Source organism: Rosa chinensis, chromosome 2, assembly GCF_002994745.2.
Source record: "Rosa chinensis cultivar Old Blush chromosome 2, RchiOBHm-V2, whole genome shotgun sequence".
Lineage (NCBI taxonomy): Eukaryota > Viridiplantae > Streptophyta > Magnoliopsida > Rosales > Rosaceae > Rosa > Rosa chinensis.
In genome coordinates, this window is record NC_037089.1 from 35,114,619 (window position 1) to 35,186,707 (window position 72,089).

Sequence of the window (72,089 nt, forward strand, 5' to 3'; positions counted from 1 at the left end):
ACGTGTTGGGTTTTTAGCAGTCTGAAGAAAGGAGTACACTTGTCCTCAACCTGGAGATGAATCTTGACAGGGCGGCCACCTTGCCTATAAGAGATTGGACCTCGTTCCGGTAGGTTGGGGATACCATGTCTATTATAGCCTGCACTTTCTCTGGATTGGCCTCAATTCCCCTGTGGCTAATGATGTACCCGAGAAACTTTCCTGCCTCGACCCCGAAGATGCACTTCTGTGGGTTAAGCCGCATCCTGTTGCGCAATATGATGGTGAAGATGATTGACAAGTTGGCTACATGATCCTCCGGAGTTAAACTTTTTACCAGCATGTCGTCCACGTATACCTCCATGATAGTACCGATAAGTTCCTCAAACATGGAGTTGACAAGTCGCTGATAGGTGGCACCTGCATTCTTTAACCTGAAAGGCATGACCTGGTAGCAATAGAGACCTTTGTCTGTAGTGAAGGCAGTGTGCTCCTCGTCTGCCGGGTTCATTCGAATCTGGTTGTACCCGCTAAACGCATCCATGAAGCTGAGTAACCGGTACCCGGCGGTGGAGTCGATCAATTGATCAATTCGCGGGAGCGGGAAGCTATCTTTAGGGCATGCCCGATTGAGGTTTGTGTAGTCGACACACATGCGCCATGTTCCCAGAGATTTCTTTGGTACCATTACCACGTTGGCTAACCACCGGGGGTATGTTACTTCCTTGACAAAGTTGATGGAGATCAACTTCTTTACCTCAACCTGGATAGCCCGGTACTTATCGTGTGTGAAGGCCCTTCGCTTTTGTCTTACCGGTGTTGAGTAAGGAACGATACTAAGATTGTGCGTGGCTACTTCTGGCGGTATCCCGGGCATGTCCTCATAGGACCAAGCGAACGCGGATGTGTTAGAGCGGAGAAACGAGATTAATCCTTCCTTTACAACCGGAGACAGCCTTGCACCAATCCTAACAGTTCTGTCTGGGAACTGCTCTGATAGCACCACCTCTTCAATGTCTTCTACGGCATCGGGTCTTTCTTCGTCCAGGTCGGTATCGGCCCTGGGATCCTCGTATCTGTCCAACTGAGGGTTAGTGGCTACGTGCAACATTTCAGACTTTCCCTTACCGCGGGATACAGTTAGAGAATAGCATTTCCTTGCAACGACCTGATCACCCCGGATCGTAGCTGTGCCGGCCGGGGTCGGTTCTTTCATCATCAACATGTGACCTGCTATGAAGGTTTTCAGACGCTAAAGTGCCGGACGGCCCAGGATAACATTATAGGACGAGACGCAGTCCACTATGATGAACTCTGTTTTGATGGTTGAACAATTTGGACTTTCACCTATCGTGATCGATAGGTAATCTGATCAGAGTGGTTGGACGATGTCTCTTGAAAAACTAATGAGGGGCTCATTATCCTGTGACAGTTTGGCTCTTCCTCTGTTCAAAGCTTTGTATGCATCGCGAAATAATACGCTAACCGAGGCCCCGGTGTCTACGAGCACCCTGGACATTATGTAGTGGTCCATTTGGAGTGTGATTAGGAAGGGATCATCATGGGGCATCCTCAGATTGGCTTCCTCCTCCTGCAGGAATGTCACCGATGTCCACTTGGTGCCACCGTTTTGCTGCGGGGCTTTGTGGAAGTTGAAAACTTCCGGGCGGCCGAAACTAGAATTTCGTTTCTTCCCCTGGGCGGGCGACTCTTTCGGACCCCCACCGTGGATCGTGAATATCTGGCCGTACACGTCGACCGCTCCTATCTCCTTAGCAGGTAGGTATCGTTGAAGCTTGCCCCTCTGGATGAGGGACTCGATGGTATTTTTAAAGCAACACACAGATTGGTATTGTGTCCGGCATCCTCGTGGTAAGTGCAGAATTTTCCGGTATCCTGCTGGGTAAGTTTGCTCTTTGGGAACTTCCTTGGGGGTGGTCCCGGTATCTCATCCATGTTTTCGTTCCAGACAGTTTCGTATGAAGCGTTCAGGATTGTGAACACCTCATACCGAGGTGGTGGTGGTGTCCTTGGGCCCTGCTGCGCCCTTGGCTCCCGGTTAGGGTGGGTGTTCCCGTAACTGTTCGACCTGGACGAGGATTCTTTGCCTCTTTTGTTCGAGGTATGGGGTGACCTATCATGATTGTGGACCCACTCCCTTTTTCGTGGCTCATCCCTAATCGTCGAAGTCGGTGTGGAAAATCTTAGTTCTGGTCTGGGGGTGTCCCCGTATGTTTCGAATTCGGCCTGAGCGTGTCTGATGACAGTGGCCATCAGTTCGTCGTAGCTAGCTGGAGGATTATGGTTGATCCCGTAGAGAAATTCTCCTCGTCTTAGGCCCCTCCTGAAAGCCAGCTCAGCCAGTTCCTTATTGAGGTCCCGGGACTTAGCGGTAGCCGCTTGCCATCTATTTACAAAAGACTTCAGGGTTTCATCTTCTCCCTGCTGGATCTTCAGTAGGCCCTTCGGTGTGTGTATCCCATCAATGCGTAAGATGAATCGAGTGACAAATTTGTCAACCAACTCCTTAAAATTCCCTACAGAACCGACCGGCAGTTCGTAGAACCAACTTAAAGCCTCCCCTGACAGGGTTTCCTGGAATATGTTACAACACACTTCGTCCGTATATCCCTTGGCGTTTGTTTGCGATCGGAAAGCCTGTAAATGTTGGTAGGGATCTCCAACTCCCGTATAGTCAATTTTCAGTGGTTTCGATGTATTCGCTCGAATGGCTCCCCTAACTTGTTGGGTGAAAGGCCCCGGGCGGTCCTCATAACTGTTCATAGCTCTCCAGGTGTCTCTATTTTCTGTGGCCTGTACCCTTGCCTGCAGGGCATGCAAGGAGTTGCTCATTTGTACGAGTAATGCCGTGTTTGCGTCGGGTACCGGCGTGATACCGTGAACTGGCTGTGGTAACGGTGGTGGTGGTAGATGCCTCAAGCTTTCCGGGAATAAGTCTACCGGTACCTGGATTAACCTCTGGCTGCCCTCCGTAGGAGGTGCTGGTGCGGTGTTGGTGTTTCCTGTTATCGGGGCAGCGTTCAAGTCTGCTAGCTGGGATGCTCTAGCCAGGGCCTGAGTAAGTGCCTCGTTGTGCTGGTGCCTCCTGTCTAGTGCTCGGGCCAGTGCCGTGTTTTCATCTTCCAAATCCTGCATTCTCTGTTGCGTGAGGCGGTTTGTTTCCCTATCGGTACTCTGTTGTTCCCGATCGATCCTGGACTGCTCCCTGAAGGCTGCGATCTCAGCTCGCATAGACTCTAACTCCGATACCGGAGTCACCTGATCCGGGACTATCGGGTCCAAGGATCCGAGGCTATGGATTTCCTCCTGAACAGCTGGCGCCTCTGCTGACAAAGTTCCCGGGAGAACATAAGTGCCCGGGCGACACTTCTCCCCTCTCCTGTCACTTCTGGCTCACTCATATCCGGTACACCCCCCTATCTGGCGCGCCAATGTTTCTGGTGGCTTTCTCCGGGTACCTCACACAGAATGCTATACCGTCTGGGGCACCGATCGGCTCCTAGATCCTGTATCAAGGACACAACGTTAGAGGGATAAACCGTACCGGACGGTTTATACCTCTCCGATGCCTGAGTGAGAAACTAATAGCTGTGTAGAATAAATAGTGGATAAAGGAGTTATTACATGTCAAAGGTGGTTGTGCTATAATCTTTATATTCAAGCGTGGGAAGGGAGTCTCCCCTATCCTCGATGTGGGACACAGGTTCTTCTGATGCCATATCAGTCTTGTATTTGTAAAAATAGATGGGCTGTGCTGGCCTTGCCCCGGGCCCTGGGTGCCCGGGGTGGCATCTTATGTGAAGCCCGCCATGGTGGGGTGTGAACCCGGCCCGTGGCCTAGTACCTGGGAGTACCGATGGGGCTCAGGGGCTAGTGCTAAACCTAGTTGAGACTCCCTAGTATGTACAATAGGTTTTACTTTTTTCTATTAGGGGGCAGTAATGGTATTATTGGGGGCCAGTAATTGTTTATATTCAGGCTCAAACAATCATTATTCTTTTCAGATGGCAGATTTTTACTTTTGGTTTGATTGAATTTGCTTTTAGATAGCTGAAGTTAAATTTCGAACAGGTTTCAATTGCTTTTATTGCTTACAGGTGGTTTCTAGGGGGTAATAAACTGTCTATTGCCCCCAATAATGTCATCCATTCATGGTCTATAGTCATTCTTGTGATTTGAAACCCATCTCAAATGTTGCCAACAATTTTAATCTTTTCATTTCCAACTGAGAGACTTCTGGCCATCTTATTAGTGAGCCCGAAGACTATTATGACCAAAATAACGAATATTATTGGGGGGCAATAAACATGTCTATTATGGAGCATGAATCGAATATTGCATGTAATGTCACCCTAATTTGTGTAAATGACCTGCTATTAATTGAAGTCAGCAAGAGTATATTATATCATTCAATATTGCAGCCCATTTCACCATAGTTTGAAATTAAGGATAGTACAAGAACTTTACAATCCCTATTCTTCAAATACTTAAACCAAATTTCTACATATGTTATCTCTAATGTCACTCCTCACTTTCTGCCCAATAAAAGGTGCATGAACCTCTCAAGCATTCTTTTCCTCATGTTGTCTCCGCCTTCATTGGTAGGATCTTCCCCATTTACTATGCTTTCCATGAAATGGAGCATAAATGGTCCGCAATCAACACTGCAAAATTTGTAAATGAATTTATGTTAATTTTATTGGGGGGCAATAAACAGACAGATTGTTTTGCGGCATTTAGAAATCAAGTCCATATCATCATGTTTCACATTTACAATGTCAAAAAGTGTACTTGTTTCGATATCTTCGAAGCCGAAAAAGGGAAAGGGAAACTGTTGCCGGACCTTGAAGCATCGTCGTCGTAGAACGGTGAGTATCGAGGTGTGAGAGAGTGAGAGAAAGAGCGAGTGAGGCAGAGAGAGAGAGAGAATCGGGAATGGAGGGAGGAAGAGTTTTGAATCGGTTTGACGTTTGATAGAGACGGGTAACTGACGAGTGGTGCGGTTTTAGTGTAGTGGCACTACCATAATATCATTTTTTTCCAGAGCCTAGATGAGTCATAACATTGTTGAATTGGGTAAGTGGGCACAAACAGTTGAAGGTGGAGTGATTGGGGAAATATTGAGCTAAAAATGGGTAACTGGTCACGGCTCCAAGGAAGAAATGGTGTTATCTCGTCTTTGCTCTACTCGATCACTCACTCAAGCTATCACTGTGTCAATTCAGGTAAACTCATCTTCTTGATCACCCACCACCCAATACTCGTAAGCTGATTCTACACAAAAAGTTGATACCTTTTTATTTTATATATATATATATATATATGTGTGAAGATTTGTGAAATTCATCTGCATTTATTTTTCATTCACATTTCGTTTGCCTGCCCTGAAAATGTGCGCAAATTACAATGCCTGCATAATATTAACTATCAGAATCTGCAAAAAACATGGAATTCTAGAGTCTTACCCAATATCTCTAATCATACATTTGATCATGATTTACTTGGTATGCTCATATTGAGCTTCACTTGTGTTTCAGCTCAGTGGCAGACATGGAATCATCAGCTTTGTTATACAATCAGCTCAAGGTAGAAAATTTTAAAAACTCTCTGTTTCAGTGGTTTAAATTTTTAGCTCAAAGTGTTTTGGGTGGTTTATAAGTTTAATGGGTAGTTAACTGATTGATTTTTTTGTTTTTTTATCTCAATAGACAGCAGAACCGTTTTTCTTATTAGCGGGTCCGAACGTGATTGAATCTGAGGAGCACATTTTCCGCCAAGCACATAAAAACTATTGTGACAAAGTATGCTTCTTTTCTTTGGAACTTATGCTTCTTCTTTTTTTGAAACTTTAAGACACTAGCTCAAGAAAATGAGTTTGGTTTATTTTTATTTTGGTGTTAAAGATGATGCGGTTAAAGAAAATAGGTTTCAATATATTGGTTCTATGGAGTAGAAGGTTATGTCCCTCTTATTTGTTTTATCTGGTTTCATACTGTTTGTACCCACATTTGCATGTCCACTAAGATATAGCTAATGTGCATAGTTAGATTGATTTCTAATTACAATGAGCCGCTCAAAATTGAGGGCCGATAGATAGAGATATTGGCCAATGAATAATTGGACAATTCATTTTGGTCCAAGACAAGTCACATAAGAACTAGGCTGATAGAGGGTTTCGAAAGTTAGGCCATTGGTTATCTGCCGGCCCGTAGTCATTGGTTTATTGTCTAAAAGCCCATTGGCCAATACTCTAATTGGTTTCCAATCCGAACTCAACTTAGAAAGATAATGGCCGATTCTTAGAGAGGCCGATAAGCGATAAAGATGAAATTTGATCAAGTAGTATTTCAATCGACTTGAAGAGTTCAATCCAAGATAGCCTACTTCAAGATTAATTGCATGTTGTTGATGATGTCCATCAAAGCCAATCCGGATAGAGTCCAGCGTCAAGTCAGCCGACGATAAATATTGAAGCCAAATCAGGATAGAGTCACTAAGCCAAGAGGAGGCCGAATTCCACTCAACTTCAAAGAGTCAAGAGATCAGTTCAAGTCACAAAGCAGCCGATATAAATAGAAGCATCGATAGAAGACAACACACACAACTCCAGAAACTCAAGCCATCAAGCTTTTCTTATTTCGTTTTACCTTTTGCTTAGGTAGAATTTCCGTCTGTTTCCTTAGTTTATTTGCTCTGCTAGTTACAATCTCAGTTACTTTACCTTTCTTGTAGCCTAGTATCGATTTTGAATTGTTCTCTTTGTTTTCTTTCAAACAATAGTTGATAATTTTCAGCAATTCCAGATTTCAGTTTTGTTGTTATTTATCTTTTATTTGCTCCTTATTGTCTTTATGCTTTACTTGTTTGATCGTGCTATTTACTGTTCGTAGTTTCATAGTAGCTATTAATCTTATATGTACTCATACTCTCACAACCGCACCTAACTCACCTGACCTTCAGCCACCAAGTCCTTAATCTAGAGGCATCGAACTGCAGCCGAGAATAAGTTCCTTCCTCGGCTAACAATTGCTTGATAAGTCAGATCTACAACAGCTACACCTACAGTTGTACACTTGGCCTTCTGGCCGTGTGCTGGCACGCTCTGCATCTATTCATTGAGAAGGACTTTTGTTCCTTGATCCCTCGGCTGTATAGGCCGAGGAGATTTTCAAAGGCAACATCTTTTGGCACGCCCAGTGGGATAGAGATTACTATTTCCTTAGTAAGGTTGAATGCAAGGGAAGGAGGTTAGTCAACAAAAACAAGACAACCCATACAGTGTAAACAGGGGAAAGAAGTTTCTTCGGTGTGGAGAGTCAAGGCATAATTCAACTTTTTGTCCATCACGACCGAAGCTCGATCTTACTCCAATTAGAATGTCACTTGAGTCAAGTGGGAATGGGACTTCAGACGCTTCGTCGGCAAAACAATCAGCCGATGAACGTAGAGCTCAAGAAGCAGCAAAAACTGCATTGACCGAACTAGCCGCAAGACAGGAGGCCACACTAGCAGCGGCAGCCGACGCCGCTGCAAGGCAAGAAGACATGAGACGAGCTGCTGCTGACGCAGCCTTGGCCAGGCAATCTACTGAAAGTTCATCTCGAGACTCACCACTTAATGCTTTTCAGAGTGCCTCGAATAGTGCAACCACTCTCGGTGCTATCATCTATGCAGCACGAGACGGTAGAGTTAGAGATACTGTGGAAACTGATTATTTAGGACCAGCCGGAGTGTCAGCCGAGTATTTGTACAAAGCATTGAATGAGGTTTTTAAATTGCAGACGAATGAACTCGCTGCCCGAGGGGAAATCAACAATAGAACGTTGGTAGATCAGTTAGCTACTGTTTTAGGAGAGAATACTAACCGATCTATCGGAGGATTGCAAACGTCTCTTGAGCAACTGAACCAAACAATGGCGGCTATGGTGAATGGTCAGAACACTTTGCAAACCTTACTGATACAAAATCAACAAGGCCAACTCAACCAAGCACTTCAACCTCCATGGCAGCAAGCTCATGCTTATGTTCCACAGCCACAGGCTCAGTTTCCTATTGGTGGACAGCCGTTTCAAGCTCAACCCCAATTTGGAATGGCCAATATGCAACAGCAGATAAATAACAACAACGGTTTGGGAGGACAAAATCCACCTAGGAATGGGTTGACAGTCGAAGAAATAAGGAGAATCTATGAAGAGACTGTAGGGCCAGCTCCTAGAAGAACGACCAGGCCGAGATACACCAAACCATATCTGGAAAGGGTTGAAAACAGAGACTATCCAAGGGGATTCAAATTTCCCGACTTTCCTTTATTCAGTGGAGATGATTACCAATCAACTATAGCACACATTTCCCAGTTCACAGCGCGATGTGCTGAGCATTCTAGAGATGACAATTTGAAGTTGAAGTGGTTTGAGAACTCACTGACCGGCCCTGCTCATGCTTGGTATGTCAACTTGGCTCCTAATTCTATTCAAAACTGGGCCGACATGGAAAGTGCTTTCCATGAGCAATTCTACAGAGCCGAACCTGAAGTCACAATCGCTGATTTAGCAAAAATGTATCAAGAAGCACATGAGTCGGCCCAAGATTTCTTAGATAGATTCAAGGCCGCAAGAAATAAGTGCAGAGTCAATCTGGGAGAGCTAGAGTTTGTTCGAATAGCTCAGCAAGGTCTGAATTATGAATTGCGCAAGAAATATGAGGGAGTTGATATTAGAGACATCTTTGAATTAACCACTAGCATGGCTAGATATGAGGCAATCATTAGAGAAGAGACTCAAGCTAGATTAGCCTCAAAGGGAACTTATTATAAGAATCCTAATGTTCATACTATGAAGGCCAATTTCGAAGGTTTGAAGGTCGAGGAAGAAGATTCGGCCGATATCAATGCTGCCGAATTGTTTATAAACAAACCAGTGGTTTGTAAAGCCCTTGCAAAGCCAACAAACCCAATCAAGGATAAACCTCAGCCGATAACCTACCATACCAAAGATGGCACACCCTTAAGATTGACACCTACCCGCACTTACACTTTTGATATCACAAAGGCTGACATAATTTTTTATCAACTTCTTGCTGAGAAAGTAATTAAATTGCCAAACGGCCATGTTATACCTAAGGCCGATGAAACTAGAAATAAGTCTTATTATAAATTTCACAATTCATGGAAGCATTCTACTAACAATTGTGTGGTTTACCGTGACACTTTGCAGGATCTCATCGAAAAAGGAAAGCTGAAGTTTCCGGCCGGAGACGAGCAAACTAGCTCAGCTTGTCGATACCGACCTTTTTCCAGTCAACATGGTGTACGTCAACTTCCCAAGAGGTCACAGGAGGAATTGGCCAAATATGAACTTGTCTAATCCTAGGGCCCGAATGAGGTATATGTTTCGTGACCAGAGGAGGGAACCAGTTTATGACAGTCAAGATGAGGATGCATACGATATGACAATGACACTGGCTTTGAAGGCCTCATCGTCATCTACTTCAAAAGTACCGCCAGCCAGTGCTGTGATTCTGTGTAGCCGTTGCAACTGTGAGGTAACCCTCAATAATCTTCGGCAAATCAAGAACCAAGAGTTAGCTACTGATCGACAGGTAAAGCCTGGGTTAAAAGCCCCAACTAATTGTGAAGAAAGTAAGAAGAAAGACTCAGTCTGGAAACATGTTGGCAATGAATTGGAGACCCCCACGGCCAATATGGCCGAGGATGAAGTACTTAAGCTCTTTGGCCCTTACAGTCCCAAGGGATGTTATCAGGGACAACAAACTTCCCAAAGTGTGTTTAAGAGGATAAAGGAATCTGAAAACGCCGAAAGCGGACGACTTTCGGTGAGGAGAAGGTTGACTTTTGAGGATGATGATCTTGAGGGAAATTTTGCTGATGGTTTCAATGGTCGACGACGATCAGGTTTTGACCAAGATGATCTATTTTATGACCAAGATTATTTTGCTAGAAATAGAGGCCGAAGACCTTATAGAACATATCGGCCACCAGTTACTCATGATAATAGGTGGTATGGCCGAGCAGCCAGTGATCAGCCATTTTCCCCTTTGACAAAAACTCAAAAGAGACGTATGCAAAGGGAAATGGCGGCCGCAAGGCAGCAAGGGTCAGAAGGGCAGGAAGTCAGACACTCTACTGAAGCAGATAACAAACATTGGGACTTTCATAAGGATTCAGGAGAACCTATGGAACTTGAGACCATTAGTGACCATTTTGAAAATGTCCTTAGCTTCCCAAAGCTACCCCATCTGTGGTTTACTGAATGAGGGGTTCAGGTCTTCAAACATCTTAACCCTCCATTTAAGTTGGCTGAATTAGAAACAATGAGAAAGTTTCACCAGAAACATTCAGCCCTTGCAATTTATGGGCTTCCAAGGAGTCAAGACTATATTCTCAATACAATAGTAGCAAATTCTGATGTCGATCATGCTCTGATTCGGCAGGGTTTCCATAGCCGATTCATTACACCTGGTTTAAAAGCTTTGTATCAAGCACATCGCAAAGGAATCCAAAAGAAGGATATAGTGGCTCAAATTCCAGTTTCAGAAGCCGACTTTCATTTCCTTAGATGTTTTCATAGAAGTCACTCGGCTGAGGAAACCTATGGCATAACGCCAGAAGAGGCCCAGCTCGCAAGGGAACTTGATGATTATTTAGAAAAGAAAGACTTTGCGACTGAAGAGCAAGCGAAAGTCGATGCCAAAGCTAAGGATATTGAACAACAGAAGGAAGTGCAAAAGGCGGCTATGGATAAGACGCCAAATGGAAAAGTCCCTACCATAAGAGTACTAAGAGGACAAGATCCGCCGTTCTCAAATCAAGATCTGGGGATGATGAAAAAATATCATAGGATGTATTCAGCATTGGCCACTTATGGCCTAACTGAAGAGGAAAGCGCGATGATGAAAATGTTGGAAAATGATCTGTCTTCAGAGTCATACCTCATCACTGAGGATTCTAGCATCAGCTTAAAAATCAGTTATCAGGCAATGATGGAGAATTGTAAGCTGGAAGCCAATACTGATAACTTACCTATTTCTGATGCTGACCTGACTTACCTCCGCACCTACCATAAACAACATCTAGCTGCTGAGATTTATGGATTCACGTCCGCCGAGAGCAAATTACTAGATAATTTGTCCAAATACCTGCGGGCTCATGTAATCGAGTGGCAAGAAGAGACAGAGAAGGCATCCACCAAGCTGACAACTGGGGCCATTGAAGAATTGAAGAAAGAGCAAGCCAGTCTCAATCAACAGTTGAAGGATGAAGAAATGGTAGAATGTGCTGCAACGAACAATGGTAAGCAAGACGATTATGGAGACGAGGGTGATGAGGAAGTCGATTATGGGGAAAAAGAGGAACAAGGTGACTATGATAATGAAGCTGGAATCGACTACGACATAGGAGATGACACAGCTTTTGACATGGAAACCTTATCCCCATTTTACAAGGGCGAGGCCGCCTTTGGAAAAGGAGAAGGTAATACAATGGACATCAACATAGTTTATGTCCTACCTTCAAAACTCAAAGCTCAACCAGGTCAGTCAAATGAACTGATCGGTGACTTTGTTGCTGATCAACAACCTCGATTTGAGATTGATGAAGCCGTTGCCCAATTAAAGGATGAAGAAGGCCGTTGGTACTCACAAAACCAATAGCCAAAATGGCTCAGCATTTGAAGCCGTTATACATCAAGGCTTACATAGAGGGATATCCAATAACAAAAGTTTTGGTGGACAATGGTGTAGCAGTTAATGTGTTACCTACAGCCGTTATGAAGAAATTACGCAGAACTGAATCCGATTTGCTACCTTCGGACATCACAGTGAGAAACTTCTCTGGTGGGAAGAGCAGGCCAAGAGGTATCCTCCCACTCAATGTCACAGTGGGGGAAAAGACAAGCATGACAGCTTTCTTCATGGTTGATTCATCTGCTCATTACAATGCTTTGCTTGGCCGCGATTGGATTCACCAGAACTTATGTGTACCTTCTTCCCTGCATCAAGTTTTGATCTTCTGGCATGGAGACAAAATTGAGGTCATCCTAGCAGACAACAATCCATTTCAAGCATCCACCAATGTAGTAGAAGCAAGGTTTTATGAGGACGATATTGGTTATTTCACTTTCAGTAGACAAGATAGCAAGGGCCGACCTACTCAAGTTACGGCCCAGAAAATTGTCAACCTAGGGAGTGAGGATGTTTTGCAAGATGCATAACGTCCAACCCTGGTTGACCTCTTCAAGGACAATATCAATGTCTAGAAACCCAAGGTCTCTAGAAAGAAAGGCCGCAGTCCGATCCATTTTAGGACGTTTGCTGTTATATTGGGCCGACAGGACTACCAAGTCTAACTCAGCCATCAACTTGATGGAATATATTGCAGAACAACAGGAAGAAGAATTGCAGTTGGAAGATATCATCCCAGCCCCGGCCGGATTAGAAGATACTAAAGCCAAAACTCAAGATCCTGTAGACCAAATCAACTTGGGAGATGAAGATAACCCTCGGCTGATCTCTATCAGTAGACTTCTCGATCCAGAACTGCGAGCAGCGATAGAGGCTTTATTACGAGAATATAAGGATTGTTTTGCATGGGAATACCATGAAATGCCCGGGCTCGATAGAAGCTTAGTAGAACATGTATTATCTCTTAGAGATGATTGTAAACCTTATAAACAAGCTCCTCGGAGATGTTCCACCGAGGTACAAATTGAAATGAAAGAGGAAATTGAATGATTACTACATGCTAAATTTATTAGAGCTGCTAGATATGTGGAGTGGGTTTCCAACGCTGTACTTGTAAGAAAGAAAAATGGCAAGATGAGAGTATGCATTGACTTCAGAAACTTAAATTTAGCAACTCCAAAAGATGAATATCCTATGCCAATGGCCGATCTCTTAATTGATGGAGCGGCCAAACATGAAATATTATCTTTCATGGATGGTCATGTCGGCTATAATCAAATATTTGTAGCCGAAGAGGATGTCCATAAAACCGCCTTCAAGTGCCCAGGCTTTGTTGGAACCTTTGAATGGATAGTGATGCCTTTCAGCTTAAAGAATGCCGGAGCAACTTACCAAAGGGCCATGAATGACATTTTCCACAATTTAATTGGCAAAACCGTAGAGGTGTACATAGATGACGTGGTTGTTAAATCAAAAACCCGATCAGGACATCTAGCTAATCTAGAGAAAACATTCAAACGTATGCGAAAACATAAACTTAAAATGAACCCCAAGAAGTGTGTTTTCGGAGTATCAGCGGGGAATTTTCTAGGTTTTCTCATTCACCAGCGGGGAATTGAGGTCGACAAGAATAAGGCTAAAGCCATTATCGATGCACCCGCTCCTTCTAACAAAAAACAGCTACAATCATTCCTTGGTCAAGTTAATTTTCTCAGACGATTCATCTCTAACTTGGCCGGCAAACTTCGGCCTTTCTCTTCTCTACTTAAGTTGAAAATTGGAGATGAATACAAGTGGGAGCCAGAGCACCAACAAGCTTTTGACGAACTCAAGAAGTATTTAACACAACCCCCAGTGTTAGTACCTCCACAGAAAGGAAAGCCGCTGAAGCTCTACATAGCGGCCACAACTGAATCAATTGGGAGCATGTTGGCTCAAGACAATGATCAAGGAAAAGAGCAAGCCATCCATTATTTCAGTAGAATCCTCACACCCGTTGAGATAAGATATTCGCCGATTGAAAAACTATGCCTCGTGCTCTACTTTTCGGCGATTAAATTACGACATTATATTTTACCTTCAGTTGTTCATATAATTTCACAAACGGATTTAATTAAATATATGTTGACTCGGCCGATCATCAAAGGCCGAATTGGAAAATGGACAATGGCGCTTTCTGAATTTACTTTCAAATACGTGGCCCAGAAGTCAGTCAAAGGTCAGGCATTGGCTCAATTTCTTGCTGACCACCCTTCTGTTGAAATTGAAGATATGGAGAACGTTGAAATAGATACTGCACAAGTCGGCTAGATGTATCACGAGCCTTGGCTACTATATTTTGATGGCTCAAGCACCAGTGACTCCGCAGGGGCAGGGAAAACAAAGTGAAATTTAATCAGGAATTTATCAGTATTTTTCCTCTTATCAATTGTGTTATGTTGCTTCAATGGATTACTTCTTGGTTTAGACATTTGCCAATTGCCTGCTTTTCTCTGTTTTACTATGCGTAGTGTTGCAATATTTCTACTCTCTTAATATTTCCACTTGTGGATTTAGATTCATTACAATCTGAAATCCAATTAGCATCAGTATAGCCTTCCAATACAGGAGGGTATCTTGTGTAGTGCAACCCATAATCAATGGTATACTTTAAGTACCTTAGTACTCTTATTAAAGCCTCCCAATGATCTTTTCTGGGATTGTTAGTGTATCTACTAAGCGTACTTATGAAATAAGCTATATCTGGCCTAGTACTATTCATAAAGTACATTAAACATCCAATTACTTGGGAATACTCCAATTGTGATACACCTTCACCAACATTAATTTTTCTTTAACTTGCAATTGGCATCAAAAGGAGTTACGGTAGGATTGCTATCAAAGTGACCAAATTTCTTGAGTACTTTTCCACATGGTGGGATTGAGTTAAAACATATCCAGTTGCACTCCTTTGAATGCGAATGCCAAGAATCACATCAGCTCTTCCCATATTTTTCATATCAAACTTAGAGTAGTTCAACATTTTCTCTGTGGAATTTATGACATCTAAATTGGATCCCAAGATGAGCATGCCGTCTACATATAAACATATAATGACACAGGAATTTTTAAAATTCTTTATCTAAACACATTTGTCACATTCATTGATCTTAAAACCATATGTAGTCATTGTGTGATCAAACTTTTCATGCCATTGTTTGGGAGCTTGTTTAAGTCCATATAAGGATTTAACAAGTCTACATACCTTCTTTTCTTGACCTTTTACCACAAACCCTTCTGGTTGTTCCATATATATTTCTTCGTCTAATTCACCATTTAAAAATGCAGTCTTCACACCCATTTGGTGAATTTCCAGATTATACATCGATGCAATTGCAATTAGCATCCTTATAGATGTAATTCTTGTGACCGGTGAATAAGTGTCAAAGAAATCCAACCCTTCTTTTTGACGATATCCTTTTGCAACTAGACAAGCTTTATACTTGTCTATGGTACCATCTGGTTTCAATTTCTTTTTGAAAATCCATTTATATGCAATTGGTTTATTACTAGGAGATAAGTCAATCAATTCCCAAGTGTAGTTTTACAAAATGGATTCAACTTCACTATTTATTGCTTCCTTCCAAAAAGGAGCATCTGGAAATGTCATTGCATCTTTGTATGTTTCTGGTTCTGACTCAGTTATATAAGTAAGAAATTCGGGTCCAAAGTCCTTGACAATTTTAATTCTCTTACTCCTTCTTGGTTCCAAGTCTGATTCTTGATCGTCATTATTGATAGCATTTGGTTCCAGGTCATTTTCTCGAACACTAGATGATGTAGCATCATAAATATGACTTGAATCATGTTTCCTTTTATTTGAAGATACTCTAGTTTTGTATGGAAATATATCTTCAAAAAACTCTACATCCACAAACTCTATAATAGTATTTACATGTATATCAATCACTTCTGATTTAAATACTAAGAATCTATACGCTGCACTATTATTGGCAAATCTAATAAACACACAGTCAATTGTTTTTTGTCCTAATTGGCTCCTCTTTGGTAAAGGAATTTGAACCTTAGCAAGGCGCCCCTCCACTTTTAATGTTTTATACATAGGCATTCTTTCTTTCCATATTTCATATAGAGACTTGTTAGTTCCCTTGTGTAGGATTTTATTCAAGATTGCATTAGCAGTAAGTAATGCTTCACCCCACAAATTGTGAGGAAGTCCAGAGCTATTTAACATGGAGTTTATCATATCTTTAAACGTTCTATTCTTTCTTTCAGCAACTCCATTTTGTTGCTGGGAATATGGTGCAGTAGTTTGATGAATGATGTCATGTAAAGAGCAAAATTCTGCAAATGCATTAGACTCATATTCACCTCCTCTATCTGACCGTAGGATTTTAATCTTCTTATCAAGTTGATTCTCAACCTCAGCTTTATATGTCTTCAACATATTCAAAGCTTCATCTTTGCTATGCATTAGGTAAACATAGTAGAACTTACTGCAATCGTCCATAAAAGTAACGTAATAATTCTTTCCTCCACGAGTTGGTGTGGATTTAAAGTCACATAAGTCACTATGAATCATTCCCAACACCTCATTTGATCTACCAACAACTGATTTAAAAGTTTGCCTTGCAAATTTTGATTATGTGCAAGTTTTGCATTTATGTGCAACATCTATTGTGCATTTTGGCAGCAAACCAAAATTAATCATTCTATGTAAAGAACGAAAGTTAACATGTCCTAATCTAGCATGCCATAAATTAGAAGACTCAAGCAAGTAAGTAGAAGCATTATCCATATTATTATTAGCAATATCATATACATACAGATTGAGTTTAAAGATCCCCTCTGCCAGGTAGCCCTTTCCTGCAAAAGTTCCTTCCTTAGTGAGAATGAACTTGTCAGATTCAAAAACAAGCTTAAATCCTTTGTTGCTCAATAAAGGACCAGACACAAGATTTTTCCTAATTTTAGGAACATGTAGCACCTCAGTTAGAGTGAGTTTTTTCCCCAGAAGTGAATGTCAAAACTATTGAAGGAAATCAGCTATTAGTGTGCCTAATCAAACTAGGAGTAGTAATAGGAGAAAAAGTTATAGAATTCCTAATCCTTATCGGATTAGTATGCCTTGTAATATTAGAACTTGTACTTTGTAATCCCTATATATAGGGCTCCTATTCTCAATAATATGATTACAATTCTCTCATCAATCTCTCTCGAATTCTCTCATTCTAAAACACGTTATCAACACGACTCTAGCCACAAAACAAAAACCAAAACCTAAAAATCCTCTTCACCACCACAGCCTTCCCCTTTCTACTAGCCCCTGCGCTCCTTCGCTGTAGCCCGCGCGCCTGCAACCTTGCACCGCAGCCCCTGCGTCGCTACCTGCTGCCCCCTCCCTGCAGCCCTTTCGGCCAGCATACCTGCCAGCCCGCGTGCATACCTGCTAGCTTGCCCAGCTCTGTTGCTGCTACTGCAGCCCTGCCGCACATCTGCTGCCCTGTAGCGTCTTCGCTAAGCACATCTTGGCCAGCTGCACTTGTAGCCTTCTTGGCCGACCAACCTGCCGCACCTCCAAAGCCATCTCGGCTTCCCTACCTTCGGCAGCCCTCGCAACAACCATCTTCGTAGCTGCCATTCATCCCTGAGCCCACCTAGTTCTCTATATTCAACCTACATCAACTACAAGTTCAAGAATCAAGGTTTTAAGCTTCAAACAAACAAGTAAGTATTTACATTAAAGTTCCCGCTTTCCGAATTTAATTTCTACTTCTTTTTCTTCGGGGACTTGCAAACCTCCCTTCTTCTACATCCCACCTTTCTTATAACGTGGGTTCGATTCTTGAGAAAGCGGAATCGTGGGGATTCACGCAATTAACGAACTAAGAGCGTTCGTAAGACTTCAGATTAAGAGCGTCCGTAAGCATCGATTTATGACCATATAAACATCATTGTTTTGGTCTAATCCAATCTTTCTTGGAAATCGATTTCTTGGTAGCATAGCTCGGAAATCTTATTATTTATTAGTTGTCGTGGAAGTTTTAACTCCGAAACTAATATATTTCTTATTCTTATTTTAGGATGTCGAAGTCGAAGCTTGACTTTCCTATGCTTGACTCAACTGGGTCTGAATATCATAGTTGGGTCACGGATGTTGAGAACCATCTCACCTCAAAAGGGATCCTACCTGTAATTCAGGCACCAAACCCAGATCTCTTATTCGAGCGTATAGCTATGAATAATGCCACCACTCTCATTTTGATTAGACATCACATGGATAAATCACTCCGATTGGAGTACATGGCAATCAAGGATGCTAGGGAATTATGGGTTGCGCTAGAAGAGTGTTTTGGTAATGTTAAGGATACCCTCTTCCTTGACTTGAAAGTTCAATGGGGCAATCTACGATTCGCCAATTTCAAGTCCGTAGCTGAATATAATTCAGAAGTTCTGCGCCTCAAAATCATGTTGGGGTTCTGTGGACAACCTGTCACAGAGCAAGAACTAATTGAGAAAACTCTCTCCACCTTCCCCTTCTCAGCTATTTTGCTATCCAAGCAATATTGAACTGAATACAATACTGGACGGATCACGAGGTTTCATCAGCTAATTAATGTGATGTATATAGCTGAGAAACATGATAATATTCTCGTGAGGAATTATAATTCAAGGCCTATAGGAACTAAGAGCGTTCAAGAGACGAATTATAATCAGGCACCCAAAGGAGGGCGCAAGGAGCAGAACCCTAAAAATAAGGGACACAACGGACGTTTTGGTCCATATAACCACCCTACAAAGGAAGGTAATCATCATAATGAAGGACGAACACGTGGCAATACATGGCAACGTGGAAGAGGAGGTCGTGGGGCTCCAGGACGTGGAGGAGCCACCCAAGGCCATGGGAATGGCGCCAACTCCTCTGGGGGACGCCACCCAAGTGCAAATAATGCACCTCAATTAAGGGGAGGAAATCACAATGACATGTGTCATCGATGTGGATCAAGTGAGCATTGGTTCAAGCAATGCAATGCAAGCAAACAATTAGCTGCGCATTACAAGGCATAGAGAGACTTTAGAGAGCATGAAGCCTATCTTGCCGAAGAAGAAGAAGATGGTGATGATGCCAACATCAATCTACCATAGCGGACTTCAAATCTGATAAAGAATTGCACAAGGATGCTGCAGATTTTGATTAATTATAGTCCTTAGTTTTATTTCCAAGAATTATGTAATGGCAATATGCCTTAGTCAATAAATGACATTTTGTATTAATTCTATCTTATGTGGCGCATCGAATTAAATATGATGTCTAGGAAAGTAATTGAAATTAGTGGTACTCAAGAGAGCTTTGCTCCACCGACATCTCTCTCTACTTTCCTGGTCATATTTGATTGGAGTTACCAAACGGATAGAGTGACTACGATTTGTCTACGATTTTGATTTTATTTTGGATTAGATTATGGTCACGAAACTTTGATGTAATCATTGGCTATTATTAATAAAGTCTCGATTTATTTTAATTCAATGTCTTGGACATATTTTAATTTCGAACTTTATTATTTTTTTTCAGTATGTTTCCTGGAGAGCTACAATGCCTCGTGGATAGTGCTACTACACATACCATCCTTCGAAATAGGCAACTATTTCTATGGATGATGCCATCTCAATCTTCTGTGACTACGATGACTGGATCATCTCAATTGATTCATGGTAGAGGACCAGCCCAATTTATGTTGCCAAATGGCATAATTTTAAATGTCACCGAAGCTCTTTATGCTCCTAGGGCAGGAAGAACCCTATTGAGTTTTAAAGATATAAAAGTCAATGGTTTTCATGCGGAAACGCATTGTGAGAATGGACAAGAGTTCCTTTGCATCACCTCTAATGACTACGGATATAAAAGAGTCTTAGAGAAACTTATGTGTCAATCTAGCGGGTTGTATGCAACCACTATTCGAATAATTGAATCCAATCATGTTATGAGAGATGATTTATGGGATTCCGACACATATAGCGGCTTTGGCATGACCGTTTGGGACACCCAGGTCGTAATATGATGATCCGTAAAGACTTCACACGAACATCCATTTTTCAGAACGAAAAGTAGTAAAACTCGAAATTCGGATCAAGGAGGAGCACCTGCGCCTCACAGAGCCTTTCCCCTTCAAGTCCGGCCACCACAGGTAGGCGCCGCCATCCCCCTACGGCCCAAGGGTGGCTTTGACGCCACCTCTGCTCCCCTGACTCCAATTTCTACTTCTAAAGTCAATTGTGACTTTGTGGCTCAACCAAAATCCTCATTGGTTGTTTCTAAGGCCCATCATTTGTTTTCCAAAGCCTGCTTTTTAGCAAAATTAGGATCGAGATCATCTTATGCAAAGGACACTAAATAAAATATACCATTCTTACAACGAATCCAAGGTGATATTTGTGGACCTATTCAACCACCATGCTGACCATTTCGATATTTTATGGTGTTGGTTGATGCATCGACACGCTGGTCACATGTCATGCTATTGTCCACTAGGAACGCTGCATTTGCTAAACTCCTAGCCCAGATTATTAAGCTAAGGGCTCACCACCCTGATCATCCTATTAAGTCTATAAGATTAGACAACGCCGGGGAGTTTACATAAAAAAACTTTTGATGATTATTGCATGTCCATTGGAATTGATGTTGAACATCCAGTTCCTCATGTTCACACCCAAAATGGTCTCGCAGAAGCCGCCATTTAACGACTACAAATGGTCGCTAGGGCATTGGTAATGCACACCAATCTCCCTATTTCTACTTGGGGCTATGCAATATTGCATGCAGCTGTGCTTATTCGTCTGAGGCCCACTGCCACTCAACCCTTTTCTGTGTCCCAGATGGTGACTGGGTATGAGCCTAATGTCTCACACTTACGCATATTTGGGTGTGCAGTATATGTGCCTATTGTGCCGCCACAGCGCACCAAAATGGGTCCTCAACGACGATTAGGCACTTACGTTGGATATGATTCTCCAACGATTGTCCACTATTTAGAACCCTTGACAGGAGATTTCTTTTCCGCTAGATTTGCGGATTGTCACTTCGATGAGACAGTCTTCCTGTCGTTAGGGGGAGATAAGAACATCAATGTTCAATAGGAACGACAGGAATTGTCGTGATCTGTCCCTACTCTGTCTCATCTTGATCCTCGAACTGCACAGTCATAAATTGAAGTGCGGAGAATTCTCGATCTTCATAACGTAGCAGAATCAATGCCTGATGCGTTTTCTGATATTGCTAAAGTGACGAGATCACATATACTTGCTGCAAACGTGCCTGCAAGGATTGATGTCCATAAAATTAGAGAACATGATGCCACCTCAAGAGTACATGAGTATGGCGCCAACGTCCCCTCCCTTGGTGACGTTGTGGCTAGGCCGACGGCTCTTGCCAGGAAGCGCGGGAGGCCAATAGGTTCGATGGATTCTCGCCCAAGAAAGAAAGCGAGTTTGGCACAAAATAATCCATCTCATGAGAATATTATGGATTATGGTTATGTCCAAGAGACATCATTGGGGGACGCTTCAATGTCAGAACCAATTCCAGAGAATAGAGAGATCTCCATGAATTACACTAGTGTACATGAGATGATGGATAGAAATTCTATGGCAATTGATGATGCGTTTGCGTATCATGTTGCAAAAGAAATTATAGAATATAATGATATCGAACCTCGCTATGTCGATGAATGTCAACGAAGAGCGGATTGGCCTAAATGGAAAGATGCGAACCAGGATGAATTAGATTCACTAGCAAAGAGACAGGTATTTGGGCCTATAACGCAGACACCCCCAGATGTAAAACCTGTTGGCCATAAATGGGTCTTTGTTAGAAAGTGTAATGAGAAAAATGAGGTGGTTAGATATAAAGCCCGCCTCGTGGCGCAAGGTTTCTCACAACGCCCTGGAATCGACTACGAGGAGACATACTCTCCCGTAATGGACGTTCTAACATTCCGCTACCTAGTCAGTTTGATAGTTTCTGAAAAACTTGACATGTAGCTTATGGATGTGGTTACAACATATCTCTATGGGGATCTAGATTCAGAGATATATATGAAGGTTCCAGATGGACTTCAATTACCCAAATCAAGTGGCTCTAAATCACGGAGCGCGTTTTCAATAAGATTAAAACGCTCACTATATGGATTAAAACAATCCGAACGGCATTGCAAATGGGGTATATTAGACATTTCATCTAAGACCAATTCTTAATTTGATGCAGGAGGGACATATTGGAGGGAAATTGACGCGCTCGAAGCAAGCGCGCAATTTAACCCTGAAATATCATTAGTAGTATAAGCAAATAGGGATCGTTCTATCCGGGGATTGAGGGTACACTTGTAATTGTGAAACAAATAAAGAAAAGTATTATTTACAAAAATAAAATAAAGAATATAAATATATACAATTGTATAAACAAATAAAGAATTAAAATAATAAAGTATTATTTACAAAAATAAAATAAAGAATAAATATATACAAGTAAACACAAATAAGGGGGGGGGTTAGGATTCTTAAAATTAAAATTAAAATAAATAAAACAAAGAAAATGTAAAAACATATATACAAGGGTGGAACGCAAGGAACAAAGATCAAAATCAATTCCATGTAATCAAATTCGATTCAAACCCTATAATTGTTCTTCCAAGTCATGAGAGAGGAGTTGATCATGTGAAACATTCGAAAGCAAATGATTTCCCATATTTTACTTTTCAATGCTAATTAACCTAAGCGAAAGCACCTAGATTAATCCTATCAAACATGCAATCAAACCCTAGAAAGCTAGTCAATCATGTCATGTTCAACGCATTACACATAGAGAAAGGCTATCAACTCAAGTGTACAACTTAGTTATGGAAAAGTCCACCTAATTGCAATCCTCTTCAATTAAATTCGATTCTTGTCCAGAACCTTTACTACTTTTGATTCAAGTTACACAAAACGGAAAGTCGATTTCATGTTCTTAAACCTAGCACCAATTACATGCAAATCCTATAAGTGTCGACCCAAATAAGATAAACATATAAAAGTTTTCTGTAAAGCAAATTTAATCGAACAAACTCACATAAGCAACTTAGAATCACAATTATAGAATTCGAAAACTTTATTTAAACATAGAAATTGGGCTTAAACTTTGCCCTAAACATTATTGTTAACTAGAATTCATAGTCTTACAAAATCAAACAAAGAAAACAAGAGAAAGGATATAATACACCTTAAAAGATGAATGATAAAGCCTTGAGACAAAGAACTTGAAGATCCTTGAAAGCAAGCAATCTTCTAGGGACGACACAAGGGTGGATGGCGGTTAGGAAATTGATGTATTGCATGGCTTCTCTTTCTCTTGGCTTGAAAATGAAGAACAAGAAAACTAGAGAATGGAAAAGAAATATGGAGAGGAAATGGAGAGACAAAGAAGATGAAATGGATGAAGGAATTGGTGACTAAGGAAAATGGAGAGGAAATGGTGAGACAAGAAGATGAAATGGATGAAGGAATTTGTAGGAAATGGTGACTAAGGAAAATGGAGAGGAAATGGTGAGACAAGGAGATGAGATGGATGAAGGAATGTGTTTTGAGAGTGAGAGGAGAATGTGTTTAAATAGGGAAGAAAAAGAAGAGTGAAATGATGAGATGAAGAAAAATAATGAAAGTGGAGTATGAAAGTGGTTTGTAAAATATGTAAAAGATGAGGTAATGATGAAAGCAAAGCATGAAGGTGAAGAAATGTGGAAGTGATGATGATGTTTTAGAGTAGAAAAAATGTATCCAAGGAAAAAGAAATGCTTTCTTCATATGGGTGGGAAACATGAATATGTGGTGTTGAGCTGTTTTCAGGTCAGTTTCTTCCCCTTTATTCCTTCAATTATTTCTCCATCAAAACTTCAGAATGAGCCTTCGACTTCTTCATAAAAAATGTTCCACTATGAGTGTAGATCATCCTGACAAATTTTCAGAGCTTTATTCCATGTGGTTGGGCCGGAAATGCTGCTGGACCTCTTACAGGTCCAGTTTTCCGGTTTTACTTCTGTAGAAAATTGGGCTGATTGTTTGAAGGCCTTCCACTCATATTTTTCTCTGGAACTCTTCATAAGAAATGATCATTTGGGTGTCTAGAATGGATCTGGAGAGTTTCAGCTCATTTCAAGTTCATTTGGTTAGGTGGCCGCTCCTTCTTCCTTGATTGGCTCTGATTCTCCTAGCCGGAGTAAGAAAATATTCAAGGTTGACTTTTTAGTGCATTTTCATTCTTCTCCATCATTTCTAGGTAATTATGGACGTAACACTCATTTCTTCTTCATCTACTCCAATGTACCTAAAATTAGAAATTAAGTTAAAAATCGATTCGTTAAGGAATAACTAAGCAAAATGTGAGGAATTAACATTTAAAATATCACATTAAAATGCGCCTATCAAATTCCCCCACACTTAGCTTTTGCTAGTCCCTTAGCAAAACAAAACAAAAAAAAATCCAAAACAGAACAAAGACTTGACAAAAAGCAAGTAAATGACTCTATTACTCCTAACTGTTGTCTCAGAGACTCCAAACTCATGGCTTTCACGTTAAACACTTAATCAAAATCACAAAGATAATTCCATGGTTAATAAACCTGTGACATTCGTATGACTAAGTAAGATATGGAGAACTTAAGTTATACAGTGAATGATAGCATGTTTCGAACAAGTCCAATCCAAACTCACAGGGCATACTCTCGATTTTTCTCTCAGAAATGGCTATGCTTAAAAGCTTCACACTCAAGTATATGCAAGAGAACAAATTGTAAGGCAACAAACAACTTGCATATTTCATCAATAAACACATTTTGTGAAGAATTTTTAAAGACCTCATGAAATGACTAAGTGCACAAATGGACCTAAACCATAAACTCGACTGCGTAACTGACTCCACTAACCAAAGACTGCCCATCTCAAGGATCAAGTCAGCACTTAAAACAGGTTGTAATGGGGCTAAGCTAGGGTTTTTGAAATGAAGATTAAGGATACAAAAAATCCTAAGGACCTAGCAGAGCATATAAGGACCACCTTATGTCATCATTTTTGTAGACCAAATATCATTGTTTTGGGCCAAACCTTCACTCTAACCAACATGGGAATGGACAAAGGCATAATTTTCAACTTTGAGCCTTCTACAAATTTGCAAGTCCAAAACCACACTTCAACATTTTCCCAAGAGTTTTCTTCTCTTTTGCCGCTTTTCTTTCTTTCTTTCTTTTTTTTTTTTTTTTTTTTTTTTTTCAAGGCAAAATTTTTTCTTTTTTCTTCTTTTTTTTTCTTGGATTTTCCCCACCCCACACTTGTCTTTCATCGTCACCCCTACATACTATGTCATGCTCTACTAAGTCCTTAAGACAAGGGTAGAGATATCCTGTACTAAGCTCATGGTAGGGTAGTGAGGGTGATGAAACAAAGGTTTTCAACGTAGGCTCAAAGGGGTTCATTCTAAGGAGTCCCACGACGGGCACAATTGGGGACACATGCTTGTTTGGCTATGGTGGTTACCCTAATGCCTTCTATCCTATCCAGGATCAGTGCATATTATGGCATACAAGTTTTGACAGTCACAACAGCCGAGTTCTAGTACTCTCTAGTCCATTAAAATCTATGGCACATGATCATTGGATTTTCAAAGAAAGATGAGGTTTTGCAAATACAGCCATGAAATTCTGAAATTATCAGTAAGCACTCAAAAAGAAAGTATTTTAGCTCAACAGCTCACTTGGGTCAAATGAATCAGACTTAATCCTAGCATGCTTAATGAACCAAGTTACAATCCTATCTCAAATCTTCATACAAGCATCACAATGTCGATTAACCACAGAATTCAATTAAGTCCTATTTTGATTGTGAAAACCTTCAGCCATGAATTCGGAGACATGTTCATCCTAGACGTTAGGAGCATCCTAAGACTCAAACACACAAAAACACTCTAAAACCAACATTTTTTTTTTAATTTAATTTCAACACTTAGGTACGGGAACAGGGAGTCTCGATGTGCAATGGGACTGAAACAGCTACCCTTTTTCAAGACTATGTTTAATCCAATATACCTTAGTGTATCACAACATCAATTAAAAACACAATAAAAACACAATCCAACATCAACTATTTTTGTTTTTTTTTGTTTTTTTATTATATACTAACTACTAAAAATCCAACAAAGCAATAATCATTCCCCCATACTTAATTCATGCATTGTCCTCAATGTATAAACAAATATAAATCATGCAAAGCATAAATCAAGCATAGAAGAGAAAATGAACACAACGAAACCTAAAACAACTTAAAATTTAAGAAAATAAAATAGAAGGAAGAGTTCAAGAAAGCAAATCTGCGTTTGATGGCTCCTCCACAGCTACAGTTGAAATGGGTTGCCTCCCATGCAGCGCTTAATGTTTAAAGTCTTTCAGCCTAGACTTGTACCTCCATTTACTCCTTTGGAGGAGCGGTATGCGGGCGAGTGGCAGCCCTCTTGCTGGTTTCAGCCTTCGGAGGCGGGTCCTCATGTTGTGATGCAGTAGCGTCCTTGCGAGGAAACCCAGGAGGATAACTCTGCAAGTTATTGACTTCCTGAGCAAGCTTGTTTATTGCAGTGTGACAGCGGATCAAAGAGCAGTTCATCTCAGAGATGTAATCGATCATGCAATTGACTCTCCAATCTGTCACCATAATACCATCGCGGAGAGAGGAACGCAAATCATCAATCAAATCCGACAAGCTTTCCAGGGTGGCCATAGGCCGAGGAGCACGAGCAGCTGGTGAGGAAGAAGACTCTCCGGGATGCAGTCTGGGAGAGCGACGAGGCAGAGGAGGGGGATTGCGGGTACGCTCACGGATAGGACGATGGTCCCATGGACGAGTAAGCCCAGCTCTAGTGGCCGCTTGACGACCTTCTTCCTCCAAAGAGAGAACACGGCGTTGATTGACGCCCCTGCGAGGGGTTACCTTGGTTCTAGCCATGAGGAAGTAGAAGGAATTTGAGACTGCACGTTTAGACAAACCTTAGTAAAATCTGGAGGAGACAAAAAAGGATGTATATGTAAAGCACAAAATAGGGTAGAAATCTCAACAAGCACAGGGTTTTAACAAAGCTTCTCCGGGAAGGAGAAGAGTTATGACAGTTCACGGCCCAAGAAACACGTATGCACATGAAAAACTCCCCCACGCGTAAATATTCCTTTCTTTTCCTGGATTTATGGCAATTAGACCTGCTTTCGGCTGTAGCTTGTCTGTCACAGCTCCTCGAGATTCGTTTGGTTCCCCCACGTGTCCTTTCTTTTCCTGGATTTATGGCATGCTTTCGGCTATAGTTTATCTGTCACAGCTCCTCGTGTCCTCCACGCGTCAACAGCTTTTTCGTGTTTTCGGGTGACTTTAATCCAACGCGTAGATTTAATTTCAGAGATCGTCGATCCAATGGTGGAGATCTGCTCACTCGTTCTATAAATAGGTGCATTCTGAGCGACTGTTCACTCCAAAAGAAAATTCTTCCGAGTTCCAGCCTTTCTCTCTCAACCCTTCAGCCTTTCTTTCGAAACTCAAATTCTTTCTTCATCAACATGGAACCACGAACTCTGCAACTAATGGAGTTACAAACCCAGCAACAAATGGAATTACAAGCCCAGCAACCAACCGAGGAGGGAGGAAGCATCCAAGCAGCCGGGAGTAGTAACCGGTGGGCTCCCACACCGCCTCAACTAAGAATCCTCAAGGGCCTTTACTATGATAAGGGTTTTAAGTACCCAACTCCAGAGCAGATTCAAGAGATCTGCCTTCATCTAAAACAGTATGGGCAGATCGAGGACAAGAACGTCTTCTTTTGGTTCCAGAACCTCAAGGCTCGTGAGAGGCAGAAGTTGAAGGAATTTCGGAACGTTCGGGTTGGTGGCTCTCTCGATCTCAATTTTGGATCCACTAGTTCTACTGATGATGGTAGGTCCATTGATCTGAACTTTGGTTCCACTGGTTCTACTAGTACTGACAGATCCATTGATCTAAATTTTGGGTTACGTGTCGGCTCTGGTGTTGATGGATCGATCATGGAACAACGAGGAGAATATCACCAGGAGATTGAAACCCTTCCACTATTCCCCATGCATGGTGAGGACATCTTTGGCAACATGAAGACTACTTCCGAGGGAGGTAGCGGCTATGGCGGTGGCTCTCACCTTTCCCTTGAGCTCAGCCTCAACTCCTACAGAGATGCAGACATGGCTTAGTATAGAGTATTATTATTATTATATTTTTTTTTTGTAAATAGCTTAATTTAATAAGACTGAATGAATGCAGTTTTTTTTTTTTAATTTTTTTTTTTTTTTTATATAAAGGACTCAAAAATAAAAGACAAATATAAATATATATTGGACTCAAAATGAAAGACAAAAAATATAAATCTCTTCCCCCACACTTAAATATTGCATTATCTTCAATGTAATCAATTAAAAGCATGCAATGAAATAAGTAAACATAGATAGAAGACATTTACGAAAACAAATCATAAAATAAAAACAATAGAAAAAATGAAAAATAAAAAGAAATAGGGAAAGAGAAAGCAAATCTGATTAAATTCTGAATTGGGTTGCCTCCCAAGTAGCGCTTGTATTTTACGTCTTGCAGCCAGACGGTACCTACATTAAATAAAGTTAGTAACTATAATTAACAAAGAAATACAAAATAAAAACAAGTATAACTATTAATTACAAACTACAAGTATTAACAAGTATATTGTACATAAGACACAAGTTAAGTACACAAGTGAGTGTAAAACGTGAAAAACATTTTTACAAGTATAATGTGTGAAACAACAAAATAATTTACACGTATAGAGTATTCACAAGTATTTCTTTTGTTATAAATATTATTGATATCGAATCAAATTCCAAGCGGTAAATCAAGTGGTCGTGCGGCCCAAGTATAGTCGCCTAGACACAAACTCCCTTTCAAATCGTTTGGGCAACCTTACTGAAATGGCCAGGTGGGGGAGGGCGAACATGAGAGGAAAAATCCATTTTGGCATGAGCTACTCCCACATTGTGGTTTATGCCCATTTGCAAGCACTTCTGGATTCAAAAACCCGTCATGAACGTTGTCCCCTTCCTAGACACCATTCCACATAGGCTATACTTACTAAGATGAAAAAGTTCATAAGTGTGAAGACAGTTCAACAAGTGTTAATAAAGGCCGCCCTCAACCTTAAGGGACCTGAGCTAGGTACCAATAAGGGGTTTAGGCCAATATTAACAAAAGAGACTTCACCTATTCCTCTCAATTTACAACCTACAATTAAAATTCGTGTTCAATAATATAAAGAAAAATTTAAACTAAGTTTTAAACAATTTATATACAACAAATATATATACAATAAATGAGACAATTTAGCAAGTGATTTTTCAATCCCCGGCAACGGCGCCAAAAATTGACGCGCTCGAAGCAAGCGCGCAATTTAACCCTGAAATATCATTAGTAGTATAAGCAAATAGGGATCGTTCTATCCGGGGATTGAGGGTACACTTGTAATTGTGAAACAAATAAAGAAAAGTATTATTTACAAAATAAAATAAAGAATATAAATATATACAATTGTATAAACAAATAAAGAATTAAAATAATAAAGTATTATTTACAAAAATAAAATAAAGAATAAATATATACAAGTAAACACAAATAAGGGGGGGGTTAGGATTCTTAAAATTAAAATTAAAATAAATAAAACAAAGAAAATGTAAAAACATATATACAAGGGTGGAACGCAAGGAACAAAGATCAAAATCAATTCCATGTAATCAAATTCGATTCAAACCCTATAATTGTTCTTCCAAGTCATGAGAGAGGAGTTGATCATGTGAAACATTCGAAAGCAAATGATTTCCCATATTTTACTTTTCAATGCTAATTAACCTAAGCGAAAGCACCTAGATTAATCCTATCAAACATGCAATCAAACCCTAGAAAGCTAGTCAATCATGTCATGTTCAACGCATTACACATAGAGAAAGGCTATCAACTCAAGTGTACAACTTAGTTATGGAAAAGTCCACCTAATTGCAATCCTCTTCAATTAAATTCGATTCTTGTCCAGAACCTTTACTACTTTTGATTCAAGTTACACAAAACGGAAAGTCGATTTCATGTTCTTAAACCTAGCACCAATTACATGCAAATCCTATAAGTGTCGACCCAAATAAGATAAACATATAAAAGTTTTCTGTAAAGCAAATTTAATCGAACAAACTCACATAAGCAACTTAGAATCACAATTATAGAATTCGAAAACTTTATTTAAACATAGAAATTGGGCTTAAACTTTGCCCTAAACATTATTGTTAACTAGAATTCATAGTCTTACAAAATCAAACAAAGAAAACAAGAGAAAGGATATAATACACCTTGAAAGATGAATGATAAAGCCTTGAGACAAAGAACTTGAAGATCCTTGAAAGCAAGCAATCTTCTAGGGACGACACAAGGGTGGATGGCGGTTAGGAAATTGATGTATTGCATGGCTTCTCTTTCTCTTGGCTTGAAAATGAAGAACAAGAAAACTAGAGAATGGAAAAGAAATATGGAGAGGAAATGGAGAGACAAAGAAGATGAAATGGATGAAGGAATTGGTGACTAAGGAAAATGGAGAGGAAATGGTGAGACAAGGAGATGAGATGGATGAAGGAATGTGTTTTGAGAGTGAGAGGAGAATGTGTTTAAATAGGGAAGAAAAAGAAGAGTGAAATGATGAGATGAAGAAAAATAATGAAAGTGGAGTATGAAAGTGGTTTGTAAAATATGTAAAAGATGAGGTAATGATGAAAGCAAAGCATGAAGGTGAAGAAATGTGGAAGTGATGATGATGTTTTAGAGTAGAAAAAATGTATCCAAGGAAAAAGAAATGCTTTCTTCATATGGGTGGGAAACATGAATATGTGGTGTTGAGCTGTTTTCAGGTCAGTTTCTTCCCCTTTATTCCTTCAATTATTTCTCCATCAAAACTTCAGAATGAGCCTTCGACTTCTTCATAAAAAATGTTCCACTATGAGTGTAGATCATCCTGACAAATTTTCAGAGCTTTATTCCATGTGGTTGGGCCGGAAATGCTGCTGGACCTCTTACAGGTCCAGTTTTCCGGTTTTACTTCTGTAGAAAATTGGGCTGATTGTTTGAAGGCCTTCCACTCATATTTTTCTCTGGAACTCTTCATAAGAAATGATCATTTGGGTGTCTAGAATGGATCTGGAGAGTTTCAGCTCATTTCAAGTTCATTTGGTTAGGTGGCCGCTCCTTCTTCCTTGATTGGCTCTGATTCTCCTAGCCGGAGTAAGAAAATATTCAAGGTTGACTTTTTAGTGCATTTTCATTCTTCTCCATCATTTCTAGGTAATTATGGACGTAACACTCATTTCTTCTTCATCTACTCCAATGTACCTAAAATTAGAAATTAAGTTAAAAATCGATTCGTTAAGGAATAACTAAGCAAAATGTGAGGAATTAACATTTAAAATATCACATTAAAATGCGCCTATCAGAAATTGTGAGGTAAGACAGTTTTTAGATTAAATCAGAATGTCATAGACTGAAACGATGATAGGAACAAAATACAGGGACTAAACATAATTTAATCCTTAAATTAAAATTGAAATCTTTTTGATAATAATCATAAATCCAATGAAAATAATCTCTGCTTGACAACCTACAATCCTAGAGGTGATTTGAAATTCAAAACACCCACACAAAGCGGGAAATTCTTTTCTCGAAATGACCTCATAATTAAATTAAAATTTAAATCTTTTTGCAAACTTTCTGTCTCCCACTAAATATATATATATGGTCAGTCTTGTAGAGGCTCTCCGAATTTGATATTATTGGATTTGAAAAATGGCGGAGAGGAAGAGCAGCAAGAAGCCCCAAAGCCTCAACGACAGTCACTATCGTCTCCTCCAAGACCTCAGTTCTGCTCCTCTCAAGCCCTCCGGTACTGCAACCCTAAATCAACTCAATCGCTTTTGCTTTCTCTCTGCTTATTTTTGGGGATTTTCATTTTTTAGGGTTTTTTTTCTTCTTATGAGGTTTTTGTTTCGTTTGTGGATTTGGATTTGGATGGAATCGCAGAGCAAGGAAAGGCGACTAAGGTGAGGATTGAAGGCGCGCGCCGTCTCTGTAAGATTCGAGTGGCTTCCGATGATGACGATGATCATGGTGAGGGCTTTAATGATGACGACGCGCCCAGTTTCTCCGGGATTGCTGATTTTGAGTCGCCGCCGCAGCCGCGGAGGAGTGAAGTTGGAAATGGCGGTGGAAATGAGATTAGGGGGATTTTAGATGACTTGAGCTCCAGGCTTGAGTTTTTGTCAATCGAGAGGAAGGGAGCCAGAAAATCTAATAAGGTTGAAGATTCGGGGATTTCGAAGGAAGTTGATCGGGTAAAGAAAGAGAAAGTTGAGTACAAGAATGCGGCGCCTTCGTTTTCGATTGCTTCTGACTTGTCTGATTCCTCTGCTGAGACCAGTAAAACTGGTGGAAAGGGAGTTGAGAGTGTGGTGGATGAATATGAAGAGAAAAGTCATTTTCAATGCAAGTTTGAAGAGGCTGATGATGACAGAGATTGTGTGGTTGTGAGGGCTAAGAAGACGGATAAACAAGTGGGGAGGCGGGGTGGTGGTAGCTATAAAGAGTACTATGATTGTGATGAGGATAACGTGGTTGATGATTCTAGGGATGATTCTGTTCCGGAGGATGATGGTTCTATCACTCTGAGTGGTCTCACATATACTTACAAATTACCTGGGAAGATTGCAAAGATGTTGTTTCCGCATCAGCGCGAAGGCTTGAAGTGGCTATGGGCTCTGCATTGCCAGGGTAAGGGAGGAATCTTAGGAGATGACATGGGTTTGGGTAAAACAATGCAGGTAAATAAATAATGGTTGGTTTCCTGGTTATTTTAGTTTAGGAGAATTTTCTGGTATAGTTTCTGAACACCAGTTTATGTCAAATTGCAGATTTGTGGCTATTTATCCGGATTATTTCATTCACGCTTGATTAAAAGGGTAATGGTTGTGGCTCCTAAAACTCTACTTTCTCATTGGATAAAGGAATTATCAGCTGTGGGTCTCTCAGACAAGATAAGAGAGTGAGGCTGCTTGATCTTTTCCTTCATATGTTTTTATAATTATCTATCCAGGAAAATTAACAAAATAGTAATCATCATATACCTGTTCTTTAATGTAGATACTATGGGACATGTACAAAAGCTCGGAAGTATGAGCTTCAGTATGTACTTCAGGTAATTCCCAAGAGTAAACCTTTAATTCTGATTAAGTTATAGTGATTAAGCTGATTTAATTATCAAAGTTTACTTTTAATTCATTTATCTGAAATACATTATTTCTAGGATGTTAAAGCATCCATATGATGTATGCAATCTTAGTTTGACTCTAATTGTTTGTTCTTTAGTATTAGACTATAGGAAGATTCCCATTTCATTTTCTGGTGCCATCCACATGATATAAGCGATCTTAGTTTGAGTAAAGTTGTAGTATGCGTCTGGCTGCTTCTGTTCTTTATTATTAAAATTATTTTTGGATGCTCATATCATTTCCCCTACTTTGCATTACTTCTCTTGTAGGACAAAGGCATTCTTCTGACGACTTATGATATTGTGCGAGTCAACTCAAAATCTCTAAAAGGGAGTGACTATATTCTCGATGATGGAAGTGAGGATATGATATGGGATTATATGATACTTGATGAGGTAAGAGTGTGTAGGAATTCAGTTTTTCTGTAAATGGCATTTATTAGTTTATGAAATGGAACAATGTGGGCTGGTTTACTATGAAAAATGAATTTAAATGTCTTTTGTTTAATATCTCTCATATTATAGATCTTTAGTAATTCTTATCACAACCTCTCCCTCTGACATGTGAGCACAGACACACACACACACACACAAAATATCCTCACATGTTTATGTGCTCACACATGTCTGTGAGGTTCCTTTATAAGGTCACCACAGTATTTACATCCTTATAAATGTTTTCTATATAATAAACAAATGAACTTCTATTATTCAGCTAATAATTATCAATTGAAGTTTCACAACCAAGTGTTAGGAACCATCCACTTATCTCAAATAAACACACACACACACACCCCTACTCACACCCATGACCCATCCATGGATCATTTTTACTTGAAAGGAACTTGGTTGCGTGTTCAAGTGAACAACACTGCATTCTGAAAGGTGTGTCAAACAACCCATTGGATTGGTGTAAGAAGAGTAGAACTTGCTGTACTTTAATATGAGAACTTCATGCTACCATGCCCGTGTTATAAAATGTTCCTTTTTGTTTGACTGTCCTTTCTGCAATCCCAGGGTCATCTCATAAAGAATCCCAGTACACAAAGAGCCAAAAGTTTGCTAGATATACCCTGTTCACATCGCATTATAGTAAGTGGCACGCCATTGCAAAACAATCTGAAGGTACTGTGTGGTTTTCTTGAAGGCAAATTTGTATTTCTGGTCCATGTTTTTCTTCCACCATTTTGTGCATTCCAAACAAACCTCCTCATAATTTGTACTTTTCTGTCCTTTTGATTTTCATAATAGGAGTTGTGGGCCTTATTTAACTTCTGTTGCCCTGAGCTACTGGGTGATAAGAACTGGTAAGAATCTTCTTCACACTCTGGTTGTCTTGGGTTAAGTTATGCTTGTGTATGAAACTCTGGATGATGTTCAGGTTCAAGGAAAGATTCGAGTCACGCATTTGTCGTGGAAATGAGAAAAATGCTTCAGATAGGGAGAAGCGTATTGGTTCCACGGTAGCACAGGTAATGATATCATCTATTTTTCAATAAGGTTTGTGCCTCTGATTTTTCAATAAGATTTATGCCTCTGGTTTGATATAGTTTCTTTCTGGGGTTTGATAATTTATCATTTATGCCTCTTGTATCCAGTCTACAAGCAGCATGGCTGGTGTAGACAGTTATGGATATTCCTTGACTATCTAATTCTTGTTTGCTAGCTCAATAGAAATGAGTGTACAACAGCCATCAAGTCTGACACTCTTGAAGGTTTGATATTCTGGTGACAGGAATTAGTGTCAATGGGACTAACTCAAGTTTTAGGTTTAAATTGGTCGAAAGTTATAATCAATCAGTTTTGCTGATACTCTAGCATTAGGTCTCTTAAATAATAACTCTGATGCCAACTTTGGCTTTAGCTTAAATTATGATCTGGTTTTCAGTGAGGTCCTGAGAATAAATTTTAGAAATAACCAAAGTTTAATTGCAAGGTTGCAACTTCCAAGATGTGAGGTATATATAGTTGTGTGTGTGATGGAGTTTCTGTGTATTTATGTATTGAAATGCAAAGTATTGTTGTACTTGTAAATATTTTGAACTGTTGGCTTTTCATATCTCCTTTTGTTATTATGGCTGCAACCTATGTTCTTTATTGCCTGACAACGTTGTTAATAGAACCTTGGTACTCCTTGTAACAGGAGCTCAGAGACCGTATTCAACCTTTTTTCCTGCGTCGCCTGAAGAATGAGGTGTTTAAGGAGGATAATGACCAAACAAATGCCACACTTTCTAAAAAGAATGAGATCATTGTTTGGCTAAGATTAACCAGCTGTCAGGTTGACAATTTTTTTGAATCTTAAAGCAGTTTCACATATTATTACTATCTTTCTCAAGTATAATCTCTTATTTTATGTAGCGGAAACTTTATGAAGCATATTTAAAGAGTGAGCTGGTTCTTTCTGCTTTTGATGGGTCACCATTGGCTGCACTTACGGTACAATTTGTTATTTAGTTCCTTGCTCTTTTACTGCTTATTTGTTTCCAAAGAGAGTTACTAACTAGTTAACAAACAATAGTTTTTTTTTTCTTGGTTCAGTTTTAGATCGAATTATCAGTTAAGTATCCTATTCTCAAATCATTCCCGTTGTTTGCATATCATACCGAAAAGATAACAAATTGCTCTGGATCTTAAGTCTTATACATTTATTAAACTTTTAGAGTAATAAATAGAGCAGTTGAAACTTTTTAGATCATTTGCAGATCTTAGATTTTCTCATGTAATACTGAAGTCAAGTATATTTAATCACATAAATAATAACCGAAAAACCAAAAAACAAATTTTATTTTGGTGTTTCATGGGGTAGCTGAATATGTTAGAATGAAAATGGGTAAGGGTTATAATATGATAACATATGAACTTATTGGAGTAACTTTTGACAAAGTATGGTTTAAATGTTAAACCAGGCTATTCTTAGCTAGTCATGGAACTTCTTGATATTTAAACATTAGTTACCTCTATTTGTACATAGAATTCTTTTTTGTTCCATGTTATTTCTTTTCAAATCTGTACATCTTGGAAGATTTTTTAGAAATTCTAGAAGAAACAATATGCACTCAATGGAACTATAATGATATTTAGTCAGAGTAAAAGAAAAACAAAATATTGGTTATAGCTTCCTCATTTGTATTTCAACCGGATGATGATCCTTGACTGTTTGATGTGATGCAGATTCTGAAGAAAATATGTGATCATCCACTTCTATTGACAAAGCGAGCTGCTGAAGATGTACTAGAAGAGTTGGATTCATTGCTTAAGCCAGATGATGCTTGTATGGCAGAAAAACTAGCAATGCATATAGCAGATGTTGCTGAGAAAGAGGAGTTTGATGAGAACCATGCAAATCTCTCTTGCAAAATATCTTTTATAATGTCATTGTTGGTATGGATTCTGGGCTCTGATAGATTTGATGTTTTCACTTTTTTATGTAATTCCTTGACATTGTATTAAAATCTGTTCTGTGTCTTTAACAGGATAACTTGATTCCTGAGGGGCATAATGTTCTCATCTTTTCCCAAACTAGAAAGATGCTTAATCTTATTCAGGTTAGTTGCTTAAACTTATGAGTTAAAATAATGAAAACTGAATTTTAGGGAGATTTAATTACATGGTCTTCTCGGGGCACTTACTGCTTTACTTGGTTGCAAATCTGGATGACTATGCATGCTGCCTAAGTTCTTACAAAGGTCACCCTGTAATGCATTAACCCTCATTACATGAAGTTTGATTAATTTTTCATAATCACATGCTTGCTGGATATATTGTACTATTAAATGAGTTGAATTGGTGCAAAGGAGAACATAGAAATTGTTTAAGAAAAAATATTGAAGTTCAAAATGAGGAGGTGTTTGGGATCATAGAAGGAATTAAATAGAACAAAGCCAGAGGAGTCTTCTAAAGTAGTGAATTAGTGACAGGCTTGAATGATTCCTTTACTTGGGGAGTGAAACAGAAATTGCAAGCCTGAGGTTTATGGAGTGGCTTTCAGAGAAGAGACTGAATATGGCCAGTTGTGATTTGCCAAAAGTATCAAACTGTCTGATCATTTGCTATTAGAGAAGCATATCTTTTCATAACCAGTGAATTAAGTTGAGGCAAGGGTCAATTAAACATTGTACATAATTCTAAAAGCTGTTAAGATTCAAAGTATGTTTGTATGCAGTTGTTTTTGAAGCTTTTAAATGATATGTACACTGAATATGGCCATTTGTCATTTGCCAAAAGTTATCAACACTATCTGATCATTTGCTATTAGAGAGCATATCTTTTCATAACCAGCGAATTAAGTTGAGACAAGGGTCAATTAAACATTGTACCTAATTCCAAAAGCTGTTAAGATCAAAGTATGTTTGTATGCAGTTGTTTTTGAAGCTTTTAAATGATATGTACGAAAGTAGTTGTTTTGAAATAAAGATATGTAGACAGGAATTATTCATGGATAACCTTTTCTCTACAGGAAACACTGATATCCAGCGGTTACAAGTTCCAACGCATTGATGGTACCACAAAAGCTACTGAAAGAATTAGGATTGTTAATGTAAGTACTCAAAGCAACAAAGTAGGTAAAAATCATCGGTTTGGAATGTAATTTAAATTCATGTTAATTTTTTTTCCTTCTAGGATTTCCAAGAAGGTATTGGGGCTCCCATATTTCTCCTGACTTCTCAAGTTGGTGGTTTGGGTCTTACACTTACAAGAGCTGATCGTGTGATAGTGGTTGATCCTGCTTGGAACCCGAGGTGATATATTGAGACTTATTATTTTAATTCTTTTGTTTCATTTGTTGTTTGATTAAACTCACTGTGTTCAGGATACAAAAGATACTATCCCTATCTGATCTTTTGGGCTGTGGTAATGTTTCCTTATTGGCAATATTGTTTTTTAAGCCGTAATAAATAATCTTTGGAGCATACAAAAGGAGCCTACTTAATTGAATTGAAGAACAAATTCTTGATACAAGATCAATAAGTACCTTTGGATATTCATCTAATGTTCTTTCTATTTTTTTGGGTTTCTTTTTGAATGTGTCCCATTTACCATATAATTTGTGCGATACCAGTCACTTGAACTTTCAGAATAGTGCGTCTAGGCCTATGATAATTGAGGTTTTTTACTGTTTGACATGTGAATTCTAAAAAACTTGGGAGAGAATTGACAAGTTAGATTAAGACAAAGTGCTTTGTCAAGTTCAGGAAATATTCGGTACAAGTATAATTCTTGCTGTTTATACTACATGATAATGGAGAAATGGAACTGTTTTCACTGTGTTTCCTTTTCTTTTGTCTGAAAAAGCTCTTGCTCATGTTACAACTTACAAGTTACAATGGATAAAACAGAATAATATGCTGCCAGAGACAATATTTTCAAGGTTGCCTTGCTGAATATAACATTACTGTTTTTTTTTTTTGGCCTGAAAGTTAAAGGTTTGATTTACTTGGAACAATGCCTGTTTCTTTTTCATTCCTTGTTTGTGATTTTTCATATGCCTCCATTCTATTCTTTAAATCTGCAATCTTCTGCATATGTTTGGCTGTTATATATGTGCACTTTCTTTTGAATTTTCAATCCACTATTTACTAGTTCTTTTTTAGTTTAACAATAATATAATGGTCTCATTTGTGGTTCATGCTATGTTTCTTATATTTGCAGTACTGATAGCCAGAGTGTGGATCGTGCATATCGAATTGGGCAGAATAAGGATGTCATTGTATATAGATTAATGACTTGTGCGACTGTTGAAGAAAAGATATATAGAAAACAGGTGACGGATTACTTTTTCCCTCTATTTATACTGAGTGGATATATATAGTACTTTCCATTTCTTAGATTATTAACTTTGGGGCCTGGGGTCTCTGTACATTGCTGCAACTGTAAGTTGTGAAAATTTCAATTTATATCTGATCACTAAAATGCTTTTTGTCTCTGTGTTTGACACAACAAACATTCTTGCCCTTCTGCTTTGCTGTGCTATCTTGGCTGGTTGTTCTGTTTCAGTTTGTTCTATAGCATGTGTGGATCCATTCTACTTCATATTTTGAAAAGATTATGTATAACAACATTGGATTAACTCATTAAATGATATTGTTAGATTTACAAAGGGGGGTTGTTTAGAACTGCAACTGAGCAAAAAGAGCAGATTCGGTACTTTAGTCAACAGGTAAATGCTTACAAAGTTGTAATTGGTTCTATAGCTAGTGTAAGGATCCCTACCACTATACAAAGACCGGGTTGTATAATGCTATTTTTTAACTTTTCAGGATCTTCGTGAACTTTTCAGTCTCCCACAACAAGGTTTTGATGTTTCCCTTACTCAGAAGCAGCTAAATGAGGAGCATGATCAACAGCACACAATGTACGGAATCAATAGCTGCCAACATTTGTGATATGTAGCCATGGCATCTTTATGATTAATATCCCCATATACCTATTTCCTAATGTGCATTTTTCAGGTTATCTTTTGTTTTGCTACCAAATTTGCCAAATTTGGCAGGCAAATTGCAAACATAGACTAGGTAAACCAATATTAATTCTCTATTGCCTAAAACCTGGTCGGTAATTATTGAAAATGAGGCTATTGTGTATATGGGTATGGTTTTATTATTACGGGTTCATATTGAAAATAAGTTTTCATAGTTTGAACTATATTCATTCAATTATTTTTCGATTCTACTATTTACTGCAGGGAAGAGTCTTTACAAGCCCATATAGAATTCTTGGAAACTCAAGGGATAGCTGGTGTCAGTAACCACAGTTTACTCTTCTCCAAGACAGCACCACCTCTGCCAGAGGTAGACGCGGAGCAGGAGGAAGTTGAAAGGTGAAGATTTATTTATTCCTTATATTTAGGTGCAAGAGCGTGGTTTGTTTAGAGGATTGGCCTTCTTCGCTCTTGGATACTCTAATTCGTGCAACAAAATGATGTAGGGCTTTGTATTTTCAGTTGATAATATTGGGGCTTTGTCCTTTATCTGGTTGCCTTTATTTTCTGGGCGCAGGATTAGACAAACTTTACTTGCGAGAAGCTCAACTTCAAGTTCGGCACCTGAATGTAATGTCAATGGGTAAGAGCTCTATGAATCATGGTATTTCTCAAATTTCTCAACAGCAACAGTGGTTTATGTTATTGCATGCGGTGAAACATCCAGTTTGCATTATTGGCAGGGCTGAATATGCTTTCAAGCCTAAGGATGTAATATTGAATAAGAAGATGCCTTCTTCACCAGCTGATGCAGGAAAAATGACAAAATCAGAGATTAAAGAAAACATCACTAGGCTGTCACAAACTCTTGCAAATAAGGTATTCCAAACACATCATCTTCTCTGATTTTCATTTCAGAAATGGTGATCTTGCTAATTTGCTAGCTCAATCATGTTCATAATTGATTATAATGCCCGCATAATTAGCTAGGGAAACAAAGTGAGTAGACTAGAGATATTCTGTAATCCTTAATTGATCCACGATTGTTGTTAATTTTTTTTCAAAATTGCTTTGCAGGCTTTAGTTTCAAGATTGCCTGATAAGGGACAGAAAATACAGAGGCAAATTTCTGAACTGAATGCTGAGCTTCGTAGACTAGAGAAGGACGTAATTGACTTGGATGATGTGACTGAGGAGCTTAAAGGAGTGGTGATATAAGACCATGATAATGTTGCTGAAGAAGGAAACAAGCATGGAAAAAGTTAAGCACGCTGTTATCATTATAATTTTGGTCGAAACTGTCAATTGAAAGTATCAGCGTACTAGCTCGTAGTCTCACAAAGGAGCGGTGAGCATTTTGTTCTCTGTCCATGTATGTTGAACTTGAAAGTATTTATCAAGATGAATTTTACTTTGAAAGCCATCTCTTGACCACACTTTCATTTTTTAAAAGTGCACAACATATTTGCAGGCAGTAGTCCCCAATCGCAACATATTCATATAAATAGTATGTAGAAGTAATTTGTTTTACTTCAGTCGTGTGAACATAAGTCTGGGTAAGCAATCTCACCCCATCATTTTCCTCTGTTTTGAACCCAAAAAATAAAATAATAAAAAGACTTTAGTTTGTTGTCAATGGCAATGGGCATGGAAAAAGAGTTTCCACATTCTCTTGTCTAATAAGGTTTTGACAGATCCACTAGTTCATGATAGATGTAATCATGTAAATAATTGAAACGAGATGATCTCTGGAATCTCATAAAGTCCATTATTTTCTTTGGAGGTGCTGCAGTACTAATGCCTTGTCCACTTATGCTAACTTGCTTAACAAGAGAATAGCATCTTTTTCCGGTAGTCTCCTTCGTGTGTGATCTTTTTCCGGTAGTCTCCTTCGTGTGTGATCTTTTTCCGGTAGTCTCCTTCGTGTGTGATCATGGACATTGGGTGTGTTTTTGGGTCTAGCTTCGATTGAATTACGTTAATCCTGTCAAAATAAGTAGAGTGCTGGCTAGCTTTTTCTCAGCTTGGATCATGTAAGAAAGGCCAGGAAAGAAGTTGGTGCGTGCTAGCTTTTACTCTGGACAATATGAAAAGTAGTTTATTCCATGCATCAGGGACTCCAGGCGTAGAGTTCTTCTTCCGAGTAACTAACCAAGAAAAGGTTTCAAACTACGGAGGAATCTTCAACCTCCGAATTATCTGAAGGTCTTGATTACTCTACTACCTATACTTGCAAAGCAAGCAAAATATAAAAAATATCTACCTGGAAGCTCCCATCTTCACAACAATGAAGAGTAGAGTGCCAAGGAAGCTATGTACCGTATGAACCAAAATAAGCTTTGTCTCTGTTGCTGTTTTATGTTCTATATATTCAACTTTCTGCGTAAAGCATGAGAATAATGTTTCTTAAGAAAATGGTTGTTGTTTTTTGGTCTATATATTAAACTCTGCGTAAAGCATTAAGAATATTGTTTCTTTTAAGAAAAAGGTTGTTGTTTTTCACTTTTTTGTTCTATATATTCAACTTTCTGCGTAAAGCACGAGAATAATGTTTCTTAAAGAAAATGACAACAGATGCTTTTAGTCATGGGGATGGTAATACTTTTAAAGAAAGGGAATCGACAAAAGAGAACCAAAGAGGAAAGAAAGTCTAAACACAAAGAATGGAATCCAACCTTTCCTCATTTCCAATAAAGGTACCTAATGAGCAGTAATCTTAAACAATTACTTTGACCAACAAAAAAAAAAAAAAGCAGTCTCCTGATTTCCAATACCACTTCATATACAACATACAGAGCGAAGATTACTATGCTCACCTAAACAGAACAACAGTTCTCCGCGCCCCTCCTGCATTTTCTCTAATCTAATTTCCTCATATGAAGAATAAGAGTTGAGACCTAAAGATGCAATGGAAAACCAGCCGGTGTTTTCCAGTTTGCAATACAACTCTCCTAGTCAAGGAGGAGGTCAAACCTTATGACAACCTCTCTTCCGGGACCTGGCCCAAGAGCATTAAAAATGAACAAAAACAGAGGAATTTACAAAAGTACCTTCTAATAGAGCACAATGTGTTCTAATATCAGGATCCCGTCATACCGAAAGTATCGGCTAGTCAAAGCTTGTTGAGCGACTCCATCTACCTCGCAAGTAATCTTCTACTGAGATGCTTTGTTCACCACTACTCGTAGAAAGGGAATCATCTTCCAAGTCTAGCAACGCCATGTTAAGATGGGATTTGATATTTGTAGGAACAGCTTCTCCATCCAGTGCGTCAAGTTCATCTGATGCACTAACTTCTTGCCTTGCCCACCTTGTAATTTCCTCATCACCTTGAAGAAGCTTCAGAACCTGTGATGAACAAGAATCACCAACAAATAAATAAATATGGAAAAAATATATAAAACCAACAAACTGAGTGAGATTCATTATCAAAATAGAAGCAAAAAGTAAAACTTACAATGCTGATCCCGGGCCGAAGTCCAGGAGCATATCTAAGGCAAAGGTTAGCAGCCAAAACCATTCTCTCAATTTGGTCATGATCATAGTCACTTCCCAGGCTTGGATCTAGCAGTTGGGCAACCTCCCCACCCTTAAGTATTGGCTTTGCCTGGAATCCACCACCATTCATGGACATAAATCAATTAAGTTCAGACTTTTACACAATCACACAATAGTTGTAATGAAACCATATTGGACAACAAAAACAGAAAATGCGCTTAAGAATTTACAAGAGAATATTCAGAAAGATTACACACACAAGTAGGACATTACAAGTTTGTACACAGATAGGAGCTTACCCACATCACCAGACTTTCCTGGTCCTTTGCACATTTGCTGTAGATCGGTTGTCTACCAGAAAGAAGCTCAAGGAGTACAACACCAAAGGCATAGACATCAATTTTATCACTAACTTTGCCATGCATGAAGTATTCTGGAGCCAAGTAACTGCCATGGAGTGTCAGAAAATATCTAAATTTAGTGGGAACATAGATACTAAAGAAGACATTACACACCCAAATGTTCCAGCAACATCCGTGCAATCAATATGCGTTGACGTCGATGCCAAGCTCGCAAGTCCAAAATCTGAGAGCTGAATATACAGTACAAATGTCATAAGCATATACATTTCAAATAATTAACCAGAAATACTTAAGTTGTGCAGTACCTGTGGCTCAAAATCATCTGAAAGAAGGATGTTGGAAGACTTTACATCCTTATGGATCACAGGTTCTTCACAGCCATTGTGTAGATAGTTGAGTGCCTCCGCTACACCTAAGGCCACATTATATCTATCCTTCCAACCAAATGAATTCCCATCTTTCTTATTACCTGTATCAGAAATTACCCTTTATGGTTTGAGAAAATTGAAATAGATAAGAAAACTTGTGTTCTTTATTCCAAAGAGATAGACTTCAATAGACTATTATTTACCATGAAGGTTGTCTTCTAAGCTTCCTCTTGAGATAAAATCATACACCAAAACTAAATTGTTGTCGAAACATAATCCATATAGAGAGATTATGTTCTTGTGATTTAAAGCTGTGATGATCTCAACTTCATGAACAAACTCTTTCAATATATCTGCAGATGGCTTCAGGATTTTCACTGCCAACTCCTTCCCGTCTAAAAGATGGCCTCTATAAACATGACTACTGCCACCTTTTCCAACCATGTTCTCTGAAATTGGAATTCAAAAGTTGTTAGAATAACATCCAAACAGAGTCAATTCAAAACCAGGATCACAAGTTTAGGAAAAGACACGGACCAGGTAAGAAGTTTGATGTTGCCAACAAAAGTTCCTCGTAGCTAAACAGTCTACAGCTGGATGAATATTTCTTACATAAATCTAAAAATTCTTCAGGAAGGCTCTCCATGCCATGGTTTGGGGTTAGAGGAGGGAAGATTTCATTAGAGCCAAGTGACACAGTTGTACTACTTGCTCCATCAGGCACGGAAGAATGATCTCCATCCTGGCTAGAATTACTGTGTTTCTGATCAGGATAAACAACAGCCGAAGTATGGGAACTCAATGGTTTCGACAACTGTCCCAAAACAGATGTCTTTTCATCAGATTTCTTCTTGTGTTGCTGTCTTCTTAAAAATGTCCAGCGAAGAATGGACCAACCGGGTTTAAAACAGTGCGGATTTTGAGTCTTGATAGAGTTCATCCTTTGGAATGGAACCAAAGCCAATGAATTGTCCTCATTTCCATCGCCAGGCAACTCAGCTGTCAATTGGGTCCCAGAATTATCCAATAAAACTGAATCCCCTTCACAGTTCTGGCATTTTGTCTTACGGCTTTTCTTCTTGCATTTATTTAGTTTAACATCTTCAAGAACCTCTACGTTCTTCGGAGATGACTTATGATTATTATCTGTTCAATGGAAAAGCAAACAAGCTGAATACTCACTTGTACCAAAATCAAATAGTCAAACACTGAACTAAAATAATCAAAACCCAGAAGATGGAAATGAAAACAAGACCTTGTGATTGATGTGCACAGCTATCAGCCTCTTCCCTCTTGAACACAACCTTGCCATTATCGACAGCGAAAACAGAGAAACTTTTGGGCAATTTCCAGGCACAGTACTTGGCAACGGAAACGGATGATCGAATTCTATGGTGGGTTTTGGAAGTCCCAACAATTAGAGTATCAGCATGAAATGCCTTTGCTTCCCTTACTAAAACTTTTCTGATCGGATTGCCTCTACACACCTTTAGCTTGAGATCAATCTGCCCACAATTCACATGCTCTCAAATCTCAATCCCCAAAGACCCAAAAATTGAAACTAATTGACCACCCACATACTTTGTCTCAGCACCCAATTCACAATACACAAAGAAACAAAATTGAAGTCACTGACCTGCTTCAAGCTACAGAAACCTTCATAAGCAGAGAGCACAGAATCGAATGTCTTGACCATCGAGAGCAAACACGAAGTCTCCTCTGCAAAAACCCAAAACCCAAAAACTCAAACAAAAGCCCAAAACTTTCCCATCAATCAATCACAAAAACAATGAGGAAAAATCGAGAGAGAGAGAGAGGAGACCAGACCAGAGATGGAGTCGAGGACATGAATGGCAATGACATGGTCACCAGGCTCGGCCACTTTGACGAGGGCCCACGTCAGCAACTCCTTGCTGTGCGAGTCTAGCTTGACACCGACGACCACCGTCTTGCCTGCTTCTCCGGTCATCTCCGGCGTCGTTTCTGTGAAGAAAGGCGGTTACTTTGGATGCATAGAAGGACCAGAGTGAAAGGGGTTTGGTGGAAATGGGTAGTGGGAATAATCTGGGTAGTTGAGTACCGTGGTGGAGGTAATGGGTAAAAACACAAAGAAACTGGAAACTGAAAATGGGTGAAGGGTTTTATGTGTTTTTGTTTCTACCTGAATTGGCTAGCTTGAGTGAGCATCATTGGTTTGCAAGGCGCCTAGGCCTGCCTTGCCTGCCCTCTCACTCTCTCTCTCTCTCTCTCTGTCAAAACGTACGACTACTGCTCATGACTTCAGAGGAGTCACATCTCTCCAATTATTGCATCATCGATAAGCACAAATGACATGACCCCAGAGGTTTCCGTTTTGGTGAACCAAATCAAGAAAATTCTTCTAAAAAATAATAATAATAAATAATCAAGAAAAGAAAAATGTATTTAAAGCTTTTTCCTTTTTTTGTTGAGAATATAGATATGGAAGCTTTTGAATTTTGATTATCGGTTACGTTGAGAGTTGAAACGGTAAGCAATAACTCTCTCATAAGCTTCTCCCTTTTCTTTTTCTTTTTCTTTTTCAATGACAAGATCTGATTTATACCATTCTCAAAAAAAAAAAAAAAAAAATCTGATTCATACATAACCCTTGTATGAATGTAGAACAAAATGTAGGCCAAGAATAATCCAACTAAGAATCTCTCATGTGCAGGGTCATCCATGTGCTGGGGACTTTACAACTTCTGTAATTTATTGTGGACCAATTTGTCTAGTCATTTGCGAAGCGATCTTTTAATGAATTTTATTAGGATAAGAGATGTATTCTTTTTTGATTTTGGTATAAACTAGGCTACAGTGTGAAACTCATAAAATAATCGAGGTGTAAAATAGAAATGGTAGTTTCATTTTTAGACCTCCACTTAAACATCCTCTAAATTTGTAAAATTTTGTTAAATTTTTTTTTTTTTTGAAAGAAGCGACTGATTTTATTGCAAACTATGGCAATAGGTTACAATCATGATGTAGTACATCCCTAATGCAATTAGGAGCTTGGGTAAACCAGGCTTGTTTCTGATCAGATTCAAATCCATGGTTGGCTAGTCTATGTGCTACTTGGTTACATGTCCGTGGGGCAAAAGTGATCCTGACTTGCGGCAGGTTATGTAGGGCTGTACATATATCATCAACAATACTCCCAAACTCAAAGAGGGCAACACCCTCATGTGTGATCTCTTGTACTGCTGCAAGACAATCAGTTTCTATAGTAGCATGCGTGAGCTGCAAATGCTAAATGAAATCCAGCCCCTCCCTGATAGCTAAAAGCTCCACTTGCTTGGCTGAAGAAACAAACTAAATAGGGTGTGCAAAAGCTGCAACAAATTGACCTTTATAGTCTCTGATTACCCCGCCGAGACCCCCTTGAGTTAGAGTAGGCAAGAATGCTCCATCAACATTAATTTTTACTTCACCATGTTGTGCAGGCTGCCAGCAAGCTTTAGTCTTCGGTTGAGGTGCAATAGGAGAAGTTCTAGCCTGTTTGTACTCATCTAACCATGTCATAGAGCTTAGGAAAAGAGCAGAAGCAGGTTTCGAAGTGTTCTCCCATAACAGTTCATTTCTGTTCTTCCATAAGGACCAGATGCCCATGAGAAGTCCTTCAAACCCCTCCTGCTTGAGATGTAGGGCTCGTTCAAGCATCCATTCTTTAAACACCATGTTGGGGAGAATAGAATTTTGAAGATGAGAAGATAATATGGAGAGGAGCTTAACAGCAACAGGACACTTGCAAAAAAGATGTACAGTGTCTACCATGCTATGCTTACAAAGCAAACAACTCAAGTCACCTTCATAGCCCTTGGTGAGAAGACGTTCCCTTGTGGGCAATAGATTTTGACATGCTCTCCACACACATATTTGCACTTTCCCCGGCACTTTGGCTCCCCATAGTCTTTTCCACAGCTCTTGGAAGGGATCCCCGGTTGATGTAGTAGCTAAAGCATTGCCAAGAACATGAGCCCTAGCCACCCAACAAGCCGATTTCACTGTGAAGATACCTTTCTTTTATGGTTGCCAATACTATTTGTCACATGTGCTTCTTCTGCTTAAGGGAATAGCAAGGATGCGTATAGCCACATCAGTAGGGAAAAGCGTATGAACTGATGTGGGAATCCAGGAACGATCATGCTCATTTATCAAGTTATCCACCTTATCAAAAGGAGAGCTCAACAGTCTTTGGATTAAATATCTTTGACAATTTGGGATCCAATCATCATTCCAGATGCTTACTAGCTGACCATCACCTATTCTCCATTTGACTCCTTCTTTTAGCACTGGTCTGCCCTCAATAATGCTTCTCCATGAGAATGAAGGTGCCACACCTAACTCGGCGTCCCAGAAAGAACAATTAGGAAAGTACCTGGCTTTAAAGAGCTGAGCAACTAGAGACTGAGGGTTGGAAATAATTCTCCACCCTTGTTTAGCAAGCATGGCTAAATTGTAAGCATAAATGTTCTTAAATCCCATACCTCCTTCTGGTTTAGTAAGGCATAACTTTTCCCAACTTCTCTAGTGGATTTTCTTTTTTGTATTAGAGTCACCCCAGAAAAAAGAGGCACAAAGTTTATGAATATCATCACATAGACCTTTAGGTAATAGGTAACAATTCATAGCATAGAGTGGCATTGTTTGTGCAACTGCTTTGATAAGAATTGTTTTACCTGCACTACTGAGAATCTTGGACTTCCAATTCACTAATTTCTTCGTCAACTTTTCTTGTATGTATTGGAACTTTGCAGTTTTGGATTGTCCAACCCTTAAAGGAAGACCTAGGTATCTGTCATGCTCATCAACTTTCTTCACTGCTAGAATGGATGCCAACTCATGTTGTAAAGTGTCTGGTACATTTCTACTAAACACCACACTACTCTTCTGGAAATTAATCTTTTGACCTGATGCTTGCGCATAGACATTGAGAATCTGTCTAATCGTCTGACATTCTTCTACAGTTGCAGCTCCAAAGAGAAAACTGTCATCTGCAAAAAACAAGTGGTGTATAGTGGGAGCCCCTGGACACATTTTCAGTTCCTGAAGTGCGCCTGCTTCCACTGCTTGAGACAGGAGGGCAGAGAGACCCTCTGCACATAGAATAAACAAATACGGTGCAACGGATCACCTTGTCTGATGCCTCTTGTTGGTGTGATCACTTCAGTTGGTTCTCCATTAACCAAGATAGCATAAGTGACAGACTTGACACAACTCATCACCATTTGAATCCACCGTGGATGAAATCCCAATTTTGTTAACATGGTCTGCAAAAAAGTCCATTCCAGACGATCATAGGCCTTTGAGATATCCAATTTGAGAGAAAAGAAACCCTCCTCTTGAGTCCTCAATTTATACATAAAATGAGCAGCTTCTGTTGCAACAAGAATGTTGTCAGATATCAGTCTTCCTGGGACGTAAGCACTTTGTAGTGGAGAGATGATTTTAGGGAGCCACCTTTTCAGTCTATTGGCTATGACCTTTGAGCTAATTCTATAAATTACATTACACAAAGCTATAGGTCTAAAGTGAGAGGCTTCTGTGGGAGTTTTAACTTTTGAAATAAGGTAGATGTGCGTGAAGTTGGAAGCTTCCCAAATATCACCTGCTTCTAGAAAATTTCTGATTGCCACACAAACATCCATACCAACAATATCCCAATATTTTTGAAAGAAGAAATGAGACATACCATCCGGTCCCGGGCTTTTTGAAGGATGCATCTGAAAAAGAGCACTTTTTATTTCATCTTCTGTGTATGGTAGTAATAGGTCCGAGTTCATGTGTTGCAGAACCTTCATTGGGGTGGCACGAAAGACCTCAGAGAGGGCAGCATCGTCAATGCCATCTGTAGTAAAGACTCCCTTGTATTACTCTAGAATCATTCTTCGAATTTCAGTTGGTTCATTCTGCCATAGGCCTGCTTCATTGACTAACCCTTTAATTGAGTTTATGCTTTTTCTGTTTGAAGCTTTTCGATGAAAGAAGGTAGAGTTCCTATCACCATCTTTTAACCAAACAGCCCGAGAACGTTGTCTCCAATATTTTTCCTGTTGGGAGAGAATCTGACTATGCTTAACATGCAACAAACGTTGCTCTTCATATTGGTTTGAAGAGAAGGGTTGCTTCATAATATCCTATAGCTTCTCTCGAATTACACACAGCTCTAACTTTTGCTTCTCAAATTCTGTGGTATGCCAGCGCAAGAGTTGTGTACCTGTGTTAGAAATTTTCTGTCCAATTTGATGCAGCATGTTGCCGGTTGTAGGGGCAGACCAGTTCTTTTGAATGATGGCATTGCATTGTTCATTGCCATGCCACATTTCTTCAAACCTAAATCTCCTGCTAGCTTTCCTGAAATGATGTTGCTCAGATCGCACTTCAACAAGGATGGGGCAATGATCAGACGCATTTGGTGGCAGTGTGATTGTCCTATTGTAAGGGTAAGAATCCCTCCATTGAATTGATTGAAAACTTCTGTCAAGACGTTCTTTGGTAAACTTATTGGACCAAGTATACCTACTACCACTGAATCCCATATCAACGAGGCCACAATCCACCATCGTATGTCTAAATGAAGCCATGGGTGCAACAGCTCGTGGTACTCCGCCGGACTTGTCAGCCTGGCACATGATTTCATTAAAATCACCTGCCATGAGCCAAGCCAGATCACATCTTTCAGCCACTAGGGTTCGAATTAAATCCCATGTTCTATTGAGTTCTCCCCGTGCAGCGAAGCCATAAATTCCCGTGAAACGGTAAGAAGCATGGCTTCCTTGTTCGCAAACCTCAACATCAATGTGATGAGGAGATTTTGTGCGCAGATCAACATGAATCCCATTGCCCTAGAGTAAAGCCAGACCTTGGGATCCCTCTTCGTGTGTATAACATATATTTCCAGCAAAGCCAAGCCGGCTTGTTATAGAGTCTATGCAAGACGGTTTCGCAAGGGTTTCAGCCAAAAAAATCAGATTCGGTTTCTTCAACTGGACCAAGTCGATAAGGGCTCGTTGTGTCTCATTGAAGACTATGCATATGCAATTCCAGATCAAAATGTTTCCCTGTAGCATGGCTACAGAATAGATTAAGCTGCAAGCTTGCTTGTTGGCGGCACACAAACCCTAGCGGTGCTTGGTGGCCCTAGGTTTTGATAGGAGTCTAAGGTTATGATAGTTTTAGATTTGATGTAAAATTTTGTTAAATGACTATGAAAAAAGCAAAAATATAACTATATAAGGGGAGACACATTAGACAATATTGTTCTCCATTTCTCTTTTCCTTTCCCACTCATAAATCAATCTAACAAGAAAAATGTCCCGTGCTTTGCCACAGGTTTTGTTCTTGGAAAGAAATTAGAAGGATCAAATAAAGGGAGGCTATGGACGGGAGATCATGGCTGTGTGCATATCAAATAAAGTCCATATCAATTCAAAACTCCGACACCGAATAACAAAACTATCAAAAGATAGCAACCTGTAATTAAGAAACAATTGAAGGGTAAAAATGTCTTTTCATATATATGGCATACGCGTAATTGTGGTGGAAGACCGGGGTAAAATCGTTAGTTTACAGTTACATGAACAGTTGTAAATAGTAAACTCATCTTGCATATATAGTATAATATGCCATCAAGGTGAGGAGGTGTGTGGTGTGGAAATGGAAGAATGACGTTGTCAAACCCCGCTTGAAGTAGCACACTAAGACCGCAAAATCACACGAATGAGGGAGATAATAAAGAAATACAATAGGTGCATGCCGAAAGTCTACAATGCTATGAAGTATTGAAGTTTTTTTTTTTTTTTTTGGAAAGAAAAGAAACAAAACATTACATAAAGCTCCGACTTTTTAAGCTATTAAGCACTGATTGTTCATCTGCCTGTAAAGAACGGTAAAGAAAAACAAAAACAACGGTCTTCATCAAACAAACACAAAGTTGATGTTAATCCTACTTAATAATCAGAGCTTGAGATCAGGATCTACAACACATATAACATCTCTAGCTAGCAGGAGTCCTGTGATCCTCTAGAACGCAACATAATCATCATCACTTATCTCGGAATTATCCACTTTAGCTTCAGACCAATAGGGGCAGTCATCACCCCAGTGCCTCCCCATAGACCCACAAACGATACAATATTTGACCATTTCAATAGACCAGTGCTCACCATCGTCTTTCTTTTTACAGGGGCCATAACAAAGACAACAACCCATTCCCATTCCCTTTGATTTGTCAGGACATTCCCAGGATTGGTGACCGACATGGCCATAACAGATCTCACAATAAGGATTAATGTCTCGACCTCCCGTAGAATTAACTTCTTCTGCGGACTTCGCTTCTTCTGATTTGCTGTTACTTTGTAATTCCATTGTAGTATCGTCGACCTCTCCCAGTTGTGGATCATCAAGCTTCGGACGCTTCTCCGGCGGTTGCTCCTGGGTCCGACCCTGGCGGAGATCTTGTCGCTTCTCCGGCAAGCTGACGACGGTGCTCATGGCGCCTGCGTCTGTCTAGGTTTAAAGGCGATCTGAAAATTCTAGAGCTTCTCTATCGGCACGAAATCGAAATATTGAAGGTTTTGAAGTTGAGAACCGTTAAATTGCAAATTTTTTACAATGTGCCAGCCATCATCCAATGAGGTATTTCAATGGCTCTGGGTAGGCCTCACCATTTGGCCCTTCGGCCCTAAACCTACCCTAAGCCCGCTCGGCCCGTAGGGCCGAAGCCCTACCCTACCCTTGCATTAGGGCGGGCCGGCCCGACCCTTTTTAAAATAGGGTAGGGTATGGGTTATGTAAATGAAGCCCGGCCCTACCCTACGGCCCGGCCCTAACCCGGCCCTAAAATTTATATTTTATTTTTGTTATTTTCTATTACATGTGTTATATGTATAAAATTATGGAAGTGTAGAAAATTATTTCAATTTGCCATATTAGGAAATGAGTCTTTTAAATTGAGCCACATTTTGAGAAGAAAAAAATAATTTTTTTTAAAGAATTAACCGTTAATTAGGCAAAAACGCCGCCATTTTAATATAATCTTATGGGTATTTTAATATTTACCAATAATTATTGTTAACTAATTAACTGTAATAATTACAAAGCTATTATTTCAAATTGGACAATATATTCATGTAATACCAATTTTGAAATAAATCAAGTAATCAACATAACTAAAAATAATCAATTGGTTGAGTTGAAACCATTTTACCAATGTAATGTTAACTTCTTAATGAGCAAAATGGGGGACGAAATGGAATTTTTTAAAATGCACCGCTGGATGTTATTTGCATATGAATATATGTTAGTGGTAGAAATTTCAACAATTTCCGCCTTCGTTTGGACCTCGATTTACCCGGTCAACTCAATACCCTAAATAGAACATAAAACAAATATTCTCTTAACCGGTCCTTGGCAATTCACTTTTTTCGATTTTCAGCTCCCACACTCATGGGTAGGGGGTCTACTTATGGATGTCAAAATTCCGCAACGTTTGTCCGCGCATGATGCCGCTTCCCTTAGGGAAGTTTGCTTGTGCAAAGCGTTGACCGCTCCGTTAGGTGCCTTATTCACGGCAGATCAGCCTAATTTCTTTACACAATACCTATCACTATTGTATAAACATATAAGAATTTTCCGATTGATCGATTTTCATTTCAAAATTTTTGGATCGCACATAATCCTTATATGTCTTGTAATGTAGTATAACTAGTTTATTAGGCTTGTTACCCTCCATGAGCAACATAGGGGACGAAATGGAATTTTTTAAAATGAACCGTTGGATGTTGTTTGCATATGAATATATGTTAGTGGTAGAAATTTCAACAATTTCCGCATTCGGTTGGACCTCGATCTACCCGGTCAACTCAATACCCTAAATAGAACATAAAATAAATATGCTCTTAACCGGTCCTTGGCAATTCACTTTTTTCGATCTTTCAGCTCCCACACTCTCATGGATAGGGGGTCTACTTATGGATGTCAAAATTCCGCAACGTTTGTCCGCGCATGGTGCCGCTCCCCTTAGGGAAGTTTGCTTGTGCAAAGCGTTGACCGCTCCATTAGGTGCCTTATTCACAGCAGATCAGCCTAATTTCTTTACACAATACCTATCACTATTGTATAAACATATAAGAATTTTCCGATTGATCGATTTTCATTTCAAAATTTTTGGATCGCACATAATCCTTATATGTCTTGTAATGTAGTATAACTAGTTTATTAGGCTTGTTACCCTCCATGAGCAAAATAGGGGACGAAATGGAATTTTTTAAAATGAACCGTTGGATGTTGTTTGCATATGAATATATGTTAGTGGTAGAAATTTCAACAATTTCCGCATTCGTTTGGACCTCGATCTACCCGGTCAACTCAATACCCTAAATAGAACATAAAACAAATATGCTCTTAACCGGTCCTTGGCAATTCACTTTTTTCGATCTTTCAGCTCCCACACTCTCATGGCTAGGGGGTCTACTTATGGATGTCAAAATTCCGCAACGTTTGTCCGCGCATGGTGCCGCTCTCCTTAGGGAAGTTTGCTTGTGCAAAGCGTTGACCGCTACATTGGGCTCCTTATTCATGGTAGATTGGCCTAATTTTTTTACACAATACCTATCAATGTTGTATAAACATATGAGAATTTTCAGATTGGTCGATTTCCATTTCAGAATTTTTGGATCACATATAATCCTTATATGCCTATTAATGTAGTATAACTCGTTTTTTTTATTTTTTTTATTTTTTTCTATTTTTTACTTATGTTTCTCTTTTTTCTATAGTATGCAATTTATTTATTTCTTTGTAATTGATTTCATAAGTTTTGTTTTCTTTAATTTCTATTTTCTTTGTTACACAACAATTAATATTGAGAGATTTATATAGATAGTTAATTGAATATAACCACCTTAACTAATATTAATAAATGTTATAAGTTACAAGTGTGTGTGTGTATTAAATATGTTCAATAAAAAACAATGAGTCTTTTATTACCAATATATACCATTAAGCCATATTTTGAGAAGAAAAAAATAATGTTTTTTTTTGTTAAACAAAATAAGGCCCTTTTTTGGCCCATTTCGGCCCTATTTGGCCCTATTTGAGGGCCGGCCCGACCCTGCCCTTTCGGCCCTAACGGATCGGGCTTTTCGGGCGGGTAAGGGTTAGCATATTTAAGCCCTGGCCCGACCCTACCCGGCCCTAAATTTTGTTGACTTTGACTAGGCCCGGCCCGACCCTACCCTAAGCCCTAAAATTTAGGGTAGGGCCGGCCCTAGCCCGGCCCATGATGACCCCTAGCTCTGGGCTAAAAAACTATGACCGTGTAGTACCGTGTTGCGCTTCCCAATACCTCAATCATCAACACATCATTTACAGGAACACTACTCGATTGATTACAAATATAGATCAATGAATTAATCTAATAAATAGAAAAATTATCCCTATAGAACGGAATGAGGACAGAGACCCTCTAATAACAAGATGATGTGTCAAGTGATAGGCGCATTTTAATGTGATATTTTAAATGTTAATTCCTCACATTTTGCTTAGTTATTCCTTAACGATTCGATTTTTAACTTAATTTCTAATTTTAGGTACATTGGAGTAGATGAAGAAGAAATGAGTGTTACGTCCATAATTACCTAGAAATGATGGAGAAGAATGAAAATGCACTAAAAAGTCAACCTTGAATATTTTCTTACTCCGGCTAGGAGAATCAGAGCCAAGCAAGGAAGAAGGAGCGGCCACCTGACCAAATGAACTCGAAATGAGCTGAAACTCTCCAGATCCATTCTAGACACCCAAATGATCATTTCTTATGAAGAGTGCCAGAGAAAAATATGAGTGGAAGGCCTTCAAACAATCAACCCAATTTTCTACAGAAGCAAAACCGGAAAACTGGACCTGTAAGAGGTCCAGCAGCATTTCCGGCCCAACCACATGGAATAAAGCTCTGAAAATTTGTGAGGATGATATACACTCATAGTGGAACATTTTTTATGAAGAAGTCGAAGGCTCATTCTGAAGTTTTGATGGAGAAATAATTGAAGGAATAAAGGGGAAGAAACTGACCTGAAAACAGCTCAACACCACATATTCATGTTTCCCACCCATATGAAGAAAGCATTTCTTTTTCCTTGGATACAATTTTTCTACCCTAAAAGATCATCATCACTTCCACATTTCTTCACCTTCATGCTTTGCTTTCATCATTACCTCATCTTTTACATATTTTACAAACCACTCTCACACTCCACTTTCATTATTTTTCTTCATCTCATCATTTCACTCTTCTTTTTCTTCCCTATTTAAACACCTTCTCCTCTCACTCTCAATCACCAATTCCTTCATCCATCTCATCTTCTTTGTCTCTCCATTTCCTTTCCATTTTTCTCTCCATCCTCTAGTGCATTCAACGTTTCAAGCAAGGGAGAAGAAGAAGAAGAAGGAGCCGTGAGCATCATCATCCATCATCCACCTTGAAGGCTTGCTTCCAAGATTCAAGATCCAACCATCTAGCTCTCCATCTCCATCTCCATCTCACGGTGTAATTCAACCTCTTTCTTTGTAATCTTGCTTAGTTTCGTGAGAATTTTTTTTAGTTAACATTCATGTTTGAACAAGGTTTATATTCTGAAATTTTATGATTGAATAAAGAATTTCGATTCTTATGTTGTGATTCCAAAGTTGCTTATGTGTGATTGTTCGATTGAATTTGCTTGATAGAAAACTTTTATATGTTTATCTTATTTGGGTCGACACTTATAGGATTTGCATGTAATTGGTGCTAGGTTTAAGAACATGAAATCGACTTTTCGTTTTGTGTAAACTTGAATCAAAGTAGTAAAGGTTTTGGACAAAAATCGAATTCAATTGAAGAGGATTGCAATTAGGTGAACTTATTCATACTAAGTTGTACACTTGAGTTGATAGCCTTTCTCTATGTCTAATGCGTTGAACATGTCATGATTGACTAGCTTTCTAGGGCTTGATTGCATGTTTGATAGGATTAATCTAGGTGCTTTCGCTTAGGTTAATTAGCATTGAAAAGTAAAATATGGGAAATCATTTGCTTTCGAATGTTTCACATGATCAACTCCTCTCTCATGACATTTAAAATCAACTATAGGAATTGTAATTGGATTTCTTACATATGGATGTGGTTTTGATCTTTGTTCCTTGCGATCCACCCTTGTATATATGTTTTTACATTTTCTTTATTTTATTTATCTTAATTTTCAATTCTATAATTCTTAAACCCCCTCCCTTTTTATTTTGTTACTTGTATATATTTCTATTCTTTATTTTATTTTTGTAAATAATACTTTATTATTTTAATTCTTTATTTGTTTATACAATTGTATATATTTATATTCTTTATTTTATTTTTGTAAATAATACTTTTCTTTATTTGTTTCACAATTACAAGTGTACCCTCAATCCCCGGAATAGAACGATCCCTATTTACTTATATTACTAACGATATTTCATGGTTAAATTATGCGCTTCCCAAAAGCGACATCAATTTTTGGCGCCGTTGCCGGGGATTGAAAAATCACTTGCTAAATTGTGTCATTTATTGTATATATTTGTTGTTTAAAAATTGTTTGAAACTTAGTTTAAATTAACTAGGATGTTATTTATATTATTGAACACGAATTTTAATTGTAGGTTGTAAATTGAGAGGAATAGGTGAAGTCTCTTTTGTTAATATTGGCCTAAACCCCTTATTGGTACCTAGCTCAGGTCCCTTAAGGTTGAGGGCGGCCTTTATTAACACTTGTTGAACTGTCTTCACACTTATGAACTTTTTCATCTTAGTAAGTATAGCCTATGTGGAATGGTGTCTAGGAAGGGGACAACGTTCATGACGGGTTTTTGAATCCAGAAGTGCTTGCAAATGGGCCTAAACCACTATGTGGGAGTAGCTCATGCCAAAATGGATTTTTCCTCTCGTGTTCGTCCTCCCCCACCTGGCCATTTCAGTAAGGTTGCCCAAACGATTTGAAAGGGAGTTTGTGTCTAGGCGACTATACTTGGGCCGCACGTCCACTTGATTTACCGCTTGGAATTTGATTCGATATCAATAATGTTTATAATAAAAGAAATACTTGTGAATACTCTATACGTGTAAATTATTTTGTTGTTTCACACTTTAAACTTGTAAAAATACTTTTCACGTTTTATACTCACTTGAGTACTTAACTTGTGTCTTATGTACAATATACTTGTTAATTATACTTGTAGTTTGTAATTAATAGTTATACTTGTTTTTATTTTGTATTTCTTTGTTAATTATAGTTACTAACTTTATTTAATGTAGGTACTGTCTGGCTGCAAGACGTAAAATACAAGCGCTACTTGGGAGGCAACCCAATTCAGAAAACAATCAGATTTGCTTTCTCTTTCCCTATTTCTTTTTATTTTTCAATTTTTCTCTATTGTTTTTATTTTAGGATTTGTTTTCGTAAATGTCTTCTATCTATGCTTACTTATTTCATTGCATGCTTTTAATTGATTACATTGAAGATAATGCAATATTTAAGTGTGGGGGAAGAGATTTATATAATTGTCTTTCATTTTGAGTCCTATATATATTTATATTTGTCTTTTATTTTTTGAGTCCTTTATATAAAAAAAATATTAAAAAAAAAAATTAAAAAAAAAAATTGCATTCATTCAGTCTTATTAAATTCAGCTATTTACAAAAAAAAAAAAAAATTAAAAAAAAATATATAAATAATAATAATAATACTAAGCCATGTCTGCATCTCTGTAGGAGTTGAGACTGAGCTCAAGGGAAATGTGAGAGCCACCGCCATAACCGCCACCTCCCTCGGAAGTAGTCTTCATGTTGCCCAAGATGTCCTCACCATGCATGGGGAATAGTGGAAGGGTTTCAATCTCCTGGTGATCTCCTCCTCGTTGTTCCATGAAAGATTGTCCTCCTGTTGTGCCAAAGGAGGTAGTACTGGTATTAGTGTTGAAGGGTGAGGAGGAATATGGGTCAACACCATAGCCGACACGTGACCCAAAGTTTAGATCAATGGATCTACCATCATCAGTAGAACTAGTGGATCCAAAATTGAGATCGAGAGATCCACCAACCGGAACGTTCCGAAATTCCTTCAACTTCTGCCTCTCACGAGCCTTGAGGTTCTGGAACCAAAAGAAGACGTTTTTGTCCTCGATCTGCCCATACTGTTTCAGATGGAGGCAGATCTCTTGAATCTGCTCTGGAGTTGGGTACTTAAAACCCTTATCATAGTAAAGGCCCTTGAGGATTCTTAGTTGAGGCGGTGTGGGAGCCCACCGGTTATTAGTCCCGGCTGCTTGGTTGTTTCCTCCATCCTCGATTTGTTGCTGGGTCTGTTGCTCCATTAGTTGCAGAGTTTGTGGTTCCATGTTGATGAAGAAAGGATTTGAGTTTCGAAAGAAAGGCTGAAGGGTTGAGAGAGAAAGACTGGAACTCGGAAGAATTTTCTTTTGGAGTGAACAGTCGCTCAGAATGCACCTATTTATAGAACGAGTGAGCAGATCTCCACCGTTGGATCGACGATCTCTGAGATTAAATCTACGCGTTGGATTAAAGTCACCCGAAAACACGGAAAAGCTGTTGGCTCGTGAAGGACACGTGGGGGAACCAAACTGATCTCGAGGAGCTGTGACAGATAAGCTACAGCCGAAAGCAGGTTTAATTGCCGTGAATCAAGGAAAAGAAAGGACGAGTGGGGGAATCAAACGAATCTCGAGGATCCGTGACAGACAAGCTATAGCCGAAAGCATGCCATAAATCCAGGAAAAGAAAGGAATATTTACACGTGGGGGAGTTTCTTGGGCCGTGAACTATCATAACTCTTCTCCTTCCCGGAGAAGCTTAGTTAAAACCGTGTGCCTGTTGAGATTTCTACCCTATTTTGTGCTTTACATATACATCCTTTTTTGTCTCCTCCAGATTTTACTAAGGTTTGTCTAAGCGTGCAGTTTCAAATTCCTTCTACTTCCTCATGGCTCGAACCAAGGTTACCCGTCGCAGGGGCGTCAATCAACGCCGTGTTCTCTCTTTGGAAGAAGAAGGTCGTCAAGCGGCCACTAGAGCTGGGCTTACTCGTCCATGGGACCATCGTCCTATCCGTGAGCGTACCCGCAGTCCCCCTCCTCTGCCTCGTCGCTCTCCCAGACTGCATCCCGGAGAGTCTTCTTCCTCACCAGCTACTCGTGCTCCTCGGCCTATGGCCACCCTGGAAAGCTTGTCGGATTCGATTGATGATTTGCGTTCCTCTCTCCGCGATGGTATTATGGTGACAGATTGGAGAGTCAATTGCATGATCGATTACATCTCTGAGATGAACTGCTCTTTGATCCGCTGTCACACTGCAATAAACAAGCTTGCTCAGGAAGTCAATAACTTGCAGAGTTATCCTCCTGGGTTTCCTCGCAAGGACGCTACTGCATCACAACATGAGGACCCGCCTCCGAAGGCTGAAACCAGCAAGAGGGCTGCCACTCGCCCGCATACCGCTCCTCCAAAGGAGTAAATGGAGGTACAAGTCTAGGCTGAAAGACTTTAAACATTAAGCGCTGCATGGGAGGCAACCCATTTCAACCGTATCTGTGGAGGAGACATCAAACGCAGATTTGCTTTCTTGAACTCTTCCTTCTATTTTATTTTCATGAATTTTAAGTTGTTTTAGGTTTCGTTGTGTTAACTTTCTATTCTATGCTTGATTTATGCTTTGCATGATTTATATTTGTTTGTACATTGAGGACAATGCATGAATTAAGTATGGGGGAAGGGTTATTGCTTTATTGTGTTTTTAGTAGTTAGTATATAAAAAAAAAAAATGAAAAATAGTTGATGTTGGATTGTGTTTTTAATTGATGTTGTGATACACTAAGGTATATTGGATTAAACATAGTCTTGAAAAAGGGTAGCTGTTTCAGTCCCATTGCACATCGAGACTCCCTGTTCCCGTACCTAAGTGTTGAAATTAAATTAAATTGTAAAAAAAAAAATAATGTTGGTTTTAGAGTGTTTTTGTTTGTTTGAGTCTTAGGATGCTTCTAAACGTCTAGGATGAACATGTCTCTGAATTCATGGCTGAAGGTTTTCACAATCAAAATAAGACTTAATTGATTTCTGTGGTTAATCGACATTGTGATGCTTGTATGAAGATTTGAGATAGGATTGTAACTTGGTTCATTAAGCATGCTAGGATTAAGTCTGATTCATTTGACCCAAAGTGAGTTTTTGTGCTAAAATACTTTCTTTTCGAGTGCTTATTGATAAATTCAGAATTTCATGGCTGTATTTGCAAAACCTCATCATTCTTTTGAAAATCCAATGATCATGTGCCATAGATTTTAATGGACTAGAGAGTACTAGAACTCGGCTGTTGTGACTGTCAAAACTTGTATGCCATAATATGCACTGATCCTGGATAGGATAGAAGGCATTAGGGTAACCACCAAAGCCAAACAAGCATGTGTCCCCAATTGTGCCCGTCGTGGGACTCCTTAGAATGAACCCCTTTGAGCCTACGTTGAAAACCTTTGTTTCATCACCCTCACTACCCTACCATGAGCTTAGTACAGGATATCTCTACCCTTGTCTTAAGGACTTAGTAGAGCATGACATAGTATGTAGGGGTGACGATGAAAGACAAGTATGGGGTGGGGAAAATCCAAGAAGAAAAAAAGAAAAATTTTTGCCTTGAAAAAAAAAAAAAAAAAAAAGAAAGAAAGAAAGAAAGAAAGAAAGAAAAGCGGCAAAAGAGAAGAAAAATTGAAAAGAAAACTCTTGGGAAAATGTTGAAGTGTGGTTTTGGACTTGCAAATTTGTAGAAGGCTCAAAGTTGAAAATTATGCCTTTGTCCATTCCCATGTTGGTTAGAGTGAAGGTTTGGCCCAAAACAATGATATTTGGTCTATAAAAATGATGACTTAAGGTGGTCCTTATATGCTCTGCTAGGTCCTTAGGATTTTTTTGTATCCTTAATCTTCATTTCGAAAACCCTAGCTTAGCCCCATTACAACCTGTTTTAAGTGCTAACTTGATCCTTGAGATGGGCAATCTTTGGTTAGTGGAGTCAGTTACGCAGTCGAGCTTATGGTTTAGGTCCATTTGTGCACTTAGTCATTTCATGAGGTCTTTAAAAATTCTTCACAAAATGTGTTTATTGATGAAATATGCAAGCTGTTTGTTGCCTTACAATTTGTTCTCTTGCATATACTTGAGTGTGAAGCTTTTAAGCATAGCCATTTCTGAGAGAAAAATCGAGAGTATGCCCTGTGAGTTTGGATTGGACTTGTTCGAAACATGCTATCATTCACTGTATAACTTAAGTTCTCCATATCTTGCTTAGTCATATGAATGTCACAGGTTTATTAACCATAGAATTATCTTTGTGATTTTGATTAAGTGTTTAACGTGAAAGCCATGAGTTTGGAGTCTCTGAGACAACAGTTAGGAGCAATAGAGTCATTTACTTGCTTTTTGTCAAGTCTTTGTTCTGTTTTGGATTTTTTTTGTTTTGTTTTGCTAAGGGACTAGCAAAAGCTAAGTGTGGGGGAATTTGATAGGCGCATTTTAATGTGATATTTTAAATGTTAATTCCTCACATTTTGCTTAGTTATTCCTTAACGAATCGATTTTTAACTTAATTTCTAATTTTAGGTACATTGGAGTAGATGAAGAAGAAATGAGTGTTACGTCCATAATTACCTAGAAATGATGGAGAAGAATGAAAATGCACTAAAAAGTCAACCTTGAATATTTTCTTACTCCGGCTAGGAGAATCAGAGCCAAGCAAGGAAGAAGGAGCGGCCACCTGACCAAATGAACTCGAAATGAGCTGAAACTCTCCAGATCCATTCTAGACACCCAAATGATCATTTCTTATGAAGAGTGCCAGAGAAAAATATGAGTGGAAGGCCTTCAAACAATCAACCCAATTTTCTACAGAAGCAAAACCGGAAAACTGGACCTGTAAGAGGTCCAGCAGCATTTCCGGCCCAACCACATGGAATAAAGCTCTGAAAATTTGTGAGGATGATATACACTCATAGTGGAACATTTTTTATGAAGAAGTCGAAGGCTCATTCTGAAGTTTTGATGGAGAAATAATTGAAGGAATAAAGGGGAAGAAACTGACCTGAAAACAGCTCAACACCACATATTCATGTTTCCCACCCATATGAAGAAAGCATTTCTTTTTCCTTGGATACAATTTTTCTACCCTAAAAGATCATCATCACTTCCACATTTCTTCACCTTCATGCTTTGCTTTCATCATTACCTCATCTTTTACATATTTTACAAACCACTCTCACACTCCACTTTCATTATTTTTCTTCATCTCATCATTTCACTCTTCTTTTTCTTCCCTATTTAAACACCTTCTCCTCTCACTCTCAATCACCAATTCCTTCATCCATCTCATCTTCTTTGTCTCTCCATTTCCTTTCCATTTTTCTCTCCATCCTCTAGTGCATTCAACGTTTCAAGCAAGGGAGAAGAAGAAGAAGAAGGAGCCGTGAGCATCATCATCCATCATCCACCTTGAAGGCTTGCTTCCAAGATTCAAGATCCAACCATCTAGCTCTCCATCTCCATCTCCATCTCACGGTGTAATTCAACCTCTTTCTTTGTAATCTTGCTTAGTTTCGTGAGAATTTTTTTTAGTTAACATTCATGTTTGAACAAGGTTTATATTCTGAAATTTTATGATTGAATAAAGAATTTCGATTCTTATGTTGTGATTCCAAAGTTGCTTATGTGTGATTGTTCGATTGAATTTGCTTGATAGAAAACTTTTATATGTTTATCTTATTTGGGTCGACACTTATAGGATTTGCATGTAATTGGTGCTAGGTTTAAGAACATGAAATCGACTTTTCGTTTTGTGTAAACTTGAATCAAAGTAGTAAAGGTTTTGGACAAAAATCGAATTCAATTGAAGAGGATTGCAATTAGGTGAACTTATTCATACTAAGTTGTACACTTGAGTTGATAGCCTTTCTCTATGTCTAATGCGTTGAACATGTCATGATTGACTAGCTTTCTAGGGCTTGATTGCATGTTTGATAGGATTAATCTAGGTGCTTTCGCTTAGGTTAATTAGCATTGAAAAGTAAAATATGGGAAATCATTTGCTTTCGAATGTTTCACATGATCAACTCCTCTCTCATGACATTTAAAATCAACTATAGGAATTGTAATTGGATTTCTTACATATGGATGTGGTTTTGATCTTTGTTCCTTGCGATCCACCCTTGTATATATGTTTTTACATTTTCTTTATTTTATTTATCTTAATTTTCAATTCTATAATTCTTAAACCCCCCTCCCTTTTTATTTTGTTACTTGTATATATTTCTATTCTTTATTTTATTTTTGTAAATAATACTTTATTATTTTAATTCTTTATTTGTTTATACAATTGTATATATTTATATTCTTTATTTTATTTTTGTAAATAATACTTTTCTTTATTTGTTTCACAATTACAAGTGTACCCTCAATCCCCGGAATAGAACGATCCCTATTTACTTATATTACTAACGATATTTCAGGGTTAAATTATGCGCTTCCCAAAAGCGACATCATCAAGCCATATTAAACAATGGGTTATTATCACAAATGGTACCTGAATTATACCTTAATCTTATCGATGGTACATAAACTTCAATTTTGATCACAACCAATACCTGAACTTTTCGATTTATTTTTAAATGGTACCTAGAGCCACTTCCGGTAAATATTCTGACTAAAAACGGCATGTGAGGCGATCATAGTGATGATTTTTAATGATTTCAAGGGTTGCGATTATATATAGTGATGATTTTTTGGTAATAGACTTGCCTTCAACTTGAATTTTTTATATATATTTTTTTAGATTTGGTTTTTTGGCCGGAATAGTGACCGAAGGTAGCCTTAAGTACCATTTAAAATGAAGTCGAAAAGTTCGGGTACTGGTTGTGATCAAAATTGAAGTTCAGGTACCATCGATAAAATAGAGGATAAGTTCAGGTACCATTTGTGATAATAACCCTTAAACAAACCTTCTTGAAGAAGTCGATTCATAGTACTAGTAGATTTAGTGTGACAACCGGACTTCCTCACTTGTTAGTCTGATAAAGAGAAATTCTGTATTTACTTCTTACATTTTCTAGTTAATAGTGTTTCCATAAACAAATTACTTATTAGACTAGTAGATGTGTCAGTACATTTTTATCCAGAAACAGTGGCTGGAAAAAGATGCATAGAGCAATTAGGTCTAGAACCCTAGGAAGCTGCCTTGATTGTTGTGTTGTTTGAAGTTTACTTGATGATCTGCCACAAGTAAACTGCTATCTTTTGTTTTATTAAGAGTTAATCACTATATCTAAACAAGAACGTTACTGGCCTTTGATGGAGACTTTCCAATTTTCATTTTACATTGTTGAGAAGATCGAAGATAATCTTAGTTTTTGATAAAAAGAGTTAAAAAATAAATGATTGATTTGGAGAATTAATAGTTTAATAACCGGCATGTTACGATATATACAAAACTAGATTCTTGCACGACTCCATCAACCATTATATTAACAAGACATTAAACAATATGGATTAACTTCATTTTTCAATTTTGACCTAATGAGAATGGAGTGGGACGTGAAACTGGAAAATAAAACTAAAAGAATGACACAAATGACAAAGCAATAAAACAAGGAACAAGTAGAATGGCATGAAGTCATGAATGAAGCTTTGCCTTCTTAATTTGGACACCATTTTAGTTAAATATTGCATATGTTACTTTGAAGGTCGTTTTTCTTTTTTTGTTATTTTCCATGATTGAGATTGGATGAGACCATCAACAGTCAGGGAAGGCCAAATTACATTTTATTTGTGGTTGAGCCGTCGAGGCCACTACCACTTGAGTAACCGCTTTCAACTTGTCAAGTTCTGTGTTTTGGTTTTGATTTATTTAAAATAGGAGGAAAAAAGATTGCGTGTGATTTTTGAGTTCATGGAATGAAATTTCGAGCATTATCGGTTTTCTTCTTTCTTCTTCCTTTTTTTTGCTTTTCCCTCCAAGACTTTATTATTTGGGTTCAAATTAATATTGTGCAGGCAAGTACTTGGAACTCACTCACATATGAGATAAGTGAAATGGGTGAGATGAGGATGAAAAAAGAAAAGAAAATCCAAATCATTAACATCGGTAACAAAATTAAGATCAAGAAAGTGCTGAAAAGGAAATCATATTCACCTGCCATCTCCAGATCTCCTCTACCAAATCAGATACAAATTTAACCTTAAGTTTGTTAGTTTAAGTCATGGTCTAAGATTTGGGCAGATAATTAGAAAGCTAGCAAGTAGCAACGTAAATGATTGAAATTGACAAAAATGGAAAACATATCTCAATTGTTTGAAGGGAAGCAAGTACTCTTACACTAGCTAGATCATTACTTTTTTATATTTTTTTGAGCCAAAAAGACGTTATTTTATGAAGAGAATAGTGATCACCTACTCAATTGCTACTGAGCATGTTCTATCCACTTGAGAAGTGTTTATGAGTGATGTTTTCACTTTTTTTATGAAAAGATGAAGATACTTTAATTACAAACTCTCATAATCTTATCCATTTAAAAACAAGACAACAATTCACTTTACTGCTTAAATTTCTATAATGCTTTAAAATATTGAAATTTTAGAGTAAAACCGCTAAATTGTAAATTATTTACAGTGTACCTCATAAGCTTTGGGTCTCAAAATTCTAATATTCCATATTTTTTATTCACTTGGAGATTTTTTATTCACCTTGGAGAAGTGTTGATGAAGAAAATATGATTTCTTGCCATAATGCTATAGCATGACGCCATTTTTGTTTTAAAAAGTAGAATAGAATACAGGTGCTTGCATTGCTTTTGATTCATGGTCTACTTATTAAAAGGAGGGAAATGCGACGGCAACTCAACAAGGCATGTTACCATGTTACGTGACGTTAGCGTCTGTGAATAGAGATTTGTCATTTGTCACTATTCAGAATATTCTCAAACCATTTCTCTGTTTCTTTTTGGCTTTTGTGCTTTTGTGAACCCAGACCCAGTTTCCAAGATACTAAAAGAAAAAGTAACAATGTACTTCGAACTAATGTAAAAATCTATAGAAAAAATGGTGTGTAAATTATTAATATCTGAAGCATGAATAACATGTAAGTTCTATGGTGTATTAATATGCATAAAGTCTTAATCCAACACATAGATAGAATAGTCTCAACTTTCAAACTAATCTTGATATACATGAAGACAATTTATATCTAAATCAACTAGCTTACTTCATGTATTTATCTTCTTATGTGAAAAGACACTTGCATAATTTAGATTATTTCTCCACGAGGTGTGTTCTCAGTTTATACATATAAAGGAAAATTATTTGTTTCTAGTCATTCTTCTATTATTGGTTGTGGAAAATTATAGAAATTAGCTCTAGTGTTTAGTAGTTGTGACATAAATTCTCGGAGAGACATAATGCTTTGAATTGTAATTCATTGGTCAGGAAGGTTGCCGGAAATGTTCTTACTTGCTTTGCTTGTTTTTTTGCTTTGCTTGTAGATAAAAGTATATCAAACTTGTAACCAAAAACCAAAAAAAAAGAGTATACCAAACTAATTAATGCAATATAAATAATTAACTGAAATTTACCAATTTTTTTGAAGTTACTCTAGGTAGTGAAAAGATAAACTGTGCAATTAAAACTGTAATCATGAACAATATCGGAAAGACAGTTTACAATCTGAACTTGTCAATAACCGTATGTTGAGGATGTTATGGAATTCCAGCAGTCCTCATTAACATTTGGCCATATTTGCATCAAAGTTTAAGAATTACTCCAACTTCTTATGCATGCATCATTTTAACTTTCAAACATGAGCATAGCCTACTAATTTTATTAAGAAGTTTAGGGTTGAGAACAAAGAGGAGTTCTCTATGCTTGAGGACCTGAGATAGCGTACAACCCAAAACAAGATAAAATGCTCAAGGAAGGGCCAAACTAGTTCTATCCTGAAAGTTTGGAAAAAGAGTAGCTGCTAGACGATCAGCCTTCACTAATAAACATAATGCTTTAACCCGAAAGCCAACCCAAAACAAGATAAAATGCTCAAGGAAGGGCCAAACTAGTTCTATCCTGAAAGTTTGGAAAAAGAGTAGCTGCTAGATGATCAGCCTTCACTAATAAACATAATGCTTAACCCGAAAGCAAAAGAAGCACATTTTCTTTATTAATCCACGCTGAATGGTTCATAGAAACAAAAAGTTAGGGAAGTGATGCAGAAATTCAAAATTGAAAAACAGAAACCAGACTTAGAAAAAGCTGTCAAGGGATAAACATTTCAGCTTGTTAGCAGAAATCATTTGGTGTATGCTTAATAGAAAACATTAGGTGGGTGCTCGTGTAGATTAAATCAACAGATCAGACAATAAGAATATAAGATTTATGTCAAACAAATTAATCTTAGAATAACACCTCCTCCTGACAAAAGTGAGCTTCAGAAGTGAAGCTAATGTCACAAGGTTACACTACAACTGCAAATAAATTTAACGCCTACCAGCAAATAAAGGATCCATTCATAAAGATCAAAAGATCATTCAATCTTACAACTCCTAGAACCTCTTTGGAGTTTTGATCATTTTTGCCAGAACTCCTCCACCGAGTCTTCCCAGAAATCACTAGTATAAATTGTTACCTTATTCAAAACCTGACCGTGCTTTCAACAAGTACTCTGTCACACCAATCTCACCTTTTTGTCCTTTGAATCCCTGTATGCAAATTCTCTTCAGGCATGATGACAGACAAATAGGCACAACCTCGGGTGGATACCAGTCATGTACCAAGTCTGTTGTTAAAGTTTTTGCATTAGGTTAAAGTTTTTGCATCACGGATTGCAGGAAGACTCCTAAAAATTAAGCAAATAAAAGAGACAAAATTTAAATCTGATAAACTATTCGCCCAACTGTGCAGCTGCATCTCAAGATGCAAGCAAGCAAGGGCATTAAGAGTTATCCAGAAATAAAAAGGGTACACAACGTAGATCAGATGGTAGTGCATGTAAATATTCATCATACCCCTAAAAAATTTGACATTTTCAACAAAAGAAACGACACTGAAAAGTAGAGCACATATTCAGCTCCAGACAGACAAACAAAACAAAATTACAATTGTAAAACCATATCAGAAAGACAATCACTGATTTAACCTATCAAAACTTTCTATCAATTTCTACATGAATGAAATCAGATATAAGTCATTCACCACCTTGCATCTCTTGGATGCAAATAAGACTGGGCGTCAATCACTTATCATCATTTTCACTCAAAAACCAAATTCAACTTTACAAATAACAAGCTAAAACAAATACAACAGAGCGATAATGGTGGAAGAACACAAAAATCAATAAAACAATGAAGTGGGATGACTGGGGAAGAACTAATCAGTACAGTCGATCAAAATCCAAAACAGAAGATAAAGAAAGTAGGGTACGGGTGAACTCAGTACTATCAAGGTAAACCCATTCAACTTGTTGTAATCAATATTATCAATCAAAATCTTGGGACGTACCTTTTCCAGTGATTGTATTGACTTCATTAAAAGCTCCCAAGTTCATGAACAAATCTCAAAATTCAATGCAACCCACATTCCCAAATACAATAAAAGAGAGGTTTTGAGAGCTAAATACCTGTAGAGAGAGCTCCCCAAGACAAAGCTTTCTGTGCTGTGGGCTCTTTCTATATCTTCTGCTTTGGGTTGTAGGAATTTAAAAAACTTGATCTTTCAAACTTCTTCAATATATGTAATGTTCAATCCCCAACTACATAAAAAAACTAAAAAAATCAGATTTTCAATGTCTACCAACGATAACGATAACTCATAACGATAATCAATAAATCTGATTTAATTTCATAATATCTAAGCAAAATAAAACAGAGACACAGGGTTTAAAGTAACCGTAGCAACAAACTAATTCAACCAGATATTCCTAAACTCTCAAGACCTTAAAACTAACTGTACTATGAAATTTGGATCCGTATTTGGGATCCGGGTCGCTTACACATTCGGATCTTGGATCCGAAACAGCTGCTCCTATTGATCTGGTATTGGTTCTGGTTCTTAGGAGTTTGTTTGCTAATTTTCAAGTTTCTGACACTCTTGATTACTTTCGAACTCCTGGTGAGCGAATCACCTCTCCTAGGTGGTTTTTTCACCTGTTACGGTTACGGTTACGGTTACTATTACATTTACACTGCTTTCGTGACATATGCAGAACGACATCAAGTCACATCCTGGTTACCTTTCATTTTAGATGCGTATGTGTATCTTATTATCCTGTTTTATTTCTGCTTCATTATAGATGCGTCTGTGCATCTTGTTATGCTTTCTTATTTTCTTTCGATACTTTTGCATCGCTCCATGTAACCTTAAGTTATCACTTAATATAATTTGTCGTCTTCCTTTAAAAAAAAAAAATTGTACTATGAAATCTTTTTATTTATTTATTATTAATATTTTTTATAGTCAAACAACACCTTGCTAGTCCACTTTATGTTTTGTGTAAAAACATTTTGAACAGTTTACTTCCCAATGAGAAAGTTCAACATTCATTTCTAATGGGTAAGGGAAGTAAATAAACCAGTAGACAACAAAATAGAATCCCTTCAAAAGGGTCAATTTCATTTAGATTGTATGAGTTCAAGCAAGATTTAAAACGCACAAAAAATTGAATACATAAACTACAGAGCAACAAATATATGCAAACTGAATCCCCTCAAAAAGGCCAGTTTCATTGCATATCCATTCTCTGTACCACATGAAGAAGTTTCAAATTAAACCTAAAAAAAACCACAGAAAACAACTATCTGAGGTTGTAATCAATCGGAAAAAAACTTTAAAAAAGAAGAAGAAGAAGAAGTGTTTACAAATGAAGGAAACATATTTAGGGATTGAAGGTGGCCATACGTTAACAATGGTCTGATACAATCTGATACTAATTACAAAGTTTACCTCATATTTTGTAAACCATTAACAATCTGCTTTCTTTATTGAATTGGGTCGTTATTTCAATCATAGGTGAACAAAGTTATTAAATTTGATCTGATATCTCCATGTAAAGAATCAGTTCGCATGTGGACCAAAAAAGTAATAGAATTACCCAATTGATTGCTTCTGATAACAAAAGTTGATTCAAAACTTCGAGTATAGCTGATAATGAATTCATGAATCAGTTCAAAACAAAACCAATTGCATGAACAAATCAGATCGAGCAATTGAAGCATGAACAGATCAAACCTACCGATTGAAAATCAGAAAAACAATCCACTGAATAAGCCGATCAACAAACCCAGAGATGAATTCGCTTGTTCAAAACTGATAGTATAGGACCACAAAGAGTGAATTCCTAAAGAAATTGTATTGGGTACCAAAAATTATGAGCAGAAAGGAAGAAAGAAAGAAAGCAAATCCAAATTCACAGATGGAAAGCAACGAACCGAACTCTCTCAATGTCGCTTATAACAGTAGAGGTCGGTGTAGACAGATGCTTCCCGAAGCTCAAAGAGAGAGAGAGGCTTCCGGAACAATTGGCGCCAGATATTCATAGCATATAATGGCAGAGCCGTAAGTTGAGGAAAAATAGAGGGCAAAGGCGTCATTTCTTACCAATATTTTTGAAGTTACTCTGGGTAGTGAAAAGATAAAATGTGCAACTAAAACTGTAATCATGAACAATATCGGAAAAGATAGTTTACAATATGATATTATGGAATTCTGGAATTCCATTCCTTAGTTAACATTGGCCATATTTGCATCAAAATTTAAGAATAACTCCAACTTCGATCTTATGCATCCATCAATATAACTTTCAAACATGAGCATAGCCTACTAAGTTTATTAAGAAGTTTAGGGTTGAGAACAAAGAGGAGTTCTCTATGTTTTTTTTTTTTTTGACAACTTCAAATACTCAATTAAAAAAACAAGGGAAGAAGAACCCTTGACAGAAACAAACAAAGAGCCAGGACCAAACCAACTAAACTAAAGGTGGACCTGGAAGCCCATCATACAACAAAATTTCAAGTAAAGAGGAGGGAGGGTGACGAACCCAGTTGGAAGGACACTTCCCACTGTTAACTAATGAAGCAACAAGATGGGCTGCTTTATTAGCCTTTCTACTGATCCAAGACCAGTTAAACTGCCGGGTTGAAGAGAGGTACCGGACTTGAGAAATAATGGTTGCAGCTTTCCAATCAGAGGCAGGGAGATTATGGGAGATGGAGTTGATCAGAGTTTGAGA

General features: G+C 38.5%; 3 protein-coding genes, 1 long non-coding RNA gene and 1 other non-coding gene across 6 annotated transcripts; 1 reads left to right on the forward strand and 4 right to left on the reverse strand.

Annotated features, from left to right (window-relative positions):
- Positions 1 to 1,743: 1,743 nt before the first annotated feature.
- LOC112184203 lies at positions 1,744 to 3,231 on the reverse strand. Its single transcript, XM_024322473.1, has one exon. The coding sequence runs from the start codon at positions 3,229 to 3,231 to the stop codon at positions 1,744 to 1,746; it is 1,488 nt and encodes a 495-aa protein (XP_024178241.1).
- A 28,235-nt stretch (positions 3,232 to 31,466) lies between these two features.
- LOC112190023 (protein CHROMATIN REMODELING 24) lies at positions 31,467 to 40,941 on the forward strand. The gene is made up of 21 exons (XM_024329436.2): positions 31,467 to 31,717; positions 31,855 to 32,651; positions 32,742 to 32,872; positions 32,971 to 33,025; positions 33,368 to 33,493; positions 34,115 to 34,222; positions 34,349 to 34,404; positions 34,479 to 34,569; positions 35,241 to 35,378; positions 35,459 to 35,536; positions 36,272 to 36,481; positions 36,574 to 36,645; positions 37,557 to 37,637; positions 37,721 to 37,839; positions 38,750 to 38,861; positions 39,189 to 39,257; positions 39,358 to 39,452; positions 39,783 to 39,917; positions 40,096 to 40,161; positions 40,262 to 40,397; positions 40,596 to 40,941. The coding sequence occupies exons 1-21, from the start codon at positions 31,621 to 31,623 to the stop codon at positions 40,734 to 40,736; spliced, it is 2,913 nt and encodes a 970-aa protein (XP_024185204.1). The 5' UTR covers positions 31,467 to 31,620; the 3' UTR covers positions 40,737 to 40,941.
- Positions 40,942 to 42,182: 1,241 nt separating this feature from the next.
- On the reverse strand, positions 42,183 to 46,029 carry LOC112188302 (probable receptor-like serine/threonine-protein kinase At5g57670). Its single transcript, XM_024327401.2, has 10 exons — positions 45,574 to 46,029; positions 45,383 to 45,465; positions 45,002 to 45,251; positions 44,284 to 44,892; positions 43,950 to 44,195; positions 43,684 to 43,847; positions 43,532 to 43,608; positions 43,316 to 43,463; positions 42,976 to 43,125; positions 42,183 to 42,866 (listed from the first exon to the last, which is right to left on the reverse strand). The coding sequence occupies exons 1-10, from the start codon at positions 45,713 to 45,715 to the stop codon at positions 42,627 to 42,629; spliced, it is 2,109 nt and encodes a 702-aa protein (XP_024183169.1). The 5' UTR covers positions 45,716 to 46,029; the 3' UTR covers positions 42,183 to 42,626.
- A 22,272-nt stretch (positions 46,030 to 68,301) lies between these two features.
- On the reverse strand, positions 68,302 to 71,249 carry LOC112183716. Of its 2 annotated transcripts, XR_002929949.2 has the most exons (3): positions 71,094 to 71,249; positions 69,483 to 69,614; positions 68,302 to 68,642 (listed from the first exon to the last, which is right to left on the reverse strand). It is a non-coding gene; the product is annotated as an uncharacterized LOC112183716 (long non-coding RNA). The 2 variants fall into 2 exon arrangements; XR_005806060.1 differs by having other exon boundaries at positions 68,302 to 69,614.
- Positions 69,037 to 69,116, reverse strand: LOC112191098. The gene has a single exon (XR_002932818.1). It is a non-coding gene; the product is annotated as a small nucleolar RNA U31b (small nucleolar RNA).
- Positions 71,250 to 72,089: the final 840 nt, after the last annotated feature.

Excerpts from the sequence above, each read along its gene's own strand:
- LOC112184203 (XM_024322473.1), bottom strand. The coding sequence starts at position 3,231 with ATGCGAGCTGAGATCGCAGCCTTCAGGGAGCAGTCCAGGATCGATCGG.
- LOC112190023 (XM_024329436.2), top strand. The coding sequence starts at position 31,621 with ATGGCGGAGAGGAAGAGCAGCAAGAAGCCCCAAAGCCTCAACGACAGT. Across the intron at positions 33,494-34,114 it reads ATTATATGATACTTGATGAG|GGTCATCTCATAAAGAATCC; the intron begins GTAAGAGTGTGT and ends CTGCAATCCCAG. Across the intron at positions 40,162-40,261 it reads CCTGAATGTAATGTCAATGG|GGCTGAATATGCTTTCAAGC; the intron begins GTAAGAGCTCTA and ends CATTATTGGCAG.
- LOC112188302 (XM_024327401.2), bottom strand. The coding sequence starts at position 45,715 with ATGACCGGAGAAGCAGGCAAGACGGTGGTCGTCGGTGTCAAGCTAGAC. Across the intron at positions 43,464-43,531 it reads GATGTTGCTGGAACATTTGG|TTACTTGGCTCCAGAATACT; the intron begins GTGTGTAATGTC and ends ACTCCATGGCAG. Across the intron at positions 43,126-43,315 it reads AGGAAAGTCTGGTGATGTGG|GCAAAGCCAATACTTAAGGG; the intron begins GTAAGCTCCTAT and ends GGTGGATTCCAG.